This window comes from Ixodes scapularis, unplaced genomic scaffold (assembly GCF_016920785.2).
Source record: "Ixodes scapularis isolate PalLabHiFi unplaced genomic scaffold, ASM1692078v2 PGA_scaffold0__279_contigs__length_252992795, whole genome shotgun sequence".
Classification (NCBI taxonomy): domain Eukaryota; kingdom Metazoa; phylum Arthropoda; class Arachnida; order Ixodida; family Ixodidae; genus Ixodes; species Ixodes scapularis.
In genome coordinates this window covers 29,626,463-29,688,514 of record NW_024609835.1, presented here as the reverse complement: position 1 = coordinate 29,688,514, position 62,052 = coordinate 29,626,463, and the positions used below count along the sequence as shown (strand labels likewise).

At 42.6% G+C, this 62,052-nt stretch overlaps 1 protein-coding gene across 1 annotated transcript; it reads right to left on the bottom strand.

Moving 5' to 3' along the window:
* Window positions 1-26,054: 26,054 nt before the first annotated feature.
* Window positions 26,055-57,351, bottom strand: LOC8035411. The gene is made up of 8 exons (XM_029983658.4): window positions 57,314-57,351; window positions 56,757-56,803; window positions 48,408-48,658; window positions 44,378-44,500; window positions 42,877-43,052; window positions 32,346-32,505; window positions 31,815-31,964; window positions 26,055-26,851 (listed from the first exon to the last, which is right to left on the bottom strand). The coding sequence occupies exons 3-8, from the start codon at window positions 48,638-48,640 to the stop codon at window positions 26,443-26,445; spliced, it is 1,251 nt and encodes a 416-aa protein (XP_029839518.3). The 5' UTR covers window positions 48,641-48,658; window positions 56,757-56,803; window positions 57,314-57,351; the 3' UTR covers window positions 26,055-26,442.
* Between the last annotated feature and the right edge of the window lie 4,701 nt (window positions 57,352-62,052).

The window sequence follows — 62,052 nt, the reverse complement described above, 5'->3', positions numbered from 1 at the left end:
TGAGCAAAGGAAGACGTAGGACAAGATGAAAAAAAGCACACAGAACGAGGCTTTATACGTACCTGAATATTATTTTAAAAAAAAAGAACAAGAAAACCCAAGGCAGAAAATAGTGACACCTCGACGTGCCCTTAAACACTATAGACAAAACTCAGTCACCGTCGCGTGGCCCCTGCCATTTCAGAATGGCATCGCGCGGTCGCCACAACGTGGCCTCAACTCGTCCCTCTGATCTTCTCGGCGCGCCTTGAGCAAGGCGTTTTATTCGTGTTTTCCGTCGCGTTTCACGACGCTATTTTTCTTGGATCTGTAGAGTACCGTCCGATACACATCATTACTAAATAATTGCAATGTATCATTATGGTCACGACTTTTGCAGTTACTGTTGAAGCACGTTTTGACTATTTTCACAGACGGCGTAGCGCATTCGTGTGAGAAGTAAGGTGGCTCAGAATCAGCGTTAGCCCTGTGCACATTGAGCCCGAATGCTTCTGACAACTCAAGTCTGTTCAGTCATAGTCACAAGACATTCGAAATGACAAGCGTAATCTGCAGTGTGTTCTATAGGCTTTCTTTTTCGTTCTTTATAGATCTCTTTTTATAAAAAAAAAAGCCGTGAAAATTACCCTAAAGCGGTTAAATTAGGCGAGTCATGCGGCCAGGGGGTATAAAATAGGTGCCTTATCGTTCCTATAAGGTGGCTAGTTGTAGGTAAAATTGTTCATCAACGTCTTAATTAGTACAATTCGACATATGGTTTCAATTAAAAACTTGAAGAGTTATCTTAAACCACTAAATCAGTAATCTTTAACAAAGACGTAATGCACTTGGGAAGTATGGTGGACCGCTAAAGTTGCTACTCGTGCAGCAGGCGCAAGGCTACCGGTGAGATAACGCTCCCGAGCGGTTTTCCCATCACTTATCGTACGTGTTTTGTTACCGATACTATCGTGCCTGTTGCGCGAATAGTAACTTTAGCGCACTACTGCCCCCCCTCCCCCCCCCCCCCCCTCCCCCGAGCGCCAGAACTGTTTCTATTAGTGACTAAATTAAGGGTAAGCAATGACGCTGACCAAGCTGCTTATTTGAAGTATATGTTTATTTTTACTAAGAAAAATATAAAAAACTCAATTTTTTTATAACTCTTCTTATCGTGACTAATAGCTAGGGTTCCGTGTTTTTGGATATATCCGAAAAAAATCCGAAAAATACTTTCCGGTAACTTTTTTTTTCAGCTCGGATTTATCCGAAAAACTCCGAATTTCGGGTACACAACAAAATCAGCAGCAAAAAAGGCAGAGTTTTATATCTAAACTTTATAAGAGCATAATGTCAGTGATAATGAGGAGATTCCACTTCAGTTTTCTTTGAAATCTAGAACCACTGGCAAAAGTTCTTTGCCTTTTAGCACGTCGAGGTTCCTTCGAGACAACGGGTGATGGTACCCGAACCTTATTTATTTTCTTGTATCCTTTTTTTTTTAAGTTTACGTAGTAAAATAAACTATGAATTTAGATAATTGGTAATCTCACAAAAATAAACTCCGATAAACTCCGAATCCTCACTGAAAATATAAACTCCGAAAAACACCCTTTAATTTCACGAGAAATAAACTCCGAAATCACGATATCCTGCTTACAACCCAACAAACTGTATTATGTCCCCCTGCCCGTATAACTTATCTTTACTGAAAGTATTAGTGTAGCTTTTACGGGTGTTTAAGCAAATCAGTAAAGCCTAAAAAGCAACCTCTATATTCATGATTGTGCACTCAGGAAGATGACAAAGATGGTCAGCGAAGGGAACAACTACGCGTGCTTCCTCAAGGCATCGTCTTTGCCAACAAAAATATTTTAATTATATGGGAAACGCGTGGAGGTACGTAACGAACGTTTAACTTGTATTTTATCTGATTCTAGGAATAATGGCAACGTCAACATCAGGCAATGTGTTTCTTTATAATATTATACAAAAATATGGCATACGTTCTTAATCCTCTTTGCGTTCTAAACAATGGCTTGATCTGTTTATTAATGAATTTAAAAAGCAATCACAAAGTTCCAGCCATTCAAGAGTTTTAATGAATTTCTTAACATACACAAACCAATTAATGTATTTTAATGATTTCAACAAAACGATCCGGACTACGTTGATAAAAACAGTGTCATAGGCAGCTTGAGAGTGCTAAAGAGCCCGCGATACGTGACTCGAAAAGGAAGCCGCCTGCCTGGTAATCACTCGAGTGCAGCGTGCTCGATGTCGGAACGCCGATTTAGTTTTCGTGCCTACGCCGAAATGTACAAAACGCATAAATTTCAATAGAAACCTCTAGAGACATGTTCATAAAGTGGTGCTTAGAATTCGACTTCAGCCTAATCTGACAGATATCACTTATTTAGCCGTTTTCATCTGAAAAGTTTAAACAAGACTAATGGGAGACTTCAGGCTGAGACTCACACAGCACGCAATGCAGAGGAAAATGACATAGATTAAGCCGTCAGTCATGTTCGGGAGCAGTTTTATTCACACGGCGATCAGTCATGCCCGGCGCGAATACCCTTCCGCAGGTAAGCGGGAAATACCAACCACGTCAAGTGCATATGAGTAACCTTTAATTGAAATGTCTGCTGTCAGCACCAAGCTCCTAGGAATTTCCTTCTTTAATATCTCCCTACTACGACCTACCACGTTTCTGGCAAAGCAAAAAAAAAAAAAAAAATCATGCGTTTAAAAAAATTATTTTTTTTATTTAAGTTACTGCAGCTAGAAAATAGTGACCATTTCTAGTGATATTCTTACCATACGAGGTTTATTTACAAACACGTCTTATGCGTAAATAAATTGTGGATGAGATTTTTACGATATATTCAAAGAACAATATAATTAATAACTTTTTTATTGATTTAAGCCCCAACTTAATAAAAATAGCTTTATTTTACTTTATTTTTATATTCTGATTTCCTTGTTCTTAAGATATTGTTTAACTGGCAAACGATGTGCAAGGTAGAAAGAAATCCCAACACTCCGATTTGTTGAAACAACTGCCGTGCCGCTATCTCTTCTTCACTGGACGTTCGCCCGCACTTAAGGTTTTTTTTTTTTTTTTTTGTCAATACACAATACTTTTGGAAGTATTTGTGCAGGAAAGATTTCACTAAATTCGTCCCAACGAAACGGGCGTGACTTGAATCATAATATAATTCAACATTTAAGACACGTTGATGTTTTTATTCTCGACTCTATATTCTGGCCTGCCAACATTCAAGTATAGAGCTTATTCTTTAATTTCAATCTTTTGTTTTTTATCTTGGCCTTCAGTTACACGTCGGCGACCAACATCGTGGATAGTTTAATCAATATGTGTAACATAAAGTTTAAAATGTGGGAATTTTCTAAATGTTGCTTAAAAGTGGGCAAGAATCACTCTCAGTGAAGCAACAATTATAGATTGTCTCACATTTTACTTTAACGTTAGGTTGCACACATTGGTTAAAGGAGCGATGCAACAATTTTTTTACTTTGCGCAAATACCGCTTAAAACGGACCCCTAACGTTAATGACCTATGAAACACGCGTTCGTTCTTCACCCCACGCAATAGAAGTCCCAGAAACAAATTTAAGAAAAACGAGCAACGTTCACCCCCTCAACTCACAGCCAGAACAAGCGGCCACGTGATCTGGAGCCGATTATATGCCGCCAGTGTTGATCATAGCCACGCGCTGGGGTTGGCAAAGCGCAGGACACGCGCTGAGTTCCAGACATTGTTATGGCTCGGCTGTTGTCGTCCTTGCAGCAATTGGACACGGGTCACAACCCGAATGCTTCTCGAGCTAGCAATTATCACGAGCCCAAATCGAGTGCCCACGCAATGCTCGGGTCCAATCTATGAACCGCATTCAAATATCGTCACTTGGGTGTACTGCGATCCCCACGTTACGTCATCAAATTTTGCAAAGGAGAGATTGAATGAAAATGATCGCTTTGGTCCTTGAAATTACACGGCAACAAAGGAGTTTCTTGGCCAGTGGCGTTGCGTGTGGGTATCCTTGAGTCCCAGGTGTGCCAGCAAGCTCGTGCAGAGTGAAAAACATTCCAACTGAATATCGTTGCACCGGTCCTTTAAACCACCCAAGATCTTTGTGGCCGACGTGAAGCTAACCATCAGGATAAAAAAACTGGTACTCCGCGCTCCTTTTTATTTAGCGTTTGGATTTCGAGAACATTGAGAGAACTAGACAAAACTTGATTCATGTCCTTTTCAAGTAACAAGGAGCTTATATGAATTCTTTGATGTTTTCATTTATCGCGTTATTGTGATCTTTATGAGAAAAAATATTCTTCATGTTGATTAACGTTACAGCACACCAGAAAAGAAACACTCACAACCACAGACACACTAAAAAAATATACACTCATTCGTCGCTGACTCATGGTTTGCATTGTCTTCTATTCACAAAGAACAACCTCCGCTTTTTCTATGTTCTAAGAACGAGATGACGACATCTAATGGAATTACAAAATTAAACAAATAAATAATAAAAATATAAAAAAAGAAAAAAATATTTGTTTAATTAATAATAAAAAATAAAAAATAATAAACAATTCTTACTGCTAGTGACTAAGATACCTTTTGGTCAAATACACAAGCTCCCTCTGTGAGTGAGTTAAAGATGGCCTGCTGACACACTTGTTAATGTGTCTTTCGATATTTGCTGCCTCGATAATCTTCCTGGTGAGCTGATTGGGGCTCCTTCCCAGCACAGTGCAGTTGCTCAAAAACGCCGAACACCAGCAGTTCTTACGGCGTAGTCCCAAATGTCCAGAGTTGGCGTTGACAACGTTGTTGGCAAGCTCACGAAGGCGTCGTTCAGACACCGACCAGTGTGCCCTAAGTACACTTCCCCACATGAAAGTGGGAAGGAATAAATTACACCCTTTACACAGGGAACAAAGTTAGTTGTATGCTTCTTGGTGCAACTTACGGCGTTATTTGAAGTCGAATTTACCTTTTTGCACATGCTGCAGAGCTTTTTGGGGGCTGAAAAGACTGCATCTACGTTAACTCCATTCGCTGCCCTCTTAAGTCTATGAGAGAACTTATGCATGTATGGTACTAGCACCGGTCTACTTGGGATGTCCCTCGGGTTTCAATTCAAGCCATCACCTTGCTTGATCTCTTCAACCACTGACGTCAATAACGATTCAGGATATTTTGCGGTCTTTAACCTTGCGACTTACCCGTTGGAGCTCTTTTGAGTTGTGTGCGTGCAAGATTTGGTGATTGAATTCTTTAAAAACATCCTCACGATGCCCCTTTTTACTAGTTTGGAATGCGCTGAGTGGAATGGAAGGAGCGCTTTTTTTCCTGTAGGCTCATAGACCAGCATACATGACGAGCTAACACATCTAGACTACGGTCGACAAATCTCAATGATCCTGCATCCGGCAGTTTATAAGTGAATTCCAACGGTTCCATACAATTTCTAAAACTTGGAATAACTTCGGTCACAAAGGTATTAAAGCTGTTGTGGTCTGTGTCTAGGAATATTAAAAATCATCCACATACCTACATACATGGACTACCAACTCGCCTAGTCAGCAGTCTTATCAGCTTAAATTCTTCCTATCCCAAAAGATGTTACTCATAATAAAATATATAAATATCCAGGGTGTTTCTTTTCAGCTAAACAAATTTGTTAAAAAAGAAATAAAAAAAAATTAGAAGATAAGCTTATGCGGGTTGTACAGGTGACTTTTACGGCCCGAGGAACATACTATAAAGAGCTAATAGTAACGATCAGTCCAAAAAGTAACATTTTGTAATTACTTCATTTGTTAGTGAGAATAGACTTATTGTTTCATTTAGAAACGTCCTGAGCTTCAACGAAAACCAATCAACCAATATTTTTATATAAGTATTTTGAGTGCATAGGAAGCATATTCGTGGGCTAAAGGTACATACCACTTGTGCAGAAGGTACGGGGCAGGGGCTGTAATAAGAGATGGAAAATCGCACGGGCGCGCTATCGCACCGGTGGCCTCGTTCCTGCTTCACGAGTGATAACTTTACCGCAATGATGCGCTTCTCATGCGCTCAAAGTATTTTAGGAATTAATGATTTAGTGGTTTTCGATGACGTTCGGCAAGCTTCTAACTGAAACCATATGTATATTTTCACTAATTAGAAAAGTTAACTAATGCATAAAGTAATCGTAACTGATTGTTACGATTACTTTACTACACTATGTCTTTCTGGCCGTATAACTCACCTGAACAAACCTCATAGATGTAGCTCTGACGGCTTTTTTGAATAAATCTGCTCAGCTTAACGAAAAATACCTTGTATACATCTTACCGCTGCTAAATGAAACACAAAATAGTTTTCTAACCAGGTCAACAGATACTTTTGACATATCAACATACTAAGGGCGAAAGAGAAACTTAACATGTGAGTAATTCATTCCAAATAGGCTTTAAAGGGCTACTTTCCAGTGACGAGTCGAATATTAAACGGTATGTAAGGCCACGCTCGTTTGAATGTTCAGTAACTAAGTTTCTCGTATCGCAAAAACAAATATAATATTACTTGAAAGGTTATAATAAAACAAAAACGTGTTACTTGTGGGAAGAAGAATGCTAGAAAACCTCTTACGCGAAATATTGTTATCCATTTCGCATGCATACTTACATTCGTGACAGTCAGGTTATGTGCTTTTTCGCTCGAAAATCTCGTCCTCAAAATTCCGAACCCTTCTCGCAACGACGAAACACGACTTAGGTGCGTTTCCGCACTTTACTTCGAAAGGGTACTGATGGGCATCAATATTTGTCACTTGAATTAGTACCGGAACTGAGCACTTTCAACTTCTATGGTAGTTCTGATAACAGTAATTCAATTCTGAGAAAGAACGACGGAGACGACCGGCAATCGCTTGTTAGCGTTAATGGTGTCGTGGTTTGTACGTGTATGCCCCTGTTGCGCCTTATCATAATATTATTCAAAATATGCTATACGTTCTTAATCGCTTTTGCGTTCTAAACATTCGCTTGATTTGTTTATTCATAAATCCCAAATCTCCAGTCATTTAGGAGTTTTAATGAATTTCTCAAAATATACAAGTCAATTAATATATTTCAATTATTTCAACAAAACAACCAGGACTTTTTTGCAGGCAGCTTGAGAGCGCCATAGGGTCCGCGGTATGGGATGCAAAAATGAAGCCGTCTGCATGGTGATCACCCGAGTGCAGCGCACTTGATGACGGAACGCGATTTACTTTTCGTGCTTACGTCAAAATGTACGAAACAGATCCATTTCAATAAAATCCTCTGGAGACATGCTCATGAAGTCGTGCTTAGAATTTGACGTCAGCCCAAATTTGCCAGATGTCACTTACCTAGCCCTTTTCATTTCGGACGTTTACACAAGACTAATGTGAGACTTCTCTTCACCCACCACCCAATGCAGAAGTAAATGACGTAGCTTAAGCGATCAGTCATGTTCGCGCGCAGTTTAATTCACACGGCGATCAGTCATGTCCGGCGCGCCAACTGCACACGAGTAACCTTTATATGAAATGTCTGCTGTCATTCCCAGGCTCCAGGGAATTTCCCTCCTTAATATTTCCCTACCACATCCTACCTCGTTCCTGGCAAAGCAAAAAGCATTTTTTTATTAATTATGCAGTTAGAAAAATGATTTATTTTATTTAAGTCATGGCAGCTAGAAACCAGTGACGATTTCTAGAGGTATTTTTAACATGCCAGCTTGACTTCCCGATCCGCCTTATGCATAAAGAAATTCTGGAAGAAAGTTTTACTATATATTTGAAGTACAGCTTAATTAATAGCATATTTATTTATGTAAGTACCATCGTAATAAAAACAGCTTCATATTATATTAATTTTAAGCTGTGGTTTGCTTGTTTTAGGACATTGCATAACTGGCAAACGAAGTAGAAAGTGGAAAGAAATCTCAACACTCCAATATTTTTAAAAATCAATCGCTGTCTCTTGTCCAGTGGAGTTCGCCTGCTCTCAAAAGGTTTTTTTTTTTATATATAACATTTTTGGGAATATTTTTGCAGAAAAGGTTTCACTGAACTCGTCCAAAAAAAGTGTGATTTAAATCATGATATTATTCAACATTTAAGACATATTGATTTTTATTCTCAACGCTACATTCTTGCATGTTAACGTTCAAGTACAGAGCTCAGTCTTTTATTCCAATCTTTTGTTGCTATCTTGGTCGTTAGTTCCAATTCGGTGACTAACATCGTGGATGGTTAAATGAATGTGTTTAACATAAAGTTTCAGTAAAATGTGAGACAATTTTCTAAATGTTCCTTAATAGTACGCGAGGATCAAAGTGAGTAAAGCAACATTCAGTGCATTGTCTCACATTTCACTCAAACGTTAGGTTACACACATTGGTTAGAAATACGCGATCGAAGTATTTCTAAAAATACTGATATATTGGTTTTCAATGACGTTCAGCAAGTATCTAATTGAAACCATATGTCTATATTCACAAAAACGTTTATTAATAAATTTTACTTAATTAGTCAACTGATTGTTACGATTACCCCCTATATTATGTCCGCCTGGTCGTATAACTAACTTGCACAAACAGCTCAAGTGTAGTTTTCACGGCTTTTTTTAAATTTGTTAAGCTCAAAGAAAAACACCTTCTATAGTTCTTAACGCTGCTAATATAAATATAAAACAGTTTTTTTTTTATTTTTCTGAATCGGCGCCTCTCATGCCGCGATAGCCACGGACACATCGCAGCTGAGCGAGATTCAATTAGATATGTTGCGCTACAGCGACAGCATGGGACTAGTCCCATATGCCGGTATGCCTGTTGGGAAGTGCGGCGAGTCTTCCGGTGAAGACTCCAGAAGTCAACCCAACTGTCATTGTTGGTAAAATGCGGCCGGTGTCAGTCGTTTGCAAAGCAACGTAGATAGAGACAAATGGCCGCGGCGTTTTTCGCGGCCTCAGAGATGCAGGAGCGAGCCGACGTTAAAAAAGATACGTTTGAACTACGAGAGTGTCAGCAAGAGCCACGTAAATACCTGTTCACACTCGGAGCGGACGCGCGCGTTTGATGGAAGCACTGTATTCGCACTGTTGGCAAGCGCTTCGGGACCGATCTTTTACGATTGCAACTCGACACTGACGCGACACTCGGCAAAGGAAGGTTGGACCGGTATTGCACGTAGCTCCCACGAACTGTTATAGCTCGACAGTGCCGTGCAGTCTGTCCGAAAAAATATGGCATACTAATAACAAAGTGTACATACCGTGTTACGAAGGTAATCCATACGGCGTTTATTTGAGCTCTATATCACACAAAACAAAAAGATAGAATCGACGAGAGTCCCTTTTCGACGACAGTGTTCGTCAACACTGCCTCGGAAAAGAAGGGGAAGAGATTGACCTCACCCCTTAATCTAAAACTGAGGGCAGCGATCAAAATACGGGAAGGGTCCACAAGGGTCGCGCGGGCATATTCCATTCAGCACGCCAGCCGGTCGTGGGCAGACGGTCTTGGCCAAACACCGTCGAAGCAACGCTGCGCCGAAGTCGGAGTGCCTGCTTCGGAGTGCCTGCTAGGCCTATCTACCGAGCTCGCTTAGTCGCTGGTCGGTGAATTCATGGCCGTTCTGGCTTTTCTCGGATGTTTGTGGATCCAGCATCCTTGTTCGTCGTGGTCAGTTTCAAGTAGTTCAGTTCTTGCTGCTTGAAGTCGGGACGCGCGAGAAGAACACGTAGAAAAATAAACGTTCCTTGATTGTCGCGGCCAAGTAACTGAGCCCAACGCTGTTTACCCCTGCTTCGTTTACCACACGATAGATGCCGCTTGGCTCTCAGCATAATCAAATTTGGCGATTTTCGACACATCTCTAATTATGCTAGAAAATGTGGATCTGAATAATATTTAACAAAATTTTTCGGAAACATTCGCCGGCTATTTATTGTTTACGACCACGGAGCTGGTGAGGTAGGCTCTTACCTAGTAGGCGACGTGGATTCGGCTGACGTGCAGCAATTCCGCGGATCCATCGCAGTGAAAAAGCAGAGAGCTTTCGAAGGAAAGAGGGCGCAAAAAAGTATTGTTTTCTTTTAAAAGTTCTATAGCGAATAATTTTTTTTGGCTCCCTATTTTTGTGTTTTTGTGTTTCTTTTCACACCTTTTACGACGTGCGATTTATGAAATTCGATTTCAGAATCATTTCATGGTCCCTTTAACGCTGGTGCCCTCAGAAGTAAAAAAAAAACGCGTTGGGGCTTATATTTTGTTTTTCGAGGGCGAAGGGGTATTTCTCAAGAAACGTAATGACATACATTTGATCCTTATTGTATCGCGATACAAAGAAACATTGCAATTGTATTTCGCTACAGAAATACAGACACTGGTGAAAAAATGTATTCCGATACAGAAATACAGATGCGAAATGTATTGCTGAAATACTATCGCTATACAAACGTATCGCGATACTGCCTAATTCTGGTTTGCATCCTTTCATGGACGAGCAATTGTATTTTAAACAGAGCGTGCAAAAACGGCATTTTCTTTCTGCATGTACAGAGCAGCTGAGACTCTGACGTAACATAAGGCAAAGAACGCGCCGTACTGAAGCGCTTTTCACATCTTGTCCTCCGCGTGAGCGCTACGACATGGTTCACCCTCGTTGCTGCGCTAGAATTTTTTTTTTTTTTTTTGTGAATGAAAGGGGAATTTTGTTGTGCGGTTGTCACGCTCCACACTTATCCGCGAGATTTACAGTGGCTAGTAAAATGGAAAGCTTCAGTGCGTCTTGAGCACTGTGTTCCCACGGAAGAACGACGCATAGGATCTGACAATTGAGGAACGACGTACAATAGTGGTACAAGTGGACTTATACCACTTTGTGTTATTTTACGTATTTAAGCGTACAAGACTTCCGAGAGTTACTTTTGACTCGATTTTATGACTTGGGAAGGCTCATTCGCCTCAAGAACTGAAAGTAAGCCACCACGTGTCGATAAAAAGTAACTTTCTTCCTTTCGCGTGACATGGCGCCACCTCCAAAAGATTTCGCGGAAACGCGTTGTTTAGCAGACGTTCAAACGTACCTTTAGCAGTCGTTTCACACCCCCCTAGCAGACGTTCGTGCAAGGCTTTGAAAAACGATGAAATCCGGCGTTAGCAGATGCTGACGCTGAAGCAGACTTATAAACGCGGCTTGCGTTTTTGTGCAACTATAGCAGATGTTAAAATGCGGCGTTAGCGCCTAAACGCGGCTTACGCGTATATATGTTTAACTTTAGCAGACGTTGCAATGCGGTATTAATAGATTCTCATGCAGAAGCAGAACTAAACGTGGCGTACATTTCCTTGCAACTCTAGGAAAGCGTGAAACGCAACGTCGTGATTGAGCGCGGTGTACGTTTACACTCAAATTTTTCTGACGTTCGAGCAGCAGTTTCAGAAACAATTGCATGGAACTTAGCAGACGTTCAAGCACCAAGAAGACGCTGGCGCGAAACCTTCGCAGACGTTCGTTTCCCGAGGGTGTTCAACATCCAGCCTTCTGGTAGTTTTCGCTAAATTAACAATGCAGTCGGACAGCGACGACTACGTCGACAGCGATAACCCAGAATGGTCACAGCCAGACGAAAAGGACCGCAAGCACCATCGAATAAGCAGCAAGTTGAAATGAAATGAGAATAAAAAGAAGCAAAATGAAGTAAGCTATGCCTACTATTAGAGTATACTGTAGCTTCACGAGTACCATATTTGTCTCGTTATTTTTAGGGGTACGAGTAAACAAATGCCGCAGGAAGGTGCGTCCAAAAAGATATTTATGACAACAACGTCGTGCTCCAAAAAAAAAAGTGTCATCAGAAAGTGTGCAGCAAAATTCAGAAAAAAAGAGTTCAATATATTTTGGTATATCGGCGATTTCCACAAGCACAATATTAACCTTGAGGCTAGAATGAAAAGTTATGTTCCTGCAACCGGAAGAACGAATTCTGTCCAAGCGAAAAAGTGCACATGGATTTATAAAGTCCGATCCGGCAAACATATGTGGAAATGTGTGTGCAAGCGTTTCTTTCAGAAGCTTTACATGATCACGAGTGAAAGACTGCAGAGAGTACAGGAGAAGCTGTTGGAAGGTCGCGAGCTCAACGACGGCCGGGGAAAACATGCTACGCGGTTGATCAAGTTGAACGAGGACGTGAAAGACCTCATCATGGCTTTTTGCCAAAGCTTTCCACACAGACAATTCCACTACACTCTTAGAAAAGATGACTACCCTGGGTAGTCTAAATGACGCTTTGGAGTCTTCGACTACCCCTAGCCTTTGGGCAAAGTTACGACCCCAAACCGCAGTGAAATGACCACTTTCCTGCAGGTGACGACGCGGGGGGGGGGGAGGTTATTTTAGAATCCGATATTCATGTGCAGGCAGTCGTGAATATTAGTAACTTAGATAACTACAGAAAGAATATAAACTATAGTCTTTCTTAGCAGTCGTGATCCTCTAAGATCTGCCAAGATCACATCTGTTGTTCAATTCACGTAAATTGGTGGAATAAACATTTTGTCAGCGCGAGCAGCAACACTGGTCTCGACAGCTGTGGCATCATAGCAACAACGAACGACGTGAGTGCTTGCCGAAATGAGGTAAGGATAGTTTTTTGCCGTATTTTATTGTAAAGAATATTTAAAAAAAAATTACTAGTTGTTTATCTGATCGCATTGAACCATTGAACACTGAGCTCGAGGATTGGCAGGTAAGCATTCTCAGAGGTACGCGACTGTGTCGGCCGTACTGTTTTCCTCAATCTTGGACTGGTTGAATTTCTGAGCTGTACCCGTCGTGGTTGTGATCTCCCGGCTGTACGTACGTAGTGCGCGAACTTTCCAATTCAGTAGCAAGTTGCGGTTCAGTGGCAGCGTAGTAATTGGCGTTTACTAGATTGCTGCGTCGTCACGGGCGCTATTTGTGCTGTTACAAGCGCCAGCACAAGCGCGAACTCTCGCCTCTTTCGCCGTTTGCGTTCTTCGGTTTTGATGTTCTGCTCCGTTATTCATTAAATCTAAACCTAAAAGTCAATCACCTCTGCCCCGTCACCCGCCAAGGCACCCCGTAGCGCCGCCGCTCTACCGGCCCTTCCTGGATGTCTCCGGCTGCCAAGCAGCAGCCTGATCGTCGAACCACCAAGATCGTCACCTTTCTACCAGAGAATCATTACATTTTGGTGCGTCAGCTACCACTATATTTCGGTGCGTCAGTTACCGCTATATTTTGGTGCGTCGGCCGCTACTACGTTTTGGTGCGTCGGCCGAGCCTGTCGGACTATCCCGTTCTTTCGACCGTTTAACTCTTTCCTGTGCAGAAAAAAAGCCCCTGCGGTTTTTCACGACGTTCTTGCGCTCGCGCTAGTTCAGTTTTTTTAGGGCAGTATATAAGCTTCTGAGGTTCTTCGCAGTGTTCCAACACTTGTGTTCTTTCAGTTCTTTCAGGACAGCGACTAAGCCCCTGAGGTTCTTCATAGTGTTCCAACGCTCGTGATCGTTCGGTTTACCAGTCTGCCATGCAAGACGTGCCCTTTCAAACCTTCTGATTTTTTCTCTTGGCCGGTTGCTCTACTGTACCCGGTTTAGGACTTTACGAAATTTCATTGCATTGAGACATGCTGCCCTATACTCCGTTCACCCCTAAGCTGCGGCAGAGACGTATATGTAGAAAGTTTGGCCATTCGTTGGCAAGTATAGGAGACAAACGAAGAGGCGTCATTGGCCGAAAGCAGGCTGGGCATGTTCCAGGGAGTCTTCACAAATTCGAATATGGCCAATCAGAAGCCTAAAATAAGACCCTGGTGGCGGTTGCGAGAAACAAACCTAATAACTGCGTTGGAGTAACTCTCGGTGACTGAAAATATGGTCCACGTGATGGTTCAATAACAGTCATCCAAAATCATGGTGGCAGAGTGCGTCTAGCGAAACGATTGACATAATCCATACGTCAAGCGCCGTAAGAGGTGGGGTCTGCGACGCATAATTACTTCTAGTTTTGCTTTATACGAGCAGCCTTAGTTTATTTTTTCCCGCCGGGAAGGTGTCGGCAAGCACCTTTCTTGTGAAGCCGAACATCCAGGAGCTATGGAGCGCGATTCTCACACCGGAGTACCACCGTCGCTGAAAGCTGCGAATAGTGACATCGCTGAATATCACGTCTTGCGGCGGACCTTAGGCGCTTCGTTTGACTACAATCCAGTGTTGGAGGTAACGCGTTACTAGTAACGACGTTACTGGTAACGCGTTACAGTTTTTGCTAACACAGTAACGTACTCGTTAGTATTCTGAATGACTAACAAGTAAAGTATTTCCGTTACTTTTTTACGGTATCGGCTGTCAAATTTCGTTACTCGTTACTCGTTACTTTTGACCAAAACTGGTGAAATCCTGCACGAGCTTATCTCAAAATCCTGCACCAGCTTACCGCTGCACGGAACCAGCATCTGTCACAGTAAAGTTAAAAAAAAAAAAATAACTGACTTCTCGAAGGCGAAACAAACCTTCGGCTACAAGCTAATTCCTTTCATCCTCCTTTTTCTTTTTTTTTTTTTCATCGTGTCACCACCCACAAGGCTTGAACGAACGACTGCGTTACAGCCTCCTCCCCTCCCTCCTCTACCCCCCCCCCCTGCTTTGTGCAGCAGAAGTGGACAGCGGGGGGGGGGGGGGGGGTGGAAGCCGTGGAGAGGCATCAGTTTACAACAGTGGAGAACTAGTGGCGAAGCGATTTGCTCATTTCTCTAGCTTCAAAAAAAAAAACAGAAGAAAAAAACACCCTTTGTGGAATATTTTTACCCTCGCTCTCCCCCTCGCTGCCTGAAAGTTCCTGACCCACTTTTGTACATAGAAGAATCTTTCGCTTGATTAGTCTTTAATTCCCTAAGGTCATGATAAAAAAAAATAAAAAAAGTTTTAAACCTGGAAAGAAAACTTACAAACACGAAACCTTTTTTTTTTTTTTTTTTCACAGAAAAATTAAGAGCTACTCGACATCTTGTAAACCCTGAGATGGGGAACGATAAAAAAGAAAAACGAACGAACACAACAAAATCTCAATCAATTTTTTTTTATCGTTCCCCATCTCAGGGTTTACAAGATGTCGATTAATTACCAGCTCGCCTGCACTCTCTCACTGCTTACAAAAAAGCTACTGCTGGTAAGAGGCAGCAAGTGATTATAGCCAGTGTGCTGGTAACCGGTGTCCTGTTCCAGATAGTGAAGTAAATCAGTCTCTGGTAATAGTATGAACCGGACTGTTACTAAAACCGGCGTACAGATGAAGAGTGTTGGTTGGCTGGTTGTGTTCCAGCAGTCCTCGCTCGCATGCTGTAGTTTATAAAAGCCGATTGGCTAACATCTCCGACTGATTCTGCGCGTGAGATAGGCACGAACAACGAAAGTCAGTCGCCATGGCCAGCAGGTCTGAATGAAATGTATCAACTCAAGGAGACGGAATCAGGTAATTTACAGTTTCAATGCCTAATCTGCATGCCGAAAATTACGCTGCTTCGCGCATCAAAACACTTTGAAACCACTCTGTAAGTTTTTATCCTTATCCAAGCTTGTTAAAGAGGCTTATCATACATCTCTGCCAAACATATGTACTCGAACAGAAAAGTAAAGTAAAAGTAACGTAAAAGTAACGTTCGTTATTTTTGAAAAGTGACGGTAACGGTATATCGTTACGTTTGTAAAAGAGTAACGTAGCTCGATAACGCGTTACTTTTTACCAGACTAACGAGTAACGCTATTTCGTTACTTTTTTTTGGTAACGGGCACTACACTGCTACAATCTACATTCCCTATATAGGGAGCTCACTATAAACGAACTTAGGATACGGAAATTAGTGAATGGACAACAAAGAGAGCCCACATGATAGTCATGGCACTCGTCTCACTTTCTCATATTAGGTTGCGGTCAGAAAGGCACTCAACGTTGGGAGGTGCTTTGTTGGCACTTTGAGAGGTTATTCTAGTCGTAGTTAGTTTCCTGTCCTGTACTTTGCTTATCAGTGTTCACGAGAGCAATAACTGCCTGACTGATGACAAAACGAAAAGAAGCAAAAGAAACCTCGACCTTTTGCCGTAACGGGATCAAATATACAACCAGCAAAAAAAAGTGTCTTCTTTTTGTGTCCATTTCTCGTTTTCTTCTATTTAATATTGTCATGACACCGAAGTCTGGATTGTTGTCATGGGTCGTTTCCCGTTCTGCGTTGCGCCTCAGTGTGGCAATCTTTACATCCGTAAGACCATCCCTTTTGTTAGAGCATTTCTTGGGCGGAAACTCTACCAAAAAAGGCGCCTTTGCGAGCGCGAGGGGGAAAACCTTCATTGTACGAACTTTGGTGCTAAATATGAGTCACAATCGACATAAAAGCGATGCTTCCCCAGCTCAATCTAAGTCATCGGAGCTAGCAAAACGATTTGGTTGTCGAAAGAATGTTCAAGTTTGCTAAACTCGGAAAATGGCGGAATGTCAAAATGTATTTGAGATATTCAGTACAAGATACTCCGTCATGTAATTAAAATAGAGTATTAAATACTCTCAATCAAAAGTATTTGCAAGATACCAAGACACTTCGAAAAGTATTTGAAATACAGTATCTTGAGTAGAGCATTTAAGATAGGCACAAGTCTCCGCTCAACCTCCTCAACTGATAAAAATAAGAAAAATTGTGCATTGTTCACTCCGAGTTTGTTCCTCTTGGTGAATCTGTTAATCGAGTATTTTATCTGGGAATTTTGCGACACTTGCGAAACTCAATGAGGCAGAAATATCCGATATGAGGAAAAGAAGGAATTATATTTCCATCACAATGCCCTAGCTGGCACTGCGCTGTCAGTGCAACAATTTTTTAATAAAAATGGCATGACACCGCTTCTCTATTTCCCGTATTGTCAGGACCTTGCCCCGTGTGACTTTTTTCTGTTCGCCCGTGTGAAAAGATGAAAAGTCTTAAAAGGAAATCATTTTGTGAATGTCGAAGTTCCTTCAAGTCAAACATTGTAAAAAATGAGGAATGATTTTGAAGCACTTACGGAAAAAATTCACAACACGCCTCTAGATCCTTAGCAGACGACGCCGGTCGGTAAACTGACTCGAGAAGGGTGCCGGTTAGCGCCGCTGGAGGCGGATGCTGGTACTACGAATGCCCGGCCTCCTAAAATTCATTCCAGTTACTTGTGGGTACCCCCTCATACTTCTTTTTATTGTTTAAAGTTTGGTTCTAGGCGCAGTATCTTGATTCGTGTAAATCATATCCCTTTTTGTGTTATATATATTTTCAGGTATTTTTAGAGCGCAGCTCTTAGGCGCCCGTTTCCGGCTTGAGAGGCGTCGGCGTCGGCGTCGGCATCGGCGTAACCGCGCGGTGCATTATGGGTAAATTGCCCCGCTAAATTTAGCGAAAAAATTTTCTCGCTAAATTTAGCAGAAAAAATGTTCCGCTAAATTTATCGGAAAAACTTCCCCGCTAAATTTAGCGAAAAAATTTCCCCGCAAAATTTCGCGCAAAAATTTTTCCGCTAAGTTAAGCGGAACGATTTCCCCCCTAAATTTAGCGAAAGAATTTCCCCGGTAAATTTAGCGGAAAAGTTCCCCGCTAGGCAAAAATTTCCCCGCTGAATTTAGCGGAAAAATTCCCCCGCTAAATTTAGCGGAAAAATTTCTCCTAAATGGGATGCGAACAGGAAAGGATGAGGGGCATAGCCTCCTCTCCGTACCTTCCCCTCCTCCTCCTCAAGAGCTGTGCTCGAATTCGGCATTACAGGGAGTTGTAAATGGCTTTCATTTTTTTAGAATGGTGAAATGGCTGTGATGTTGCATATTTTGATTATTTAATATGTTTGTAATGCATACATAACATCGTTTTTTGGCTAAATGTTCCCTGCTTTCATGTAAGTTTATTGGTTTGTTTCAAATTCAAGGGTGTCAATAAGAAGACTGCAAGGTTGTTTCTGGTTTCAGAAAGTATCATTACAATAAATATTATAGTTTGATAGTCCAGCGCTGGAAAAAGACTCCCGTTTCAGATTTCCATTTCTACAATGTTTCAAAAGTACCTACAAGGTTTTCTGAAAAGTTTTATCTTTTAAAGGAAAATATTTTCAATAAAAAATTGTATATCAGGTTTAAAAAAAAGGAAATACAAACAATTACCACCTGAACATTTTGCCTCCATTAAAGCCACTTTCTATAAATATATATATATATATATACATTATAGTTTTAGTTGCAATGCCCTAATCTTTTGAGCTTAATACACTGTTTATATAAAGTGTCCTCTGTCTTTGGCAGTTGCTCCTGGTAATTGAGACTTCCCGCAGCCAAGACGCATCTTTCAACGAAGAGGTCGCGCTCGCACCCTAGTAGAGGAGTTTGTACATTACAAAAAGCTGAAAAGCAAATGCGAGAAATGGGGAAATGAACACGGGGAAGTGTAAAGTATGTGAATACGTTAAAACAGCAGAGCTACTTTTTGATCGAAAATGAATCGGCGAGATGAGATCACTGTGGCACAGGTCATTTCTCGTTAATGGGAACCGTGACTCGTAGCCGGTTGCTTGCGGGCCGCGTCCCAGTGAGACGCCGGGCGCATGCGACCCGCGTGACGCGTGTTTGAGACCTCTTGTTTAGACAAATGGAGGGTCGCTGTGGTCCATAGCTTACCGCGATAATAATCGGGCACATGCTTGTTAAGTATAAAAAATACTGAAACGACACTTTTACTGTTGACAAACATGAACTGCGGCTTGTGTCTGAAGCGACGTCCGGTCGCTCCGTCTTTGCTAATCCGTCGAGTTTGCTCATGTCATGCTAAAAAGCAGAAATGCTACACGAAAAACAAAGTTGGAGATTTAGCGAGGGCCTTTGGCAGTACAATTTAGTGCCTAGAAGGCAAGTTGTTAAACAAGAATATTGGAAAATGTCTAACGAAACTCCCGCTTCTTGCTTTTTTTGCGTTTATTTGGAGAATTGGAGGTTAGAGGTTTCATCGACGCTTCAAGCAGCGGTGTTAAGGTGAGTTTTGTTCACCCTCTGTATGACCCGGATCACAGGAACGTCGAAGACTGGAACACCGTCTGGTGGCGTTTTAAAAAAGAATTTGTCTATAGACGCTTTTGCTGATTGCGAACATAAACCGCTGTTTGCGTCCCAAGCGACTTCCGGTCGCATCGTCTTTGCAAGCCTGTAGAGGTTGCGTATGTCGCCAGTGGTAGAAAGCATAAATGCTACACGGAAAACAGTTCGAGATTTAGCGAGGGCCTTCGGCTGTACTTTTTAACGTCTTGAAGGAGGCAGGTTGGTTTACAAGAATATTCGGAAATCTTGAACTAATCTCGCGGTTCTTGGTTATTTTGGCGTTCATCTGCAGAATTGGTGAATAAACTTTTCATTCACTTTTTAAGCAGCGGTGTTACGAAGGGCATTCGCTCATTGTTTTAATAAACCGGAAGTTTGCTGGGACGTCATAAAGCTCCTTCATGTTTTGGAAGTATCGTAAGGTGCGTCGATGCACGAGGCACGTGCTACGCGTAGTCCTCGGGAAGATCGAGGTATGCAGTTAAGCAAATATTAGTCTGTGAGTAGACGCGATAAGATGGAGTCACCGTCGTTTTTGCACGCATCCATACCGAGCACCGCAGCAAGAAACAGTGAAAGCTACGACTCCACCAAGTCAAAGGGTCAGAGCAAGGCACGGGATATCCTACGGTTGGAGCGTGCTCCGGAGAACAGTCATCATGTGCTTCGCGCCGTCGCTCTAATGTTCGATATCTTACCTTTTTAATAGACTAAGGTATTATTCTGCGTTTTTTTTTTCTTTTTAAGTGGTGTGGTGTAGACTTAGAGACTTTTGTCGGGTGTAATAACTTCAAAAGGATGCTGCGTTTATAAGAGGCGCTTCGAAGCGCAAATGAAAGCGGCACGTTTTATACAGTCGGTGCCAGGTTAAGAATGCAGAAGCTTCTGTTTCAGCACGCGCTAGCTTCCTTCTGTTGTTCCTTGGTTATGCGTGCCCCAAAATGCTTTCAACGGTATAAAGTTCCCGCGGAAGACTGAGCTTCTACTATATTCTTAAGACCTCAGAAACCTATAGGTGCCTTCGTAACTTTAAAGTGACCATTCAAACCGCCTAGCTACATTTCTACAAGACTTACCACCGAATTCAGAAACCTCACTCAAACTACACTCAAACTGAAGGGCCCTTTCACTTCCTCGAGGAAGGCGCGAGGGCCGGCGCTGGCCAATCGCGACGGCGGATCCGTCCTCGCGATTGGCCAGCGCCGGCCCTCGCGTCTTCCTCGAGGAAGTGGAGGGGCCCTTCAGTTTGAGTGTAGTTTGAGTGAGGTTTCTGAATTCGGCGGTTAGTTTCTTATAAGACGTTGAAAATGACCCTCTGCTACTTTCTGCCAGCTTATTTCTGCCAGTTTCGCTAACCTTCGTTTTTGCTTTGCCAGTTCAGCTGGCTGCATCTTGAAGGATGCTGAATTTGCCCTCAAAAAGCAAGCGCCCGATCACTTTTACGGCGCCTAGTAACAATAATGTGCGCATAATATGCACCCGGAAGTCAGTCAGCCTCAATGGGCGTCCGCTGTCTTAGCTGCACATGGATGAGAAATTTAGCCAGTTCAATATAACGGCTATCATGGGGTTTTTAACGTTCATCGCGCAGCAGTGAAACGCGACCGCATGCCGTTACGATGCTCATCCAGATCGAAACGGGTAGGGGTGAAATATAAACCGAGAAACCCTGGCTTTTGCAGCTGGAGCATTCGCTTCACGTGTTCTGAGCTGGTGCGCGCTCGCCCACTCGGCCTGCTACCTACGCCTGACACCTGCGCATTCCGGCAGACTCTGGTTGCCGCCATACTGTCGAAGACGGGCAGAAGATCACCAGTTGTACAACGATGCAAACATTTCCTCTGGTCGTTGAAATCATGTTTTTGGCGAGAAAAACAAAACGCTAAGGCGTTTGTTTTTGTAAGTATATTCTGCCTTCTTTATCTTTTTTTTTTTTTTTTTTTTATCATGAAGGTTTTTTATTGCGCGAGAATTAGAAAAGTCCTAAGAGACATATCATTCGCCCTGAAGTAGGCAAACTGCCAACATTCGGAGACTGATTCGCACAAAGAGGCGCGGGTGTTTTGGATGCTGTCAAGAGCTATCTTTTTGGCATCTGCAGTTAAAACAGAGGCCAAAATTGAAATAGTTTGGGTCAAACTAAAAGTTTTGCAGAGGAAGTTTGTTATTGCCGTGTGTTACCGTCCACCTAAGTTTGATTGTTCCTTTGTACCAAAACTAAACGTGACTCTTCTCAGGGTCTTTTCGGATTACCCTGGCGCAACTGTTGATCTCGCCGGGGATGTTAGTTTTCCAGTAATTGGTTAGGTTTCTTCAGTTTTGTCCCGTCATAAAACAGAGTGTCGTGTTTATAAATTCAATGAGAAGTTTTGTATTCCACCAAATTGTCAAAGTACCTATGATGGGTGACTCAACTCTATGTCTATTTTTACTACCCACCCTTGTCGAGTGGGTTGTAATTGACTTGGCACAATGTGTTCTTTTAATGACCACGATATTTTAAATATCAAGCCCTCTGCTGACGTCCTCGCTTCAAAAACTTCAAGAAAAATAATTCGGAACGTTTCCAGAGCCGACGCCGTCAGTATCAACGCTAATTTTAGAATCATTTCAGTGCCTCGAGCGTTCGTTTTATACACGTTCAGTGGATAGCAACTCGTGTACTCTTAAGAAAATGATCTTTGGCCTTCTTGATCAATGCATCCCTAAACGTCAAATTATTTTTAATTATTTACATCCTTCTTTTATTATCAATATAAAAAGAATGCTAAGAAGAAAAAGAAGGCTTTTTCAGTCCGCTAATAATGACACTGGCGATTCTCTTAGGTCTCGTTTTCGGAATTGAGCTGAAATTAGTAAACGTCAAATAAGTTCAAATGAAATCTACTTGAAAACGATCTTTAGAATATTCTAATCACAAATCAAAAAACAAAAATTGAAAAGTGATTAACCCTTCTACAAAGAAAGCATGCCCGCTTATTCTGGACTCGAATGAAACACAACTTCGTGGCAATGAAGTGTGGGATAAATTTAATGAATATCTCAGCAGTGTCTTCACTCGAAGAGCTTTTCCCACAAAACAACATGTATTAAGTAAAATGGAGGCTTTTGCCATTTCACCGGAAGGAATTTTGCATTTAATAGAGAATCTTTCAATCAGCTCATCTCCTGGCTGTGACGGCATTCACAAAAAAGAGGGGCCCCAATACACGCTGTGAAGGCGGTTGGTGAGCGAAGCTGTGGTATCATCTGCAATGACTGCATACTGCACTACTATACGAAATGCCGCCACCGGTCGCAGCACGCCGCCGCTGGTCGTATTGCCGTTTCTTTTCCCTTTGCCGCTCCTAGTGTTCACGCTGCTCCTCGGGAGTCCTAATTATGCGTAGCCTATTCATCGCGGTGCTGCAACAACAATGAAATCGGTTGATATACTTCGTTTCATCTGGCGTTTAAGCGCAGCGGATGTTACGAGCCATCGGAGCCAATCGGAGGCCGTGTGAGTTTCACGTGACCTAAGAGAGGGAGCACAGCGACGGGCGATGAGCGTGTCACAGGCCACGCCCACAGAACGGAATTGCCTGAAATAGCTCGTAGCATCTCCTGCGTCCGGACGTAAAGTGAAACGGGGCATAGGTGGGTTCTTCTTTTATATATGAAAGGCAAGTGACGTCACTCCCCACGCCGAAAGCTGCCGTCGCCGCGGCAGCAGGCGCCGTTCTCATCCATTATGCGGTTCGCACTTCACACGAGGGCTTCGAATGACGTCAACCCCTTTCGAAGCAGCTGCAAACCTAATCTTTACCGGAACGCGTGGGAGGGTTTTTCTATTGGTCACACGCGCCTTACCACGCATCATGCGGTTTTGATGCTTGTTTTGCGGTTTTCTTTATTGAAACGGATACTGAGCTGTATGCTGGAAGCCGGGTTTTAAAGGAGATATGCTGTTTCGCCTTCAATTGTACGCCGGGAGCTTTTTGCTTACAACGACGACACGAAAATTTCCTTGGCTGCTGGAAGTGTACAGCTTCGCTGTAAAAAATCCTAAAGACGACCAAACAGACATCATCTTTGTATTTGAGTGCAATTTTTAATCATTCTCTCATCACGAGTAACAATCCCACTGACTGGAAACATGCTGACGTAATTCCTATCCTCAAGTGCGAATCTTCTGACGGACCTAACAATTATAGTCCTATTCATTTAACAAGTGTGTGTTGCAAACTCCTCGAGAATATTAGTTTTGCAAACGTTCTGCAATGTTTAAATTCAATCTGTGCTTTTTTTTTTTTTTTTTTTGTCAGCAGGAATTTTGAGAAAGAAACAATCTTGTACAACACCAGTGTTTAGCAGGTTACTGATATTCATAATAACCTCAATGCATTTACATAGAAAGAAGCTCTGTTTATCGACTTGTCAATACGCCTCGCAAGTGGGCTCATTTTCGTCTTCTGCGCATAAGAAAGGAAGTAGTGGTGACGTCAGAACGCCGAACTCTGATTGGCTGATCGCGGCCCCCTATCTCAGCGTCGTCTGCTCCTTTGCAACGTCGTCTGCTCTCAACGTCGTCTGCGTCTGTCTTACCTTTCCTGCGACTTTCGGAGCGAACTCGACCTCGCCTTTAAGAGAGGGCAAACGAAATAGCTCGAGCGGTACGTTGTTTTTGTCTAACAACTAGCGGACGCGCATCAAGGAGGGAAGTCAAAGGACTCCCTGGCGAGGTGTCCCGGGGCGCCGAGGTTTTTTTGCTTAGAACCGAGGCAAGTTCCCTCCCAAATACTTTTTCCCTCCATTCGTGTGCGGTGAGACCCCTCACTCTTTAACGGCGTCGGCGGGTTGGCGCAGTTAACGTCGTCTGCTTTACGTCTGCTAGTCAAAGCGATGGCTGCTTTACCTTTGCTGCGTCTGTCGGAGATTCACCGCTTTTTCATCGGCGAGAGTCACCGTTGCCTCGGGAAACAAGGAGATAACAAGAGGAAGAAATTGACCCCTTAATCTAAAATTGAGGTCAGCAATCAAAATTATATACGGAAAGGGTTCACAAGGGTCGCGCGGGCATATTCCACTCAGCACGCCAGCCGGTCGTGGGCAGACGGTCGCCGAGTCGCGGAGAGCCTGCTAGGCCTAACTGCCCAGCTCGTTTGGTCGCGTTCGGTAAGATCGTGGCCGTGGGAGCTTTTCCCGGGTGTTTGTGGATCCAGCGTTCTTGTTCGTCGTGGTCTGTTTCAAGTACTTTCTTCTTTTTTCTTGCTGCTTGAAGTCGGGGCGCGTCAGAACCGCACGTAAAAAAATAAACGTCCGTGGGTCGTCGCGACCGCGACGTTGTCGGCCATGCTGATTTGATCGTAAGAAGTGCGTAGGACAGCTTCGGAGCTGTCGTAGGATTTTGTCGTAACCTGCGCAAAACTTACGAAAATTTCGTTTCGTGAATACGAATTTGTTCTTAAGTTTTGTCTTACGCACATTTTTGGCGTAAGATCGTTTCGTGAATCTGGCCTCTTCACTTCCGAAAGTCGCAGGAAAGGTAAGACAGACGCAGACGATGTTGCGAGCAGACGACGTTGCAAAGGAGCAGACGACGCTCAGATAGGGGGGCGCGATCAGCCAATCAGGGCTCGGCGTTCTGACGTCACCGCTACCCCCTGCGCGAGAAGCAGACGAACTTGCCCTCCGCATAGCTTTTGAACGGGTACCGCATTGCAGACTTATCCCAAAACTAAACCACTTAAAAATTAATTCGGTACTAATTAATAGGTTGAGCAACTTTCTTACCACAAGAGCCCATTCTCTCAGATTGGGTGAAGTCACTTCTTATTCTTTACAAATTGTTTCAAGAGTACCCCCCTCCCCTTCCCCGGAACGGTACTGGGCCCATTGCTTTTTAGTATTTACATTACTGATATTGGTTGCCAACAAGCTGTGTTCTTTTTTTTTTTTTTGCGCCGACAATGTTGTTCTTATCGCTCTACTACCAGTCAAACCAACGACAAGGCATTGCAAGGCAACTTATGTTTGATTGGGAAGTGGTTTGCTGAGTGGCTCATGCTTATTAATCACTTTAAATCTGAATATGTATTGTTTTCTAAATTACGTAATCCAATAACTTATAATTATCAACTCGCTCTTCATCCTCTAGAAAAATTACTTTCTTTTTAATACCTTCACGTTCATTTAGGTTTCAACTTGTCATAGAATATTTATATTGAGCATATGGCTTCAAGCGCAAATAAAACCTTAGGGTTCCTAAGACGCCATCTTTATAGAACTTCACCAAAACTTAAACACTGCACCTTCGTCAGGTCCAAACTGAATACTGCTCTACCATCTGGAACCCTCATCAAACATATCTCTCCAACATGTTAGAATCTATTCAAAACAACGCGACTCGCTTCATTTTGCACGATTATTCAACCTCAAGCGTTTGAATACTAAAAAAACTCAAAAGACAGACTTTATTTTCTTTTTATGACAAGTTTTACAAATCTTGGACTAATCGCCAATTCTTCTCAGCAGCTAATCCTATTTCCCTTCGTCGTGAATTGAATTGCCGTTTGCCAGAACTAACACTTTTAAAAATTCACCCCTCATTTTGTGTTTAAATGATTGGAATGTATTACCGGAATCTCATGTAACAATAATTGGTTATTCCTTGTGTTCAACAAATTCACTCGAATTCACCCTAGAATGTTGCAAATAATCATTGAAGGCCAACGACGCTTGATAAGTTGTCATCTACCTGTGTAATTAACTTATATGTGTCAGATGTATTTATATACTACCCCCTCTAATATAATGCCCCACTGGAGCCATTACCTCCCCTCCCCCTAAAAAAAAATAAAAAGCACTAGCCACTTGTTACTTATTTTCTATAAAACCATCATTTACACTTCACCTCATTAGCACGATGGACTTTATTTCCAAACAACACGTCCAGTGGTTATATCAACAAAGAATAGCACTACTAAGCTTAAAATCCATCACAACATTCAAATGGCTATTTGGGCCAGTTGGCTCATGTTCACGTAAAAAAGTACCACAAAATACAGAACAACAAGAAAGTGAATGATCCAGGGTGCACAACGATAGAGGGCTTAAAACGATCACCTTGCGAAATACTACCGTGCTTTGATTGATTCTCTCTCCAGCACCAAACTTTTGGGGAGATGAAAATCGAAATGGCTCTATAGACCTCGGTGCTTTTCTACTTCATTTCACCGGTGCGTCCGCTTTGTGGACAAAAAGACTATATACATATTATTTTGTCTCGTTAAATCAGATCTCTCAAGAGCTTAGATCTTGAGGGGTCTGGTTGGCTTTTCCATGAAGTTTGGGTAAAAGAGGGAACCCCTTCGTCACTGAAAGTTTCGCATCCTGCGAATTGTTGTTGACTAGCTCCTCAGACAAGGCTGGACTGATATCACTGCCTTCAACGAGGTTTCCAAAGTAATTTTTGTTCTCAAGGACCGGCTTGTCTTCGGGTTCTTTAGTTTGGACCCAAACGCCGGCGTATTTGGTCTTCGTTTCTGGATCGTTCTCTGCAGTCGTCAAGCGCGCCTGGTTCGTCTCATTCCGCTTTCTCTCGATGTATTCCTTGATGAAGTTTGCAGGCGGGAAGATCTGCCACTCCTTGGGGGCCGATGTGTCAGGCTCGTACTTTTCACACTTTGGAGTCAGTATCGGGACGTAGAACCTGAAACCATATTTTTATTGCTTTGGAGTCATTAAAGTAAGAGAGACGAAGCGGCGTCATGCAATACTATGCACCGAAAAAATGAGAGAGGAGGATATGAGATCGCATGGCCGACGTGAGGACATCGAGCTCTGACTAAAATGATTAGCGGGTAGAAGTAAACCTCGATGTCCTTGTCTATGCTCAATCTTCGAACGTGTTCGAAAACCAAAGCGGAACGATGGACGCCGGCGTTTGGCAATGCGTTCCAAGTGGGGCTAGAAACAGAGGCACCAAGCTTTGCGTCTACCCTCTAAGCATTCCAACCAGGGCTCGGCGTTCCTAGCGCGCCCTCGTCCCCTCCTCTCCATCAGTTTATCATCCATTACCATACTCTTTTTTTCATACTCAGCATACAACGATGTTTTAGCTACTGGCGCGAGCGCATGGTTTCACCTAGGGCCTAAACCTGCGTTAAAGGCCGTCACATTGAATGCTAAAACAAGATATAGGCTCGTGGCAGTAGCTTTGACAACGTTGTATGAGTATCAAGGGATGTACATACAACTTTTAGCGAAAATGGATTCTGGCAGCTTCCACTTTTTACGGCACCTGCTTCCCTCGCGTTATAAAAGGGCAAACACTCGATGCTGGAGTCTTTTGTGAACAATTTTCTAAACAGTGGAAGGACCTTATACATACAGTGCATTAAACATGCCTCCGAATGGTTCTGAAAATATTAGAGTCCTGTACCGCAAATGCATCGGAGGAGCTCTGAACTGGCAACAAAACTAGTCGTAGGAGCAGCCGACTAATTTATAAATGATGCCATAATATCTGTGGCTTGTTCCTGACGCGCTGGCGGAGAACTCACGAGATAGCGAGTGTGTCTCTGGTTATGGCGTTCACCGAGTCGCCACTCTGTGCAATCGAAACTATGGCTGGTTGTGTTTTGGTCTAATGCTGTATTTTTGTTTTTTAGTTAGCTCTGTTGCCGAGCCAATATATTGCAACAATCTGCAGAATCACAGCCATGAGAATAGGAGTCAAAATTGAAAGGACAAAATAAGAAGGGGTAAAGTTCCCACTCAGAGATGCGTTCCAGGCACCATGTCAGTGCTACTGAGATAGAAGCCGTGACCTGCACATGGCGCAAACATTAATGAATCCGACATCCACCCCGGAGTGCAAACAGCCTGGCGTTTGACGAGATTACATGACGAAATGGTAGACATGTGTTCAAAAAAGGATAAGCCCGCAGGCGAGCTGGTGAAAAGTTTACTCAACTTTACCCAAAACAGAGAAGAAAACAGAAGTCAAAAGAAGTAAAAGACAAAGAAAGGAGAGGCACTTAATAATGTGTCCTTCCTTTTTCTTTCCTTTCCTCGAATTAAATTATGCCGACATCTTGGAGTTTCCGTCCACCAGCGTTCAGATCGTTGTAAAACGTTGCCAAACGTGTACGCATAGCCTCCTGTATAATGACAAAGCCTGTCAAATCGCCACGAGAAGCGGCCGCCGAAATGGCAACGGTAGAGCGGCAGGCAACAGGTGAGATGACAGCTACGTGACTGGCGCCCCGCTGCGGCGAGACGCCTAAATACACTCCCGAGTGAACAAGTGTGTTTCGGGTCCTCGCCGCTTCAAAATCTGTGCGCTGATGTCCATGTTCCACGAGAAATTAATCGTTAATGCTCTGTGCTACCAGCTCCTCGCGCTCAAAATTTGCGACCGGGCGCTCTATGGCTCCGTCGTCGAACTTCCAGTCTTTGTGAGTGTAGAAGAGCCTATGGTGTATGGAACGACCTTGCGTCGTTGTAGACGGAGGTTTGACACCCCCGCATTGTTAAGTACGGAAAGACGCAAGAGTTAACCTATACTTTGTCTCACCTTAGTATGGACTATTAGCCGCGCGTGCTAAAAGCGCGAACTAGTCGCTCTGAATGAAGCCGCGGCGGCTGCACGAGCGCTCGTGCAGCAAGTGCTCTAGTCAAGGCAATTAAGGCTGGCCGCTCGCGCTAGCACAGCCTTTGCGGTTAGTCTATGCTAGGGTGAGACGAAGTATAGTGCCTAACAGAGTGAACAGTAGGGCATGTCTTTTGAACGTCCGACCTTCAGCACACGTTGCATACCTTTCGCTGTGCTTTGGATGCGTGCGCGAGCTCGAGGTGCACGAGACGCTGTAGCGTTGTCGAAGCTTACGCAGGATAGGGTGCCTTCATGTGCGCTTTGCTCAGGGTGACGATATCTGGCCATTTTGTTCCGAACGCCTTTTTTATTTGTTGACGTGAAGCGCGTGAAAGAGCGTGTCCCTGCACGCGCTCGTGGTGCTTAAATACGCTAAGGTGACATTTTCTTCTCAGCGATTTATTTGTATATTTCCCTTGAGCGCGTACGGTCGGCATCGTATTGCCGATTTTGATCATGTGTTTTTGAACCTACTTTCACGGCATCGTGTTTTGACCGCAAAGCACTGTGAACATAAGATCCGCTCTGGAAGGCCGGACACCGACCCGCCGCCACGGCTTTTGTAGCCGCTTGGTGCCGTCGATTTCGCTGGAGTCGCCAAAACTACAAAGGGTGCATGGCATCACCCAGAAGGGCCTTGAGGCGCCCAATTAAGCGCTGGAAACAAGACAACTGAAGCTTTTTTTTTTGTCGTTCTCACCTTGCGAGTTGAGAGATAGGTGCTATCAAGTGGTCTTGAATTATTTCATGACCACTGCATCTTATGAAGTCCCAGAAACACCGGATTCGATTAATCAGGAACGACGAACGCTATCATAACTTACGGTCATTGCGTAAGTTGTATCTGAATGCTCTATCTTTTGAAAATTAAGTTTAAGAACAAGTTCTGAAGTTCAACGTCTTCTCTTAACTTTTCACGTCTGGTTCCCCCCTCCCCCTACTCGCCAACGGAAACGGAAAAAGAAAACAAGAAACCCTCTGGTGTTTTTTTGTAAGAAGAGCAACAACAAAATTGATAAGGTAATTCTATGTTCGAAAACCTCCGTTGGCTAACAATATATGTATACTGTAAAACCCCTTATTTTCGCGGCCCCTATTTTTCGCGAATCGGTCACAGATGACATAATCGCGACCACTAAATTTCGCGAATTCCAGACGCCTGCGTTGAAAATCTTAAGGACCAAAATTTTCGCGCGCCCTTAAATTTCGCAAATTCTTCAATTCGTGAAATTCGCGAAAATGAGGGCTCGCGAACATTAAGGGTTTTATAGTATATATATATTTAATTAACCCATCCTGACTGCTAAGAACAATATAAGGTTTCTTTGTTTTTTTGTTTTTTTGTTGTTTTTTGTGGCGTTTCCTTTAAATATAAAGTTAATTTAATAATACAATCTGGAGTCATTATGCGACCTGAGACTATACACCGGAGAACATATGTTGTCAACGAATTCTGGGTTATGTATTCATTTTTATTTCTTCGCTCTTGTGCAATCCCGAATACGTTACTGCCATTTAGTGTGGTCAACGACAACCCAAACAAATCTAGACAATATTGTATCTATACAAAAGCGAGCATTGCGAGCAATTGGTAACATACAACTTCTTAAAAGTGCCACACTATTTTAGGACATATCAAATACTCAACGTAAGAAATCTACATCAATATAAACTATCACTTGACATTTGGCGGCAATTTCAGCTCGATAAATTGGGTTTCCATGCTAAGTACCACGCGAAAGATAGCCCGTATAACTTAAGGCGCCATTTATTAATAAAATCGCGTTCGCGAACGAATTATGGAGACCAGAGGTTGAGTTTTCTTATACCAGATCATTTAAACCAGTACCAGTATATTTTAGCTTCATTGGAGTGCGTGCGATCACTCTATCAATATAAAAATATTGTAAAAGAACATTTACTCACAGGGGAATAAAACCGGATGTGTTTTAAGCAAAATGCTATAATGATCACTGACAATTGTCCTTTCATGTCATGTTTTGTGATGTATTTGTTTTGTTTTGTATAGATCTTTAGTTTGGAGTGAAATTGTATCATTCCTCATTTGTTTGTTTTTGCTACCGTTGCTGCCAAAAGGATGGCATGGCCCTGTCAGGCATTTATGCCTTTAGCCGTGTCCCCTGAGACATCTCTGTACCGTTATGTCTCAAATAAAAGGTATCAACAACAACAACAACATCTAAGGATCTGGACGAATTGCAAAAAAGCACCCCAGAAACAAATGACAAGACACAACGTAAAACTAAACATCGCGATTTTTGTTTCGGTATTATACGTGTTTCAGATGGCACTCAGGGTGAATTAAATTGGATAACTTCGTCTATGGGCTCTAAGCATCGTAAAAAAAAAACGAAATTACATTCATGGCTGGTTCCTTTCTTTTTAAGGAATCTACTCACAGACCTGACACGCAACTCACTCTGTGCTTTAGAGCAACTGCAGGGGCGGCGTAGGACGGCGTTTTCAAAACGAAAATTCCTGCATTACGTTTACACCCAAACATTCGACGTTTTTGCAAACTATGACGCACAACACGCTTAAAAGAGTAAACATATTCCAAGGATACCACCCTCCCACTCTCTACATATGGAAAAAAAAGGAATGTGCATTTATATTGCTGTCAGTGTACTGAAAGGTCTTGCCCCATTGAACCTGGCTTTTTTTTTAACAAAAGCACATTAAACATTATAACATCAAATACAAGCGTTTACAAAAAGCACTTCTCTGCCTCTTTAAGAACAGGCAACTGTGTTGTTTTGGTTTGTTTTCTCGTGTACCATTTTGATGTTTTTTTTATTCTTATTTTGGAACAGGAAGGTAATACAGTAACTATTTCCATTTCTCTAATGTAGCACCAAAACGTTCGTCTAGAGCACTTCCAAAATTTGAGATTCTTTCAAGGGAACTAACTGTGTTTGCTTTTAGGACTTCGAAGATAAAGGAAATTTTCTGGCAATTCAACAATTTGAAAATAATTGGAAGAAAGACTACTTACGGATTCTTTTTTACACATTTTTTAGGATAAGTGTAAGCAAAGCAGTCGATCCGGAGTACATTGAAAAAGAGTTTTCCGACAGCCACAGAGGAGGGGCTGCTGTCATTCAATAGGCAATTGTAGAACTGGCGGTCATCTTTGCAGTTGGTCCTGATAGACAAAAAACAAGGAGCCACATAAAACAATGTTTATGTCTATGCAGTATCTCGTTGGGATGGATGCCTTAGTATATAAATACACTCGACAAGAGAGGAGATATGTTCTGGCTGAGCTCATGATAACTGCAAGACGCTGTAGCTTCCTATACTCATGCTGCTCATTAAAAATCCTCTAATTACTGTTACCAATTAAACAGCTGGATATGTAACCGTATTTCAATGACGCGCTCTTGAAGGTTAAACGTCGTGATCAACAAATACAGAAGCAAGAATTTGCGACAGAAAATTCGAAGCAAGACTGCATCAACAGCTGGTTAACAAAAATAATATAAGTATAAAAACAAGAGGCCCTTCTCGGGCATCGTTTCCTTACATCGTGTACAGGTTTCTATTGGTGATGCCGTGCTTAATTTGTAGTGCCGGGATGTTGTCGTCGGAGTTGTCGTGTGCGCGGCAGCACATGTCAGTCCCCTTGTGCACTCCTAGATCGTCGTAGTTATTAGCCACATCACCCGCTCCGCACCACTTGGTCCCTGAAATCGACGATGCAAGCGATCTTTTATAAATGTTTTTTTACGCGAGCGTCGCCATCTTGAATTGCAAAACTTCGGAAATGGAGGAAAACATATATTTGTTTTCTTTGCGAAACTGGGAATCGCACAGCTTTTAATTTAAAAAGAAATAATGATGATGGTGATTTAATTCACGGTCGCTCATCTTTTTTGTTCCCTTTTTTATATTTTTGCCACTCGTTTGAGGTTGTAAGGCCCTCTACTTCGATATGTCAACGGACGACGGCAAACGAAGAAGGTGTATTCGTTCTCGTAATTATTCTGACTCAGGATATATTTTATTCCTTCCTGTCTCGAAGTGTGAGTGTGGAAGCGGGGTGACGATACTGTTTGAAAAATATTCATAAAAGAAGAGAGCGGTATGAAGGAAGGTAAAATTTGCTTCCCTATGAGCTGTATACCTTCATTCAGGGAAGGGGCGCCTAAAACCGCGGTCACAGTGTGATTACATCCTGTAAACTGCAGTCTGCAGACACTTTGTGGGGTGTGCTTCTTCCTTTATCAGGTGATCGTGACATACTGGTCGAACAAAAACGGTCTTTACAAATGTTCGAAGCGTAAAATGTATTCTGTATGGCGTATGTGTAGTGACTGCGGCTTAAAAGCTGCAATAAAACAAAAGATGACCGGAATGTCTTCAGCCGGATTTAGACGGATTTCGATAAAAGTTCCTCGCCTGCGTGAAGTCGCCAGAACGGTACTTTACAAGAAGTAAGCGCCGGTGACCGAGATAGCTCGTCCCGTTCCATGGTACAGTTCCCACACTGCATGGCAACAGCTGTGGCGTAGGCGCACTAGCTCGTGAAATCGCTCAATTAAAAACGAGATTCGCTCGTGACACTAGCACTTCAAAGGTACCGTAAAATCTTTCTGCATAGAGTGTAGACAGTTTTCGCTCTCCGGCTCCACTCTACAGAGATCGGAGTCTTCAATGCGCGTGTGCAGTCCGCTCTGGGTTTGAGCGTAGTTATGGGAGTGAGCGTTAGCTCCTCTTTGTTGCGCGTGAAGCGAGTTTTAGTACAGATAGCGTTTTCATGGAAGGGTATTTGAAACGGGAGTTCACGCTGCCTCTTTGAAACCAGATTTGAAACGCGCGTCCGGTCAGATCGGGTCTTCAAAAACGAGCAACATCGCTCCACCAAGATGGCTGCGCACACTTCGCTCGGAACAATGATCTTCTCTTCCTGAAAGCTCTGGTTGCTGCCGTAGGACCTCCGCCTGCTTCGGTATATTTTGTGGCGAAATTCCTTGTTGTCACCAAAATGGTGGGCAGATGTTAGGAAGTGCCTTTTAGCAGCCAGTTGGCGCAAATCTACTCTGCTCCATTCACTCTTAAATGAAAACTGAAGCGGTTCTGTATTGAAGTGAACATACTTAAATCGACTTTATTTAACCTCCAGGACCAGAAATCTCAAGAATTTTTTTATTATTTTTTTTCAATGTGGTACACGCAGGCTGCGGGAAATATTTTCCGAAGTACCGCTGAAGCATCTCCTTTCCGGAGCGTTACGTCAAAAAGGGTATTATCGGAATCTCCGATCTCCTATCGAAGCTATGCACGCGCGCTCTGGCTATTTTCAGAAAAGTCAGAAAAAGACGTCACGACTGCTGTCCGTACGGGGTAATGTATTTGAGACGCTTGCACTTGCAGGCTCTGCCCTCTGGAGCAACATGGGTATGGCGGCGGAAAGTTTCTTTTATAACGGAAGGACTGTCGGGGTTTTTTCGTGTTTTCCGGAGTTAAGAACACTCTTTAGGAGAGAACACAGGGTCGAGGAACAATGAGACGCGATACACTAGGTAAAGTCCTCTCACTATCGTAGAAGCGCGCTCAACAACCCACGGCGAAGTAGTGTCGCTCGCTAGCAAAATAACGCAAGAAATGACGAGATAAAAGGCTCTAGAATTCCCCTCGAACTCGCTTTTTTAAAGAACCACTTCAGCGTCCCTTGAACCCAAGACTGCAGCCAATGTCACAAGCGCGAGAGTTCAAGGTCGATGCTGTGAAGTGTTTTTCCACGGAAGCGCTTTGAAGAGCTCTTCCACACGTCTCAAAGCCAAGAGCCTGGGCTAGCTCCCGATTGTAGCTTTGGCTGCTTAAAGGGGCGATGCAACAATTTTTCTACATTCAACAAATACCGATTACAATAATTCCTTGACATTTATGACCTTTAAAACACATGCTGCATTTTTCACTGGGCGATGGCAATCACACAAAAAAGAAAATTCGAAGAAACAAACGCCGGGTTTTCTCCCTCAACTCGCAGCCAGAAAATGCGGCCACGTAATCTGCAGCCGATTATGTGCCGACAGAGGTTTTAACAAAGACATGCGTTGGGATTGGCAGAGCACAGGGCGCGCGCTAAGCTCCAGGCATTGTTGAGGTTCGGAAGAAGCGGACATAACTCAAGCCCCGACCAGGGCGCCCCTAGCGGCAAACAGAAAATTTTCATCGGTAGGTCATTTTTAGACCTAGCACTGAGATTACCTTCGCTCAAGATTTGCACCACGAAAAAAGCTTGAGAAATTTGTAAGAGCTTGAAGTCCCGTCGTAATACTGACGGTCACTCTAGGACCGCGCAATTCATCGCAATTGCTTCCCTACGAGTAGGCGGCGACAACCGCTAGGTGGCAGCGAATAATTAGAGAACCAGAATTACAGAGATATTCCAAGTGCTCGATCGGGGCCACGTGGTTTATGGGCCGAGTTTGCAATGCGAGCTACAGGTGAAGAACGCATTGGTCGTCCTCGAGTCTCCGTCTTTCCGTCTGCTTGCCTCCTAGCCACGTTATAACGCAGCGCATGCGCACTTGCGACCAATCTCCGACGGAGGGGTCAGCCATTAGACAGCAAACGCTCCCCATGGTTTGAGTTGGACCCTCTTTACAATCTAGGCTCTCCACAAACAATAGGCGACGGAGACGACGACGCCGGCGTGTTCTTTTCCCACGTCCATCCTCCCATCCATTGGGCACGAGCCACCTCCCCGATGCGTGTCGGCGCATCGATTGTCACGAGTTAATCAATCAAGAGTCTGAAAGAAAGGTTCACTTTTATCCTTAAAATTCCACAGCGACGAAGACGCTTCTTGGTAAGTGGCGTGTCGTTCGAGTATTCTCCGGTCCCACTACTGCCAGTAATCGGATGTAAATTGAAAAACGTTTCTACTCAATATCGCTTCACAGCCCCTTTGAGGGTGAACAGATTAAGGCCTGTTCACACATGCAGCGGAGCGCTACAAGCATAGCGATGACTTCGCGCTAAGCTCGTGCTGACGGGTGCGTTCACCAGCTTTGTATCGCACCGTCAAAACTGTTGCTCATGGCAGACGATAAGAAGCTGACGGCACGTGAGGAGCGCTACATCAGCGCTTCGCTGCATGTGAGAACCGGCCTTTATAGACGCTTTACACACGCGCCAAATTACAGCCGCCATTGCTGACCTTCTCTTGTCTTACCGAGATGCCGAGCAACTGAAACGGTAGTCGACGATCCTCTACAAAGGCCGATGCTTAGAAAAGGGCACAGTTGAACCTAATGTGGCAATAACCTGGCCTGCTATGGTAGAGATGAAGTGAAATAAACGGAATAAGAGGAAACAAAAACTGAAGGTCAGTTATGGCGGCGTCCATGCGCAGCTGCTGCAAAGCGTCTATAGGCCAGAAGTCAGGCGAATGGGCAGATCTTTGCACTATCCCACCGCTTATACATCATACAAAAGACTGCAAGCAAATTCGAGCTCAAGTCACCACGAGATCCGTGCCTCTTACATCGCGTGGCACCCGTTGCCACGCGATATAAGAGGCACGGATCTCGTGGTGACTTGAGCTCGAATTTGCTTGCAGTCTTTCAGGAGAAACTTGGCACGCGGCATTCAATCCACGGATGTCGCGGTGACTAATGTCAGGCAGACTATCTTTTGTCTGTTGTCTACGCAGTGTGACCTCATGTTTAGGTCAGTTCAGACAGAATGGTTGCTAAACTTGACAAACATAAAGATTCTTTCTGTTATGATATAGTGGTGGAAAGAGCCAAAAGATTGCCGCGGTTCCCTTTTCTCACACACCCACAGATTCGTTCGTCTTCGTGAAGTTTTTTTATTCAAAGTCAAATTGGACGTTTGAGTGATTTATACAGCGTAAGGTTGGTCTGCCAGTAGGGGCGACACTGGTTTACACTGTAGATGAGCAATTTAGCCAGTGCGGTACAACCGCTAGCCTGGGGTCTTTAACGTGCACCACGCAGTAGTGATACACGACCGCACGCCGGTACGATGCCCATCCAGATCGAAACGGGCAGGGGTGGGGCTCGAACCCAGGATCCCTGGGTTCTGCAGCGCGAAAGTTTTTTTTATTGAAGGTGCAAAAAGTATGTAAAGCTCCTTAGGCGCCGAACAAGAACAGCACGAGAGAGCGCGCGGGGACGCCCGTGGTTTATACGTCTGACGTCACGACGGAGATTAACAGCTCTTGCTGTGTGTGTGTTTTTTTTTTTACTTGCCCTCGATTTTTTATGCGCTCTTAATCGTCACAATGTACCTACAACGAGCCCAAGTGAATACCCTTATGGGTCGGTGTAGTCGGCTTGCCAAGATTAGCCAACTGGGATTAATTCTACTTTCATCGGCGGAAATACGTCTAAAGACAGGTTGTCAATATTGAAGGTGATGATTTAAGAACGCGATGACTCCAAGATTTCATTGTACATAATCGAACTTCTAACCGTCGATTCGAAAAACCGAACCATCGAATTTGTCACTCAGAGCTGATAATCCTGACCCTGAAGTCAAGTGTAGGAACCCTAAGTGGACGTCACTGAGCGAGCCTGCACACTGCTAGCCCTAGGATGAGCCGCTCGCTTGAAAATCTGTCATGATTGCTTGTGAAGTTCATGGGACCCGAATTCGAAAATTGCACGAGGGGCTGTTGCTCATGATCGTTCAGTTGGGAAGCCAGAAAGGGGGAAGGGCGATTCATTTCCATCCTGCCTTTCCGCCGCCTCCCCCCATGGTGTCGAGAGAGGAGGCGAGGAACATAAGGGGGTAAAGGGCGGGAGGTGATCGCCACAGCCGCAGACCATAGTCTCCTATTTTGTACCCATACATTGCAGAAAGGTATAATTACAAATTCGGAGAAAGGGATATCCCCCTCCTTTTCTATCATTACCCCCCCCCCCCCCCCCCGCTCCCGAACATTTTCTACTGCACATTCTTACCCCTATTCTTGTGTGTGTATGTTTCTGTCCGTGAGTGCGCGCGCGTATGTGTACGTGTTTGCACGTGTGTGTGTGTGTGTGCGTTGTCAGTATATTTTTATTTCCCTTCCCCTAGTTATTTTTTACGCCATCCCACTCTCTTAAAGACTACCAACGTGACCGCACAAACCGCCTCTGTGGGCCCCTAAAGTTACTGGATCGCGTGAAAGTAGCACCAAGCTTTCCGTATGGTCGCCATTTTGACTCACCACAAATGAGCAATTTCTCCTTGAGCTCTCTATTCTTGGTGAGCTGAGCTAAATTGCGGTGTCGGTACTTGGAGGCATTGAAAAATAATTTTTCTGTTTTAAAATGCGCAAAAAGGACCATATAATTATAAGAGATCCGTGAAGATAAGCGTGATTGATAGGTTTATGGCATATACACAGTGACAAAGACGCTTAGGTTGGCGAAGAACGCCTTCAGAACGATTTTTCTCCGTGGTGATCTTGGTGCGACTGAATTCGAGCGGCCCTCTCGAAGCTTCGAATATTTGAACCGGCCAAAATGGCGATCACCTGTCAATTTTACCAAATTAACTGTAAAAAAGCGCGAATGTTGTGTTTGCGCATACAGTGGCCTGCAGTGTATCTCTGTCTTTCAGTTCGTTGTTTTCGATCAACGAAAACTTTCTGGTAGAATTTTAGTGATCGCACGCTGCGAAAAGCGAGCTCAGTAAACGCGTGCTCAAACAATGCTTTAACGTGACAGCACGAGCCTCCTCTAGCAAAACGAATCTCGCGTAATTCCTAATCGACGTCCCTATTATGGCAATCCTAAACCAGCAACTGTGTAAGAGAGGTTTCATCCTGGAGCGTCGCTAGAACTATAGAAAGCTATCCTGGACTCTCTCCTAGACGTTAATAATTTGATGGGTATTCATCGTTCTTTTTACACTGACCAACATAACTCGAGCACTATTATATGCTGCAACAAGTATTAAACAAGATACTCGACGAAAATTATTTAAGTTGCGAAACACCTGACTCATAAAGAATTTGGAGTAGTGCACAAAAGTTTCGCAATCTAATTTAATGATACTGGTATCCCTGCAAAACGCCTTTCCTACAAAATATATGAAGTAGTGTACAAATATTTTGAAATATAATTGGTTTACTTTTGAAGTTTCTTCCGCATTGCGTAATTACCATCGACTTCAGGAAGAGTAGGATGCTATATTTGCTAGCTACAGAAGCAAACAAAACAAAACTCGCAGTGCTATTTAATGCATTGCAGCCCCTGTACATAGAGTAGCATCACTGGTGAATATTCCAAGATGATATTTTTGTGTCCAATTAGTAAAAAAAATGTCACTCTATAGTCGCATCACTGAAATTGACATTTTCTGGCGGATTTATAATGCGCACCTTAGAAGCACCGCACCGTTTCACTATGAGCCGTAGTCGCTAAACCCGTAGCTCACAGTGTACAATTTTTTTATATGCAAAAGAATGACTGAAAAACAAAGAGCGCTCGCATATAGTAGTCATGGCACTTGCCGCTCCTTCTTTTAGCAGTATACCACAAACGCTGCATTCAGAGATGACTAAAGTCGTAAAATAAAAGTACACGGTGACACGGATAAGCACTGCTGTCTTTCTCGTGGTTGTCGATTTTTTCTTCACACTGTTTTCCATATCTGAAGCCTAGGAGCCCGTTCAAAGAGAAATGCAACTCTGGAAGGACTCTGCGCTTTGAGAGCTCATCCTCCTCCAAGGTGGTTTCCTGCCTTGTTCCAACCTCTCCTCAGAAAAAAGTTGGGCTATCAAACTTCCTGCCGTACCGGGCTTAAGCTTATAAGAGAAAATAACCACCTTGAGTCTTTTTCTGATGTCTCCTCCTCATTCCCTTCTATTTCTTCTTTTGTTGGCATTTCGATTCTAAATCTTTGGTCATGGCTCGTTTCCCGTTCAATGTTCGATCGTCTCCACTTCAACCTAGCAATTGGCAGAGCTTCGGGCTAGGATGTGCCGGTTTCTCTTTCCGTAGAAGTTTCCCGCGTTTAATTTTCACAATGTATTCAAGATAATGACTATAAAATATAAATAAATGATAAATGTAATGTAATATTTTGAGTAAAGTGTTTGAGATAGCACAAGTCTGGATACAACCTATCACAATATTATTTATTATTTCTTTATCATTCCCATTTGGTGTCAATTTTCCTTTTTTGATAGATCAATTTCGCACTAGTTTTATTAAACATATTCTCTTTTACTCTCACTAGTCTTCGCTGCACAATACTGTGCGGAAAACAGAAATGTCATCGTGTTCTGTTATTGTGTCAGTTTTCACCCATAACTTGTAATAATTTGAATATGATAGCTTGGTGATAAAGTGTGGTCTTTGTTGATAAGACTGCTGACTGGGCGAGTTGGTAGTTCATGTCGAATAGCGTAACAGCGCACAACTAGAGGAACACTCGCAAACTCAGACACAACAAAAAAATTTACACTCACTCGGCGCTGACTCAGAACCCTTGCATTTGTATTGTCTTCTATTTCTATGCAAGAAGACCCACCTCCTCTTTTTTATTCCCTAGGAAAGAGACGACGACGTCAAATGCAGATTACCAAAAAAGATCCCCAAAAATTGAGGAACTATATAAAAATAAATAAAAAAAATTAAAAAAGTAAAGAAAAATAAAGAATTTTCACTGCTGGTGCCTCGGAGAACTTTTGGTTAAATACTCCAGCTCCCTTTTCGAGAGAGTCAAAGAAGGCCTGCTGGCCCACTTGTCACTGTGTCCTTCGGTGCTTGCTGCCTCGATAATCTCCCTGGTTAGCTGACTGGGGCTCATTCCCAGCACAGTGCAGTTGCTAAAACGAGCCGAACACCCACAGTCCCTACAGTGCACTCACAGATGTCCAGAGTTGGCGTTGACGGCGTTGTTGGCATGCTCCCGAAGGTTCACACATCTACCAGTCTGCCCTATGTACACTCGCCCACAGGAAAGTGGGAAGGAATAAATTAGTCCTTCTACACAGAGAACAAAGTTGGTTCGGCGTTTTTTGGATCAACTTACAGTGGTAATTTAAGTCGAATTTGTCTTTTTACACAGGCTGTAGAGTTCTTGTGGGCCGAAAATACTACATCTACATTAAATCTATTCGCGGCCCTCTTAAGGCTATGACAGAACTTATGCATGTATGGAATTACCACCGGTCTTCTCGGCTTGTCCCCGGGGTTTTGATTCACGCTATCACCTTGCTTGGTCGCAAGGTTAAAGTCCACAGAATACCCTAATTCCTTATTGATGCCGGTTGTTGAAAGGCTCCTTAAAGAGATGAAGCAAGGTGATCGCGTGAATCGAAACCCCAGGGACAAGCCAAGAAGACCGATGGTAATTCCATACATGCATAAGTTCTCTCATAGCCTTGAGAGGGCAGCGAATTGATTTAATATAGGTGTATTATTTTCGACCCCCAAAAAACTCTGCAGCCTGTGTAAAAAGGTAAATTCGACTTCAAATACCACTGTAAGTTGCACCAAAAAGCACCGAACCAACTTTGTTCCCTGTGTAGAAGGAGTAATGTATTCCTTCCCACTTTCCTGTGGGCGAGTGTACATAGGACAGACTGATAGGTGTATGAACGACCGCCTTCGAGAACATGCCAACAACGTCGTCAACGCCAACTCTGGACATTTGGAAGTGCACTGTAGGGACTGTGGGTGTTCGGCTCGTTTGAGCAACTTCACTGTGCTGGAAAGGAGCCCCAATCAGCTAACCAGGGAGATTATCGAGGCAGCAAGCATCGAAGGACACAGTGACAAGTGTGTCAGCAGGCCTTCTTTAACTCTCTCGCAAAGGGAGCCGGAGTATTTAACCAAAAGTTCTCCTAGGCACCAGCAGTGAGAATTCTTTATCTCTATTTACTTTTTTAATTGTTAAAATTTAGTTTTAAATAATTCCTACATTTTCTAGGGGTTTGATTTTTGTAATCTGCTTTTGAGGTCGCCATCTCTTTCCTAGGGCATAGAAAAAGAGGAGGTGGGTCTTTTTGCATAGAAGAAAACAATACAAATACAAGAGGTGTGAGTCAGCGCCGAGTGAGTGTATATTTTTTTGGTGTGCGTGAGTTTGCGAGTGTTTCTCTAGTTGTGCGCTGTTATGTTATTCGACATGTGGTCTCTGTCCTTTATCATTTGGCATATTTAGCATGCATTCAACCTTGTACAGAAGGGTCAAAATTAGGGCGGTTATATCGCAGAATAAGAGACCACAGCCTATATTATGCGCGCATTTTTCAAGCAATATCGCCTTTTTTTATTTTTTTTAGTGAACAACTTATGTGTTTTTGATGAAACCGAAATACGATTACATATACACAAATACGCGACTCTAACGTCACGCAGCTGCGGTGGTGTTATTGTCGACGCAGCGCATGCGTAGACGGATACCTTCACAGGGGTTTGGTTCCTGCGCACCCGAGGCGCCCACAAGTCGTGTGGGCAAATGCGGACTTGTTTCTACACAGCGTGTCAGCATATCATCTGCCATAAGCAATAGCTTTGACGGTGTGTAAATAATCTGTTAAACGCTCGCCGATATCTTAATCACAAACAACAGACTTCGCTTGGCACGTCTCCAGCTCCGCGCGCAGTGCCCATACTTTGGTGGGGGCAAACGGGGACTTGTTTGTCAACGGTATGTTAGTCTGCAGAATGTAGGCATTGTTTAGGAATTCATAAATCTTGAACCTTGTCTTCGAAGCCTCGTAAGTTTTCCAGAACAAAGTAGAGTTACTATTTTAACTCTTGATTTTTAAACTTTTGTTTTCTCATACAGATATAAAAATGTAAAATACTGACAGTTTCAAAGCTTGAGCCTGCAAGGCTCTTTGCTGGCCCCAACAGAACGTTTTGTCGCGGTCAGGATCTGGCTAACGAGTCAGCTCATCCTGGAGCTATGATCGTAAAAACAAAATTTCGCAGCGTTTTATTCCATGAAATGTTTATGACAACGGAATCTAAATGAGGTAATGGAAACGCAAAATAAGCCAAGGACGCCGCGAAAAAATTATGACGAAAAATAAATAAGGAGCCATTTATCGCAATTTATATAGTAGTCACACTTACCAGGAAATATGAGGAGGCTCTGGAATGCCTTGCCTATGTTTTTGAAGAAGGAATTCACGGGGCTTTTATCGGGGTCCCTGTTATCGCACATTTCCAAGAAGTACTGCATTTCTTCCTGCGTCACTTTGTTAATGAAGCCTTTGGGAATTAAATTTAGAGTGACCTCAATAAGAGCCCTGGAAAGAAGTCATAAATCAAAGAAATTTGTGAAGTTTTTTTGTCTTCTTTATTTAAGTCAAAGTATTTGTTTTTGTTACGAATCGGTATGAGTAGAATACAGAAGTATATTTAGGCGAGGCTTCAAAGACTTTAGACAAAACAAAAAAATGCCTTCACGGATACAACGAGGTGAAAAAATAAATTCAAATAGTAATGCCTGAATTGCAAACAACATTTTTTATATGTTTATGCATTGTAATTTATCACATTAATGTGGCTAAGCGGTGCGTTGTTTTTTTTTTATGTGGAAAGAAAAACATGCTTCCATCAAAAGCTACAAATAGAAACCGAAATTATTCTAAGAATAGTTATAGAGTTTATTACATTCCACGAAAGCTTAAAAAAACAAAAAAAAACATAATACCTTGCTGATTCATTGCAGCAGCGGAACTGAGAAAAAGCAACTCGCAGAAAGTGAGAATTACTTTTCTTGCCACTTTTTTAGCATACAAAAGTGAGTTCTTTATTTTGTTGAAGTAGGTAATATTAACTTGAGGAGTACTAGTTCGGAATCTGTTGGAATCAATTTCTCACAACGATTAAAAAGCAGTCGCTGGCCTTATCAAGTGTTCGCGACTCTACTTTGCGATGAAACTTAATATTCCATCGTCATTGAACTTGGATGCATTTGCGATTGTATTACATTTGAAAGTATTGCCTAAATAGGTTAGTATAAAAAAATGCTCGGGTTATGGTTTTGGTTCGAAACTATGATGGTTCAATGTTAAACTATCATGCGAGGTTCATCTGCAGAATCTGTAATAGCCTAACTGGCCTAAACTAAATGCGATAGCGTAGTTAATGAGTACAGTTCTCAAAGGAGAAGCATGCATTCTTCAATTAGTTTTTTTTCTTTCTTTTTTTTCATAAAACATATTTACTGTATTTTCCCTCGCCTCAAGAAGTGCCGTAAAACAGTTCGGCTGTTTATGAAGCTTTAGTATGTTTCCCCTTGATTCAGTGATTAAGAGGCTTTATAGTATATTTAAGAATATTTATTGGTCGTACAATTAAAATATGCACGTTTTAAGGTAAAATGAATATAATCTGACAACCAAACCTTGCAAGATCCACTTACCGCAGCGTATGAACTCCTCGCATAATTTGAATGATTTTTATTTAGGAAACAAATATGTAACAAGATTTTGCGTTCGACAAACTTTCACTAGCCTCAAGCTTCCGGAGCTTTTGAATTTTCTTATTAAATGTCGTCGTATATCGGCCTCGATCCGATCACAATATGTATGCCACCCACTGACGTGGAATCGTGTGCAATACCTACTTATCACCGATGATATTGCAGTCGAATACGGTATCGCTGGTGGTGTCCAGAAACATCTCGACCATCCTGTGACCACCCTGGGTGACATCAGTCAGGACCCTGCGTCGAACGCCTAGGATTGTGCTGTGAACAGTGAAAAGCAACAAGCGATGAGAACCTCGGTCTGAGCAACGTAGAGCCACTAAAGCAGCTACGCCACGCAGCAAGGTGACTTCAGCCACCTTGGTGCTCAAACCTAGAAAAAAGTAATTGGTGACAGTTATCTTAAGCTTCATCGGCATTCGCAGAAAACGATCTTACATCTTCGAGGACAAATAGAACAGCCCGCGACAAGAAAAAAAAACTATATCGCCCGAGTTTTATGACACTGAATCTGAAAGTCGCAGTCTCGGACGGTAGCGATCGCCGATAGAACTTATTCATATTTGTGGCACCATCTACCAAGCTTCAGCCTGCCTGAAAGATTGTGGCGCGCCATCCTTGTTTTGAAACGCAATAGGAGGTCCCTCGGAATGTGATGCATCTAATAGCAGTGACGCATAAACTTAGTAAAAGTGTCACTGGTCAAACCGAGCGCCTTTGATGCACCACACCACTCCCATAGGGATCCCGAAATTAACTCATTTGCCGCAAGTCTCTGAAAAATTCGCTCCTTTAATTTTTTTTTTGTTTTTTACGCGAAATGTTTTTATATCTAGCCAGGCTCAGCCAGGCTTATGTCAGTTCTGACTTCTGCAACCCTCCCGAACACCAGCGCCCTTTACGGTGTAACCGCGAAGCTACGAGTATGTATAAAGAACTCCGAAATTTGTGGAACGTGTTTTTTAGCTCTTTCGTTTTCTTTAATAATACCTTTCGCTAGTTTGGAAGTTAGATATTCAGCGTACGCCCAATAATTGGATACTGTGATCGTTTTCAAAAATTGTAAAAATGTCAACGAGCCATTTTTTTTTTTAGAGCAACGGTTATTATGATTTTGCAATGCCTCGTTCAGAATTGGGTCGAAACGCAGACGAAGAGGCCGCCTTTTTTTAAAACTTAAAGCCCAGCACTTCCGACAACGTGCCGATAGGCGGCGCCAAAATTGCAAAAGGTCTCTTGCATCCGCTTTGCACAAGGCACCAGAATGGCCGCGCTTACAGAAAATCGGGGTATGGAATGTTCATACGTTAGGTGGGTAATTTAATGGCTCTAAAGTAACCTGCTCAACGAAATTGCACGTGCATTTATATCACAGTAACTATGGCATGTTTGCACTTTTCTTTTGGTTTGCCCCGTGATTGTTTTCACGTGTTAGTACTAACTGCCAGTTCAAGCATTTAGAGGTGATTTGTTTCTGGTTTTCACTAAATTCATGTACTAAAAGGTGAAATATTTTTTTTCTCCAGAATATTCCACCACTGTGGTCCTGGAACCCCTCCCCCCCCCCCCCTAATTCATCCCTTTTTCCCCCTTACATGTAACAAATTTCTTGTGTCTATTTCTGGGTGGAGTGATATTGAACTTCAACTTTCAACAGAACGAAACCGTCATGAAAGACGACATACAATTAAATATAATTCGCACAGATTTTTTTTAAAAGTATGTGAGAGCTAGACGAGTGCATTTACTCACAGTGTACTTATCAGGCTCGTTGGAAATTAAATGAAAAAAGAATCGTCACCTGAAGTTGACTAATGAACTGAACTATGCTTGTTCCCTTTTTTAATATTCAATTTGGAATTATATAGCAATTGCAGTGTTTACGGCAATTACATTTCAGGCTAGATTTAAAAAAATGCAAAAAAAAATTTAAAAAATTGTTCATTTTTTGCAATATTTTTTACTGGGTTTAGAAATTGCTAACAAAAATGTGGCCCAAGCCCTGCCATTAATGACGCTTAGAATGCTGACGCAGTTTCAGCCCCGTCGTCACTTGTATCGTCTCCGCACTCACCAAAGTACAGCGTTACTAGATTAGGTCAGTTGTGGAACTTCCGTTGACGGTGTATCCCGCCCCGCCCTTACTCATCTCTGTCCACCTCCCGTAGGGTGTCTCGATGCTTGCGCCACTTCCAGGGTAAAACACCCCTTGACCTCCACAAAGGGGTCACTCTGACGTGGCAGGGCCATGTCGGGTCCTACATCCTTTGGAGTGTGTGGTTGTAAATCGTGGGCTGAAAATTTGCGTTTTTAGCGTATCCCGCACTACCTTGGCTCAAGACAGAGCGGAAAAGAGCAGCTCAAAAATTTGACCCGATATGGCAGATATTTCCACCCCCGTTTTTTGAAGCGCTGCCTAGATTGTCACTGCGAAACTATGAATTCCATTAATTACGGTGAAACTCCATCTAGATGCTCTACGCCAAAACATATGCATTTGCAGGAAACACTGAAGTTACCATAACAGCAACCCTGAAACTGGTGGCGCGCCGAACGACTTGATGCCAGCTCTGCGAGAGGCGAGCCGTGTGGAGCGCCTATGGGCTTTTCTGTAACCGAGTTAATCGAGTAACTTTTCCAAAGACACGCTGTCGAGATAGTCACGGTATGATTGAAACGCCAACGTCACTCTTATAAGCGTCATTGCGGGTCTAGTCTAGCGGTGCTTTTTCTGAGGGCATTTTTTTAATGTGCGAGAAAACACGTAAATTTATTCATGAGTTTCTAAAAAATGCATACCTTGCGCGAAGTTTTTAAATTGATTTGGCTTCTGATAGTAAGTGCCGTTAATACAGCAATTCGCAACATGACCCCTAAACTAATAATTAAAAAAGATAATTAACATACGTTAGCTAATGAGCCAACTTATCATTACTATTATATCCTTCTTGAGTGTGCACCGAGAGTGATAAACACAGAATGAAGGTGGCGCTAGTCTAACTCTTGCACCCTTAAAGAAAAATGCGTTCTAATTGAAGTCAAACGCCCTGTATTTTTTCCACCAAAAGCATACAAGAGTAGGGTTCATGTCGTCCCCCTATTTGAAGTCTATTTAAGCCTATAATATCTACCAAAGACACCTTTCCTTACTTCAACCATGTCCATGAACGAATGTGTTTATGATATGTAACGTAAAGAAATTCTGTAAAAACACCTGTGCGACGTATTACGGTATTAAGTTATGCAGCCGCTAGAGTTAGCGCGTGAGGTATACATGGTAGCGTTTTTCAGAAGTAAACCGGAGGAGGGCGACAAACACTCGTTCTCCTTACAATTATGCCTGCCGGAATGTGTCTGCTGTTCTCTGCAGCACTTTGTTCAATGCTTTCAAATGCCTCTGCATATACAACCCCACACCACACATCTAAAACACGGTCTGTGGACTTTTGTCTAATAATTTAGAAAATGAGAAGGATAAGAATTGTGCCTGAGTGGTCATACACCGGTGACGGCTTTAAGATGAGCTAGTTGCTTCATTAGATTTGACGGAGCCAGCTGAACGTAAAGGAAAAACACACAGACACAAAAGAAAAACAGACAACTGGCCTTTACAGTGTACGAGGGTTTTTTGTATTCCTCTTTCGTGTGCAGCTGGCACCATATGCAAGTCATGTATCCACAGTGGCTAGAATAGAGTCTGGCTAAAACACCAGAAAACTGGTCGACCACCTCCATAACAAACTGATTAAAGAAAGCCCTGTGACTGATTAAACATTGGATTCCACTTTCAATTTAGTTGTTCAATTATCCAAATTGCTAAAATATTTTGTATGCTGAAATGTTAACGAATTTTAATGAGGCCAGAAATTATACAGAGAATTCAGGGCTACCACTTTGGGGAAAGAGCCATAAAATCGCACTGAAAATAAAACTACAATGAGGCATCTAAAAAAAACATATTCAATGCCGATCGACTGCAGCTACTAGTCAGTTAGGATTCAGTAATAACACAGTAATCAGTTTTTTTTCTTTAACAAAATAAAATTAATCTCACTGACATTTTTATAGCGTGATTGGGAGTAAACTAATTCCTTTATCATTTGCATCAAAACTGGAAGTGATCCCCTTAGCCTTGATGGTCCTGAGATAACCTCCACTGTCAACTTACATGTCCTTAAACCGTCTGGCGATATCCGCAGATGAGGCATTCGTCAGTTTTCCAAACGTGTTGTCCCATGTCTTGACGCCGTTTTTGATTGAGTTCCGGCCGGATGCTGCAGAACCGGGGGAATCCAAGGATCCCGAGGATCCCAAGGATTCCAAAGCGTTCGAAGCCCCCTGAAGTCCGAGGGTCCGTGTAATTCCGCACACAATAAGGCACGCCAAAACGCATGTCCTCATGATGACGAAAAGAAAGTCCTGCAGGGTCGGTCATACAGCTGTTTGAATGCAGGAATCTCAGAAAAAATGGGAATTTCTTAACTCCTTACCTAGGGCTTCACAATCACCTTTAATATTAAAAAAATGCCAAGTCTTGGTAGTCAAGGCTGGTAGAAATACTATGAAAATGCTAACTCTAAGTATAACTTCTGAACCTCAAAGAGGCTATGTTGTCTCTTAGCGAGACAAAAGTGGCAATGCGGCGAGGTGACTGTTGGTCGCAGAGGAAACGCACAGTGCGCAAAGGAAGACGTAGCACCAGTTGAAATAGAAGCAGACGAAACAAGTGCTTATTCATGCCTAACATTTATTTACAAAAATAAAACAGAAACTCAAAGGCAGAAAACAGTCACACCTCGTCATGTCCATAAACGCTATAGACCTTTTGAAGCACAGTCGCCTGGCCAATGCCATTTCGAAATGACATGACACGGTCGCGACAACGTGGCCTCAGCTCGTCGCTCTGATCTTCCAACCGTGCCTTAAGAAAATCGTTTTCTTTGTCTTTACCGTCGCGTTTCACAGCAGTGTTTTTACTTTATTTTGTACAATTTCGTCTGATACATATATTTTCTAAATAATCTAATTATATCATTATGGTTCTGACTTCTGCTGTAAGCATTGAAACACGTCTTGACTATTTTCACAGGTGGCATATGCCACCTGAGCCACCCGCTTTTGAGAAGCGAAGTGGCTCAGAACCAGCGTTGGACTTGGCGCACATTGACCCAAAATTACTTATGACAACTCATGTCTGGTCCGTCATAGTCACAAGACATTCGAAATAACAAACGCAATCCGCAGGGTGTTCTATAGGCTTTTTTTAGTTCTTATAGATGTATTTGTAGAAAAAGCCGTGAATGTTACCCTAAAGCGGTCTGTGTAGGTGAGATATACGCCCAGAGGGCATAATATAGTGTGCTAATCGTCCCAATAAGGCGGCTTTTTTAATTAAGATTGCTCATTAACACCTTAATAACTACAAAAATACATATTTTTAATTAATAACTTGCACAGCATAGTTTGAAACTACTAAAAGAGTAAATCTGAACAACGTGGGAAGGAACGTGGGAAGTGCAGTGGACCGCTAAAGTTACCACTCGTGCCGCAGGCGCAATACCTTTTGAGATAATGCGCCCGAGCGGTTTTCCCATCGCTTATCGTAAGTGTTTTCTTCCCGATTGTCTTACGCCTGTTGCACATGTGATAACTTTAGCGCACTATTGCCCCTCCCCCTGACCTCTTTCTATAAATGACTAACTTAAGGGTATGCATTGACGCTAAGCAAGTTTCTAATCGGAACTATGTGTTTATTTTCACTAAAATGAGTGCAGTGAAGAACTCACTTTTCTTATTATTCGACTTATCATTACTAATATACCAATATATTAAGTCCTCCTGGCCGTATAACTCGTCTTTAGTGAAAGATTTAGTGAAGCTTTCACGGCTTTTTAAGCAAATCAGCAAAGCCTAAAAAGTAACCTGCATATTTATGATTGCGCTTCAAGGAAAATTACAAAAAATGGTCAGCGAAAGGAACAACTACGTGTGTTTCCTTAAAGCATCGTCTTTGCCGAGAAATAGATTTTGATTATATAAGAAATGCGTGGAGATACCTAACGAACGTTGAACTTGTATCTTATCTGATTATAGGAATAATGGCAAAGACAACATAAGGCTGTTTGTTTGTTCATAATATTATACAAAAACATGTTATACAATCTTAATAGTCTTTGCGTTCTAAGCAATCGTTTGATCTGTTTATTTATGCATTTAAAAATCAATCCCAAATCTTTAGTAATTCAAGAGTTTTAATGAGTTTCTTATAATATACAAATCACTTAGTGCATTTCACTTATTTCAACAAACAAATCAAGACTACGTGATGAAAATAGTTTCACAGGCAGCTTGAGAGTGCGATAAAGCCCGCGATACGTGATTGAAAGATGGAGCCGTCTGCATCGTAATCACCCGAGTGCAGCATACTCGATGTCCGAACGCGATTTGCTTTTCGTGCCTATACGCCGAAATGTACGAACAGCATCCATTTCAATAAAACCTCTGGAGACAAGTTCATGAAGTGGTGCTTAGAATTCGACTTCAGCCAAACTTGCCAGATGTCACTTACCTAGCCCCTTTCATTTGGAAAGTTTACACAATTCTAAGGTCAGACTTCAGGCTGACACTAACGCACCACACAATGCGAAGGTAAGTGCCCCTCTGACGTAGATCAGTCATGTTCACGCGCACTTTTATCCACATAGCGAACGTTTTTTTTGTCGGCGAGAATACTCTTCCGCAGGTAAGTGGGAAGAACAAACCCTGTCAAGGCCCACATGAGTAACCTTTAATCGAGATGTCTGCTGTCATCACCAGGCTCCTAGGAACGTCCTTCTTTAATATCTCCCTACCACGACCTACCTCGTTTCTGGCAAAGCAAAAAAAAAATCCTGCAATTAAAAAATAATATTTCATTTACGTTCTGGCAGCTAGAAAATAGGGAAAATGTTTAGTGGTATATTTAAACATGCTAGGTTGATTTCCCAACCAACCTTATGCATAAAGAAATTGTGGAAGAAAGGTTTACTACATTTGAAGCACAGTTTAATTTTTAAATTTTATTATTATTAATTATTTAATTATTAACTTTTCGTAATAAAAAGAGCGTTATTTTATTTTTTTAGTTATGGTTTGCTTGTTTTAAGATATTGCATAACTGGCAAACGAAGCGGAAGGTAGATAGAAATCTCAGCACTCTAATTTGTTTAAACTGCCGCTATCTCTTGTCCAGTGGACGTTCGCCTGCACTTAATGGTTTTTCGTTGTTGTTGTTCAATACACAATACTTTTGTAAATATTTGTGCAGGAAAGGTTTCACGGAATTTAGCCACAACAAAGCAGGCGTGATTTAAATCATGATTTAATTCATGGTTTAAAACCCATCGATTTTTATGATGAACCCTGCATTCTGGCCTGTTAACGTTCAAGTACAGAGCTCATTCTTTCATTGCAATCTTTTGTTTTTGTTTTGGTCGTTTATTCCACATCGGTGACCGACAGCGTGAATGATATAATGAATGTGTGTAACATAAAGTTTAAGTAAAATCTGAGACAATTTTCTAAATGATGCTTAATAGTAGGCGGGAATCACAGTCAGTTAAACAACATTTAGTGAATTGTCTCACATTATGCTCAAGCATTATTTTACACAGATTGTTTAGACCATCAAAGATGTTTGTTGCCGACGTGAAGCTAAGCACAAAGATAAAAAAATGATACTCCACGGTCATTTTTATTTAATGTTTGGAGTTCGAGAAGATTGAGAAAACTAAAAAAAAAAAAACTTTACTCGCGTGCTTTCCAAGTGACAAGGAGCTTATATGAATGCTTTAATGTTTTCAGTGATCGTATAGTTGTTCCCTTTCGCAGAAAAAGTCTTGTTCATATCGCAAAAGTTGTTACTCATGATGAAATATACAGAGTGTTTCTTTTAGGCTTGACAGATTTCTTTTAAAAAAAGCCTTGAAAGCTAAACTTATTCGGGTTGTGCAGGTCAGTTATCCGGCCGGAGGGACATGGTGCTGAGGGCTAATCGTAACGATCAATCAAAAAAGTAACATTTCGTAATTATTTTTTGTAATTATTAAGAACAGTCATATTGTTCTAATTAGAAACTTCCTGCGCGTCATAAAAACACTTAATCAAATTTTTTTTGTATAAATACTTTGATTGCGCCGGAAGTGTATTTGTGGGCTAAAGGTACCACTGGTGCAGCAGGTGCATGACTGTGGCTATAATAAAAGACGGAAGAATCGCACGGGCGCGTTATCGCGCGGTAGTCTTGCTCCTGCAGCACGAATGGTAACTTCACCGCACTAAGGCCCTTCTCACGTGCTCGACGTATTTCTAAGAATTGCTGATTTATTGGTTTTCGATGACGTTGAGCAAGTTTCGAATTGAGACCAAATGTATATTTTCACCAAATGAAGAGTTAATTATTAAATGTTACTTAATTAGCCAACCGGTTGTTACGATTATGCCCCATACTATGTCCCCCTGGCCGTGTGACTCACTTGCACAAACTGCACACGGCTTTTTTTAAACAAATCTGTAAAGCTTAAAGAAAAACAGATTGTATAGATCTCAGCGACGCTGATATAAACATAAAGTAGTTTTCTAAGCAAGTCAACATATCAGCGATTTCCCTACACACCCCTGTGTGTGGGGGGGGGGGGAGGGGGTGTACACTTCCCTTATTTTTTTGACGGCCTCCCTATAATTCGTAACGACTCCTTTATTATCAATACCCCTCCCCCTAACCCCCCCCCCCCGCAAAAATTTAGACACCCCCTCCCCCTAATTTCATTTCCTGTGGAAACCCCTGCAACAGATACTTTTGACTTACCTTAATAACTTAATAACAAAAGAGAAACTCAACATGGAATCAACTCATTCCAAATGGATGGTAAAAAGACTACTTTCCAGTGACCACGCGAATATTAAACCTCTTGTAAGGCCACGCTCGTTTCAATGTTTAGCAACTGATTTTCTTGTATATCCAAAAATTATATAATATTACCAGAAAAGTTAAATTTCAAAAAGCGTGTTACTTGGGGGGAGAAGAATACCAGAAGAACACGCAAAATATAGTTATTTAGCTAGAATGCATGCTTGCATTCTCGACAATCCAGGTTATATGCTTTTGTGCCCGAAACTCTCGTGCTTAAAATTCGAACCCTTCTCTCAACAAAAAAACACGAGTACGGTGCATTGTCGCGCTTTACTTCAAAACGGTGCTGATGGGCATTAATATTTGTCACTTAGATTGGTGCAGGAACTATGCACTTTCGACCACTACAGTAGTTCTGATGACAGTCCTTCGATTCTTAGGAAGAACAACGGAGAAGACCGGCCATGGCTTGTTCGCGTTAATGGTGTCGTGGTTTGTACATGCATGTCCCTGTTGCGCCGCACCTTGCTGGTTCATGCGGAAAATTTGTCCCTTATTGCAAAAGTTTTATTACGTTCTGTATACCGCAAAAAGAAATAAATTGTTTATGGGTAAAAAGTTTAAGACGATTACAAACATGATCTCAAATACGCTTTCAGCAGGGTATCCATGTGTTACATTAAATATACGTGTCTTAAAAATGAAGTTTGGATAGTAGACTGAGTTGTCGGTTCTGAAAAGCAAGAAGAATTGCCGGAGGTGGATGAATCGGCAAGACATTATTACTCTGCTTTTGAAGTCAAGTAATAAATTACGCTCACCTACGTAAGTAGTAGCACTCTGTCGCTTGAGTCAGTGCAGTTAAAATATGCTTGATAGACTTCATGCTTCTTCTCGTTAAAAACTACTCTTCAAGGAGTCAGAAAATACTCGTTTAGCTTTAGCTTCTTACCAATTTTTCACGGTTACCAAACAGTTGTAGATAAAAATATATCTGGCCCGCAGACTTCTCGCACTATCGAGGTTTAAGAGTTACTGTTTTTCTTTAAAAGAAGAAAAACACATTTAAACCTGCATATAGAAAAGAAATGTTAACAATGCACATAAATAATTTCTACCGCCTTGCTATGCACCAAGGGTTGGTGATAAGAAAATAGTTTTTCATTGGCCCGGTCATGAAATTCCGCAGCATTATATTGTAAGTTAAAAACGATAAAGTAAGCCATATTTGGAACATACGTAAACGTAACCTCCTCGTTGCATTTTCTTGACATTATAAAATACTCGGTATTGAAGAGCATGAAAAAAAAACGAAATATCTTAGGTCGACCAGTAAAACCATTTGCAAAAATGACAACACCTAAAGCAATAGCAAGTTTAATAGCGGGTTTGAGAATGCCGCACACAAACCTTTGCTTAAGCAGGGAAATAACGTAGTCTCGATGCGTCAATCCAAAACGCTATTTGGGCCCGTCGGAAGAGCACTATTCACGACGCTAGGTAGTCCTTTGCGATCGCAAAGTGCACTATCCTTACACTGGCTGATGTCTGACCCTCTTTACATTTTCTCCGAAGTGTTTATTTTCAATATTAGGAGAAAAAACAAAACAAATGAAACGTCGACAATATTCATCCACGGATCTGAGCATGAAGTAGAATACGTTTTCTGGGAGAAATAAAAACATGAACACTTGTATGAACTTACATGTATACATTAATAGACCGCATGCAAACACATGTTTCGATTGGAAAACTCCCACAAATTAAACCGCCAGCAGTGAGGTACAATAGGTCATTAATTACACACCCCAATTCCCCTTTTTTTCTTTTGACATTTATTTATTAGAATTGTTTACATCATTTAAAAATAACTCTAGTGCAACTTGTAAAAATTAGATTCTAAATAAAACAGAAAGATATACCATAATCCGCACGGAGGAATTCGAAAATGAACATTCAGCGGCACGTTTCGGGTTTGAATAATGACCACCCAAATATACATTCCAATAGACTTGGGGCGTCTACCTTCCCGCAAGGCATCTAGGAGAGCCAATCGCTGCAATCTACAAAGAGGGCTCGGTGACTGACGAAGGTGATAATCTGTTTAGACATACAAAAATAGTATGCGCTGTGAGAACATGACGTTCCACTTTCTTACACAATGCTCGGTGTCACGGCACAGACAGTTTTTACATAAAATCCTGCGGTACATTGGAAACTCCAGTAAATATAATCTGCCATTAGACAGCTTTAGCCAATGACAAGGAAGAGCTCTTACAACTTTTGCCGCAGAAAGAGCATCGCTCCTGGAGAACGATAATCGTCGCATTCGCTGAACTTTATACAAAAAGCTTATCAATGATTGATGCTCAGCGAGCAGGACAGTGTAACGGGATTAAAAAATCACAATACTTTTAGTTACCTTAAGTTATATAGATTAAATTTATTTGATATAAATCAGAACAATTTGGTTGAAATTACTGTAGTTTGTAATTAGTTTCTATGCCCCTATAATTGTCAACATCACAGATTGATTCATCAATTTGTTTGATCACTAGAAAGAAAGCGGGAAAAAATTGGTGTGAACGTAACGTATAGAAAAATTAACAATCTTTATCGATGTAATCCCCGCGATACTGAAAAAATACAGCTTGAGTTTTCTTTCAGTTGGTTACAAAGATATGTATGTGTTTATTCTCGCTCTGACTTGTTCCAATAGTACATTATTTTTTCTAGATCTTGTTTTTGCATTTTAATTTGGTTGCAGTAGGATGGTACCTTGCTGACAAAAAAGGTGGAAATTATAAATCAAGCTCAAGGCTCCGATTTCCTCAGAGAGTCACTTCTTTTTGCTTGCGTTTCTTTCTTGCTAGGTGACTTTTTTTTTAATACATGGAACGCATTAAGTGAGACACCAACGGCTGGAACGGTTTGATTTAATTTATGATAGTAAAACTGGTTTTATTTGAATCGCAATTTACGTCATGAATAAAAATGTATTCAATTTCATTTTCCAGGCGGCATTCACGGGACGCCATATTTGAGTGACCTGCTTAAATCACATGCTCATAACGAGATCACAGTAATAGGTTACTAGGACCGGAAATCTTGATGGTGTGGAATGCACGTTGCGAAAGTGCACGCGCTCTGCAGTCGCGCACACAGCTATGGCCGCCAGTGAATGCTCCCTATAAGGAGTATTCACTGGCGGCCATAGCTAAGTGCGCGAATGCTGAGCGCGTGCTGATGGCGAGCTTCCACAGTTCTTTCGCAACGTGCACTCCACACCATCAAGAGTGCCGGTCTTAGCAGCCTATTGATGTGAGGTCGTCTTGAGCATGCGCTCTAAACTGCACCCACAAATATGGCGTCTAGTGAATTAGTGAATACTCCCTATACACGATGGCAAGCATGGGGACTGGCTGCCGCAATGACTTTGCCCCTTGCGGATAAGCTCGTGGAATTGCAAGCCTGCCGAAGCTACCTTCACATGCGAGCTGCACGTGTTTGCACGGATGGGTTCCCGGTCGGGGCGCCATGCTTGCAATTGTCCATTCGTAATATACTCTGGATGCAATATTAAAGTCTGTTAATCGCAACACATGCTCACAACGAGCTTACACTTACCGACTACAAAGAATGGCAATCCTGAAGGTGTGGAATGCACGTTCGCTCTGAAAAAGTATTTGAGCTTTTGACTTGAAAATAAAAAGCGAGCTCGTCAAATGATGGGGCCGGTGAAACGTAATCATCTAAGGAAGAAATCTGCGACTTAGCTCTGCGCTTGCGCACTAAAACAGTCAGTATGCCCGCTTTCACGTTGAACACAAGGGGGAACCAGCCACTGGAATCTACGGAGGAAGCTCGGTGAATGATAAAGCTGAAAAGCCGTTTCGACTTGAAAACAACACCCGCGCAGTGTTCTTGTGTTCACCAATATTTCACAGGCCAATACATCGCTCAGAGTTACAGCGCATATAGCGTGTTGTTTTTTAGTCAAAAGGTTTTCTGAACCCTGTCGTTCGCTCCTTTAGTGATGTGTGCAAAGGTAAACGCACAGACGTTTCTAAGTTAACATTAACTTTTTTTAACCCGTCAACAGAAAGGAAACAAACCCAGAAACAGGTATTTGTGCTCGCACACATGTCAAAATGACGAAAAAACATACCGGACAGAATACGTACGTTGTTTAAAATCGTATACAGATGGAGGATGATCCGCTAGTGTGTTTGCTAAAGTTGATCACTTCGCCTTTTTATATGTTATTAACTCAAAATCGAATACGGAGCGGGGGGAGGTTCTCGACAGTACAGGATTCGTGGGTCATTATCAAGATGTCATAATTGGGGAAGGGCACTGAGATATATGAAATGCGTCACCAGAGTATTCGCACTTCATTCGTTCGTCAGAAAAAGCTTTCTCGAGAGGAAAGTAAAAGCGTACGGGCAGCTGAATTAGGGAAAAGATAAATTCAATATTGCGTCACCACGTGTCAGCCGCGATGTCACCTGTTGTTTTTATCTCATCGCAATCTGGGCCCGCGAATTCCGACACACGCTTTATTTCTCAGAATTCGCAAGATAACGCATTTCTCAACGTGTTATCTTGTCCTTTTACTACGAATGGTTTCTACAGATAAGTCGATTGCGTGCCGCGCGCGCAGCTACGTTCCCATGCCATTCTCTTTTTTTTGCGTGGGAAACTTGGCAAAAGTTATATTGCGAAATTAATCTCATATGGCGCGCGAAAAAAATAGTCCACAAGAAAACGGCAAGATATGTCAAGATGCTTCCAACGCACCAACTGCACCTAAAACCACTACATATAAGCTACGTTTCAGTGTAAGAACACTTATTTCAGCCATATTGGTGCGCAAATTCATTGTTGCCATGTATCTCAAACTTCATCTGAAATCGTAGAAAATGCTTTTCTGTCATCCGCAAATGTTAAAAGAGTTCGTGGCAATGCAAAGCGATATATTGACACCGTAATGTCTAGATTTGAAGAAGTCGCATTAAAGAATTGTGACAATCGCCAATTGCGACCGCTCTGCACTAAGCATCAAAATGGCGGCGGCTGCAAGGAAATCTGGGAATGGAGTTCCGATACTCCGAAAATAGCCTGTTTAGTGTATCTAATTGCACAGTCATTTTGAATTTGAAAAAGGGAGCATCTGTCAGAGGATGTACTGCTGCGAAACACCTTCTGTGCGAACAAGCGATCGATTTTCAGCGTATACGCAGGGGCGGATGCCTGTTTTCAGAGAGGGGATGGGGGTCGCTACAGCTGGGCCCCTCCTTTTAATCCGCAATCGTGTGTGTGTGTGTGTGTGTGCGTGTGTGTGTGCGTGTGTGTACGTATGTGCGTGTGTGCGTGTGTGTGTGGGGGGGGGGGTGTTTTAGAATCAAATAGCCATTAGAAAACATTAATTTGTCGGAAACTACTAATTTTGTTGCTCTGTCCTCAGCGCCGATTGAGCTTTCACTCCAACAATTTTGAGAAGTGTTTATGGCGCGCCACTGTTTCACGAGTGACCGCCGTTTACACTCTGCGTTTTTTTTTTTTTCTTTGCGCGAGCAGTTTATCGCCGTTTTCTCGTCTTTTTTTGTCTATACAGGGGTTTTCATTTAAACTATAGTCGGTGAATATAGTGACTATAGGTGGCTTATATATTGCCTGTGTTGAATTCCCAAAAAAAAACGGAGGAAAAGAAAAGAAAAAAAAAACTACGTCTTCACGATTCTTTAAACGATCTTTCACTGCTTCAAGTACAAAAAGCAGGAGAGAAGTGTTCTGACAGGCGCTAACCCAACCGTTTAGCGTGTATCACGAAGCGCGTTGCTGGAGACCACCCAGCCACGTTTTGTGTATTGTCCGATCAAATTACGTATCGAAAAAAAAAAAACATTTAGACCTCATTGTCAATGGCTGTAGGAGCATCTTCCACGAAAATATTAATTCTGCGTCCTTCCCCGGACGCGCAATTGTATTTTAAAACAAGCGTGCATAAACGACACTTTCCTTCTCCATGTACAGAGCAGCGGAGACTCTGACGTAACGTAAGGCAAAGAACGCGCCGACCTGAAGCGCCCTTCGCGTTTTGTCCTCCGCGTGAGCGCTACGCCGTGGTTCACCCTCGTTGCTGCGCTAGATCCTTTCTTTTTCTTTTTTTTTTTTTTTTTTGTGCGTGAATAAAAGGGGACTTTCGTTGTGCGGTTGTCACGCTCCACACTTGTGCGCGAGATTTACAGTAGCGAGTAAAATGTAACGTTGCGTTGTATCTTGAGCACTGTGTTCCCACGGAAGAACGACGCATAGGATCTGACCATTGCAAGCCTGGTGTGACAGCATGTCAGGCATGAAAAGCAGCCTTTGATACTTCCGAAATATGACATTGAGTTTTGTGTAATTATCCGTCATTTTTTACAGTAAACTGTCGTGTCGTTTATTCCACCAAAATTGGACTATATTAATATTTCGGCTCTCACCAGGTAACCATCACAGTATCTTAGGAACTTCCGGTTCTCACCGGACAGTCCATTTAAGGAATAAAATAACTCCCAATCAATGAGTCCACAGCGTGCGATTCGGCCTTACATGCTGCCCAGTCTTCGCAAGGAATGACAAAAAGACAACACTGCCAATGATTGCACATGGTTTAAAAAAAAACCGAGACTGCGGGTAAACGACATTTTTGAATCATGTGCAATCATTGGCAGTGTTGTCCTTTTGTCATTCCTTGTGAAGACTGGGCAGCATGTAAGGCCGAATCGCACGCTGTAGACTCATTGATTGTGAGTTATTTTATTCCTTAAATGGATTGTCCGGTGAAAGCCGGAAGTTCCTAAGATATTGTGATTGTTACTTGTACGAGTGTTCTTCTCTCGAGTGGGTATATTATGTTATTTTTGTTTGTGTACGAGTGTACTTTTCCTTGAGTGGGTATATTTGCATTGTTTCTTCTCTTTAAGTAAATATGTACGAAATTTCTGGTTTGAATATTTTGTCAAAAACGTGTACTCCTCCCTCATACAATTCCCAAAAGGGCGCTTTGAGATGGGTATATCGAATAAATAAATAAATAAATTTTGCCGATAAAAGCTAAAGCTCTAATTCTTTTTTTCGTTCTGCGGTGCATTTTCTCAGGTTAACCAGTTCCTGTTAATGCCGTAGCACTGTGCACACTGCGTCCCCGCCTTGATTCAGTTTCGGTACTGCCGGTACTCCGAAGCTCAGTGCTCCAAACAGCCTCTGTGATTTCGGTTTGGATGGGTTGTGCAGTGGGGCATATGGGAGCTCATAGCCGACAGCACCAAGACCATCGAGTTCAGCCTTGTTCATAGAGGAAAGCAAAATCACCTCTCGTTTAATGGCCAGACACGGCTCCTGTGGATGCTGAATAAGACGTTATGTTGCGTATAAATGAATAAAGGTTACGTTACGTATAAGTCAGCGAAACATTCCTGTCTCGGATGTCGCGTGTCATGCTTTCCCCTTCAACTGGTAGCCTCGCTTAATATGAAGCACAGAGGTCCCGGTGACTTCCACGTAAGATTTCGTAACATAACGTAGCGTAAAATAAGAAAATGGGGCAGTGTGAATGAGCCTTTACTCCCCTGCGGGACCTGTCATGGACCAGTCGGGCGATCGCACGCAACCACTCCTACTCCACGAGGGTGCGTTTGGCGGCTCTCATGCGGTGTGCATCCTCGCAGAATTCCACAATTTAGAGAATCCGCTCTTCGCTGGTCGTCCAGGGAGGTCAACAGCGGTCCAGGCCAGGGCGCTGCAGCAGCACATGAAGGACGTCCTCGCTTGACGGCTCGCACAGTGGGCTGGCCGTCTTGTTGCCCCCGAAGAGTTGGGCACGTCAGTAGTTTGTCATGAGTGCTTGTATACCCGAGTCTGAAAGAGTAAAGCGCTTTCATGGTCCCCTCGATAGTGTCTGCAGGGAGACGGCTGTAACTAGTGATGCACATAGATGCTCTGGAGTCTCTGGTTTCTTCACACCCCTGTCTCGAGGCCTAAAGTGCAATCTCGTTCACCTCCTCTGTTTCTGCTTTGAGTCATCCTTTCTTCGAGGTGGCCTCATGTTGCTTTGTCTCTTTGCAGTGTATAGAGTCCAATCTGGCGATGATGTTATATCAGTTTTTCCTGTTGTTGCGGTATTTAACGTAGTAGAACGTCCATTTTGGGGGGCTAGGATTCGCTTGGCATTTCGATCAGGCACTCGAAGTACTCAAGCTTGGCCCTTGAATCTCGTTGCTTGAAGGTCGACCAGGGGTCCCAACCTGTACATGAAGAAGAAGTCGGCGATAAATAGGGCGGTTGTGTTTGACCAACGCAGCACTTGACCTTGGCGCAGGCCAATCGAAGCTGCCGGATTTTTCGGCGACTTTTTTGCCAAGTGTCTAGATTAGGGCCCCAGGCCATCTTTTCTCTGACCGCCATGTTTACTGTAGCCCCATTTTCGCACAAAGCCCCCCTTCCGATTTCCACATGATAATGTCCAGGGTCTCCAGGGCGACCTGCTGGAAGGCCACAGCGTCATTTCCGTAAGGGACAGCCGGCCGGTACTGAGACACTCCTCCGCATTGATCTCGCAAGAGTGAAGTGGTTGAACGAGCACTTCGCCATGTTTCACAAGTGACCTTTTCACATGTTGGAGGTTTTAGTGTGCGTCTCTCGTACTCCAGGGATTGTCGTCCTTCTTATACTGTCACTGCCAGACACCTGTATTCCTTGGTGTGTTCTACTTTCACACCTTGTATTGTAAACATCGGTTATGCTGTTGACCGTTATATTAGTATGTCATTATATTAAGACATGACTTTACGTCAAAACTGCCGAGCCAGAAACGTTTGTGGGAGCTACGCGATGCCGGTAAACCCTCCATTGCCGAGTATGACGTCAGCATCGAGGT

Coding starts and splice junctions, on each gene's coding strand:
- LOC8035411 (XM_029983658.4), bottom strand. CDS start 48,640: ATGAGGACATGCGTTTTGGCGTGCCTTATTGTGTGCGGAATTACACGG. Junction 44,501..48,407: donor GCCAGACGGTTTAAGGACAT/GTAAGTTGACAG, acceptor CACTGTTCACAG/CACAATCCTAGGCGTTCGAC. Junction 32,506..42,876: donor GAGCCTCCTCATATTTCCTG/GTAAGTGTGACT, acceptor CGTCGATTTCAG/GGACCAAGTGGTGCGGAGCG.